At 50.4% G+C, this 60,948-nt stretch overlaps 1 protein-coding gene across 1 annotated transcript; it reads right to left on the bottom strand.

Annotated features, from left to right (window-relative positions):
• Window positions 1-21,350: 21,350 nt before the first annotated feature.
• DIPK1C (divergent protein kinase domain 1C) lies at window positions 21,351-38,605 on the bottom strand. Its single transcript, XM_061399414.1, has 4 exons — window positions 38,402-38,605; window positions 28,599-29,270; window positions 25,230-25,394; window positions 21,351-21,998 (listed from the first exon to the last, which is right to left on the bottom strand). The coding sequence occupies exons 1-4, from the start codon at window positions 38,603-38,605 to the stop codon at window positions 21,696-21,698; spliced, it is 1,344 nt and encodes a 447-aa protein (XP_061255398.1). The 3' UTR covers window positions 21,351-21,695.
• Between the last annotated feature and the right edge of the window lie 22,343 nt (window positions 38,606-60,948).

The raw sequence follows: 60,948 nt of genomic DNA, 5'->3' as shown, positions 1-60,948 counted from the left end.
AAGGGACACTTTCCAGTAGTACTCTGAATACTACATGCAGACAAGCCCTAAATTAAGCACTCGGGACAGAAGAAGTTGATTTAAAGCCATTCACTGAATGAGCCAAAAATAGTTGCCCAATAGGCTTGGGATAAAGCCAACAAAAGCAGGGAGCAAAGCCCATAGAAACACATGAAGCCCTGACATACATTTGCTTCAAAATTGGTAGCTTACCAACCATTTGAAGTTGGTTCTCCCTGTCCTGCTTCCTACTAAAAGGAGACCAAAAGGAGGGAATACACGACCCCCAAGTGCAGGTCAAGAGGAATGAGGAACTCCCAGTGGCTTGGAACATAACCTTGGTTTAGTCAGTTTCTTTACGTGGCAAAGAGATCAGCAGCGTGATAGAAGTGCGGCCACAGGGAAGAGAACGAGGTGTCACTGAGCTGAGCTCCTCAGGCATCCATGCCACCAGCTGCTCGATGCCCGGGCAGTGGGGCCACGGAGGCAGCTGAGGCCCTGTGCTCTCTAGAATCCTGCCGGTGAGGAGGGGTGGGGAGTGGCGCGGCTGGAGGTGTAAGCCATTAACTAAGATCTGAAATGTGGAAGAACGATGTGAGGCCCTACAGGGAGGGACTGGGTGAGCAACTGGTGGTGTTGTCTTGCTCTGGCCGGGCCAGAGTGTGCAGGTTGACAAAACTTTGAGGTAGAGTGGGAGAAAAGAATGGTTGGCCAAGCTTAAGAGGAGATAAGAGGGAAAACAGAGGAGATAAGGGGTGGAAGAGAAAGAGGAGTGAACAGCTGCTACAGGAAAAAGGATCTTGGAGAAAGAATATTTTAAAGAGGATTTTTATGAATTTGTGTGATTTGCGAGGGCTTCCCAGATGGTTCAGTGGTAAAGAATCTGCCTGCCAATGCAGGAGATGTGGATTTGATCCCTGGGTTGGGAAGATGCCCTGGAGAAGGAAATGGCAACCCACTCCAGTATTCTTGTCTGCAAAATTCCGTGGACAGAGGAGCCTGGTGGGCTACATAAGTTTCCATCAAGTTGGTGATGCCATCCAACCATCTCATCCTCTGTTGCCTGCTTCTCCTCTTGCCCTCAATCTTTCCCAGCATCAGAGTCTTTTCCAACGAGCTGGCTCTTTGCATCATATGCCATCTTTGCTCTAAAGTTTTGGAGCTTTAGCATCAGTCCTTCCAATGAATATTCAGGGTTGATTTCCTTTAGGATTGACTGGTTTGATCTCCTTGTTGTCCAGTGGACTCTCAAGGGTCTTCTCCAGCAACACAGTTCAAAAGCATCAATTCTTCAGTGCTCAGTGTGTTTTTAACCCCCAACTTAACAAGGCAGAGACTGGAACCCAGTGAGATTAAGTCACTTGCCCAAGGTCACTCAGCCAGAAATCAGCAAATTCCATCTGAGAATTCTATCTGAGGTTTGTCCGAGCCCCTTGTTCCCCCTACTGCTCTCTGGAAACTTCTCAAATGTTTGCCAAACAAATGAGTGTAGAGGAAGAAGAAAATGTATTCTGCACAGTCTCCATGGTCAAATGAGGTTAATGGGCAGAAGCTAAATGGAAATTGACTTTGACTCATATGAGAAATTTTTATACCAATTAAAATGACCAAATGAGCCTCCTAGGAAGGTAATGAGCTCCCAGGCATTAGAAGAGCTGGGATGTTGACTGGATACCCTGCTGGGATGTTGCCAGACGGAATTCCAGCAGTCGGCTGAGCCGAGTGGTCCTGCAATACTGGAAGGTTTTGTTTTCGGTCCTGTGTGACCCCTGGATTCTGGGACTCTGGGACTCCAGCAAAAGCTGTTTTCACATCTATTCAGAGCGGGCCATTCACTGGACTATAATGCCTCTTTGATCTAACTGATGACCCAAATCGCTCTGAGCAGCTCTCAGCGGGTGGCCCAGCCTGTGTGCAGGGTATCCAGTTGAGGGAGCAGCAGACCGAATCGTGGGCAAAGGCCGGCGCCCCCCAGGGTCAGGATGAAGGAGCCCTGTAGCTGATAGGGCCCCAGCCTGTCCCCACAACCTCACCAGGAAGCCGGTACGTGTGCTGACTCGGTGGCTCGGGTGACAGCATTGATGCACAATTAGCCCCAGTCCAACAAGACAGGTTAGCTCCTGGCTCCAGGGTCTGCAAGGCAGGACGTGCCTGTTGTCCAGGTGGAGGAGCCCCGAGCGTTACTGTCCTGTGGGCTTTGGATGCCCAGGGCTGCTAGGTCCAGTGACGGCACTTCCTCTCAGCCACACACAGAGCTCAGCGCCCTGGATCTGAGCCTGGATCAGGGATCACCTTTGTGGGAGCAGATAGAGTCCTCCCCCACGTCCTCCCGTGCCAGCTGAGCCTCCATGCAGCTCCACATAGTACCTTCACCGTCGGCCTCCAGGGCCCTGGCCTCCAGCCCTCCTCTCCCCTCCAGGGTCCTTGACCCTTGGCAATGCGAGAGGAAGGTAGCAGATGCTGTCGTGGCTCTTGTCTTAGGAAGCCTCTCCTTCCTGGAAGCTGCACGTGGACAGAGGCTTCCAGGATGCTTGTTTGAAAGAGGATACTGAGGTCTGAGGTCCCCCGAAAATTCACACATTGACACTTCACCTTCAAGGTGGTGGGGTGAGGAGGTAGGGCCTTTGGGAGGTGAGAAGGTATGAGGGATTCCCAGGTGGTGGTCGTTGTGAAGAATCCGCCTGCCAATGCAAGAGATGTGGGTTTGATCCCTGGGTTGGAAGATCCCCCGGAGAAGGAAACGGCAACCCACTCCAGTGTTCTTGCCTGGAGAATCCCATGCACAGAGGAGCCTGGTGGACTACTGTCCACAGGGTCGAAAAGAGTTGGCCATGACTGAGCATACACACACACACACACACACACACACAGGTCATGAGGTTGGAACCCTCGCAGGTGAGATTAGCTCCTCATCAGAGACTCCAGAGAGCTCCCGTCCCCCCGCGTCATGTGGACAGTCAGAGGACACCACCCAAAAACCGGCAGCAGGGTGCTCACCAGACACGCCTGGACCGTGGACTTCCAGAACCGTGAGAAATAAATGTCTGCTGTTTATAACCCTTCACACGCACCCCGCCAGTCAGTCAAAGTCTGCTACTGTAGCCGGGATGGATGAAGACGCATAAAGTGCTGACCGATCTATCCTGAGCATTGCTCACAGGCAGGCCGAGGGCTTCCTCTAGACAACTGTCACAACCACTGAAACATTGAACATTTCCTTCCACTCGTTGAGCTGAAGATCTCTGCACTAGAATCAGCCTTCCCCTGTCACCCTGGTCTGAGCGCTGGGACAGATGGGAAGGAAGAACCCTGGAGAGAAGTAGACACCCCAGGTGCCAGAGATGGAGAGCCCGTCAATCCTTTGTCTTACAGCCACAGGGGTGCAGCTGCTCTGGGAATGAGGGAGTGAGTGAGAGTTGCTCAGTCGTGTCTGACTCTTTGCAACCTCATGGACAGTAGCCGGCCAGGCTCCTCTGTCCATGGGATTCTCCAGGCAAGAACACTGGAGTGGGTAGCTGTTCCCTCCTCCAGGGGATCTTCCCCACCCAGGGATCAAACCCAGGTCCCCTGCATTGCAGGTGGATTCTTTACCAGCTCAGCTACCAGGCAATTCCTGGGGAGCTTGAAATCTTGACCGAAGTCCCTTCCGGGCCCAGGTTTCCCGTAGAAAGAGGAGAGGTCCCCCGAGGTCACCGGCAGGCCCCCACGGTCAAGGTGAGGGTCCCTGTGGCCTTTGCTGCCCTCGGGCTGGCGGGGCTCCTGGTAGTGGCGCCCACAGAGCCCCTGGGGCCTCGGAAGCTGTGAGGCCTCGAGGGTGGGGGTTGGTTCATCTCTCAGGAGGAGGTCAGGTCGATTCTGAGGTCAGCGGAGGTTAAGCCCGTGGACGGGGCAGGCCTCCCGGGAACCAGGGTCCACTGAGAGCATTTCAAATGCTGCAGGGCTCGGGCCCTGGGGGCCTGCGGGGTGTGTTCCTGGCAAAATGTCTGTTCCTTTTCCTTCTTCCAAGCAGACGTGGTCTTGTGAACCACTGACAAGCCTTTCAGGTTAGATTCCTCGGTAACCCAACCTGGCGCTGCCCCAGCTCCTGACAGGTGCGGATGGGGCCCGAGCCCCGGCAGCCTCTCGGCGGCCGGAGCGGCCCTCTCGGCTCCTCCCGACCCCGCGGCCCCGGGTCCGCTTGGCCGCATCTCGGGCGTTCAGCCTGAACGAGGACCGCTCCAGGCCTGGCTCCTTTGTTGGTGCCCAGCCACAGGGCCGCTCTCTGGCCGACGGCGGCCTGGGTGCGGGGCTTCGGGGCGCCAGCCACACGCGGGCGCGCTGCCTGTGAGGCGGGAACGCAGGAGCCGTGAACCTCCGTCCCCGCGGCCCGTCCCAGCCTCCCCCCTGAGGACACAGACTCGAGAGGCGCCCCGAGGCCGCGCCCTGCTGCCCCAGGGACAAGCTGGGGATACCCTCCCCGGCTTCTCCTCTGCGCCTCGGGCTGGCCCCACAGCTCACCGGCCCTTTGGGAGCCTCTGCATAGAGCACATTCCCACACACTCGGGGCAGGGGGCACAGACACCCATGTCTAAGTCGGTTCCAGGCATTAGCAGCTCGAAGGAGTCTTTCATCCTAAAAGACTTTATTTGGTGTCCAAGACTAAAACAGTATTATTCACGTATGGCTTTAAGGAAAAGAATGTCTCTTTTTAAAATACAGTTATTTGAGTTCCCTGACCTGCTATTCATAGTCTTGAGGTACTTTTAAAAAATACTCCCCTCACTGCGACCTCCCCAGGAAGACTTGTGGACAGGCTCCCAGTGATTTGTAAGCTGTTGGTCTCTATTTCAACAGTCACAGCTGCAACGCACAGAAACTACCCCCTCTCCCAATGTTTGCATGAGTGAACTCCTGCTTCACATATGGAGAAATATTCTCAGAGCAGTGTGGCTGTAGGTTAAAAGGACAAAATAAACCAAGTGAAAATCGAGTATTTCCTTTCGGGAACCTGATAGCTCAGGCCACAAATGATCTTCAGAGCAGGTTGAAGCAATGATGGTGTGTGTATGTGTGAGTGTGTGTGTTTGTGTGTGCTTAGTCATTCAGGCATGTTCGATTCTTTTCGACCCCATGGACTATAGCCCTCCAGGCTCCTCTGTCTGTGGGATTTTCCAGGCAAGAATAGTGGAGTGGGTTGCCATTTCCTCTTCCAGGGGATCTTCTCAACCCAGGGATGGAACCCATGTCTCCTGCGTCCCTGGCATTGCAGGTGGATTCTTTCCTCACTGAGCCTCAGGGAAACCCACTGATATCCATGTGACCCAAAAGGTTCCCAGCCTGCTGAGTGGAGCAGGCCCCTCAGACATACCCCTGCAGAAGCGAGGTCTTTGCTCTGCCCTTCCCCTCCCCGCTGCCTCCCCTGGGCTGGGGCTTCTCAGACCCGGGTCTGGAGTCCATTCAACTCCCGCAGAACCCCGCAGCCCCTGTCTCTGCATGCCCTGCCCAGGCTTCCTTCAGCTCCTTAATTCTCCTCATCAAACAGTGTGCATCGCTCCCTGGGGCTGACTCTGGCTACATTTAGGGAGGCAGTGAATCTGATCCATACCTGCCTTTGGGCCTTCACTCAGGCCGGTATTGCAGAGCACTGACCAGTGACCTCCCCGAGACATCCACATTCTCTTTCCTAAAACCTGCGAATGCCTCCTTAGGTGACAAAAGGCGCTTCGCAGATGTGACCACATTAAGGACCTTTCGATGGAGAGATTATCTTGGCTTACCTGGTTGCCCTAAATGATACTAAGTGCCTCCCTAAGAGGGACACAGAAGGCTATCAGACTCCAGAAGAGAAGGAGGCGAGGCGATGATCACAGGGTGTGGGGTTGGGGGGGAGTGGTGTGTGACCTGCAGCCCAGGAGCAGCGGCAGCCCCCAGAGCTGGATGAACCGAGGAAAGGGCTGCTCCAGGGGCTCAGGAGAGCCGGGCTGTTCAGACTGTGAGTCCAGCCCGGGGAAACCGGTTCTGCACTTCTGGGCTCCAGAACTGTAAGAGAATCAGCTTTGGTTGCTTTAAGCCACTGGATTTGTGGAGATGAGTTACAGCAGCTGCAGGATACAAGCCCAGGTGTGTTATATGATAGTGTCCCAGGTGGAGCTAGTGGTAAAGACCCACCTGCCAATGCAGGAGACTCAAGAGAGGCGGGTTCAATCCCTGAGACAGGAAGATCCCCTGGAGAAGGGATAGGCTACCCACTCCAGTATTCTTGGGCTTCCCTGGTGGCTCAGATGGTTAAGAATCTGCCATAATGCAGGAGACCTGGGTTCCATCCCTGGGTTGGGAAGATCCCTGGAGAAGGGAAAGGCTACTCACTCCAGTATTCTGGCCTGGAGGATTCCATGGATAGAGGAGCCTGGTGGGCTCCAGTCCACGGGGTCACAGAGTCAGACAAAATAACTGAAGAGACTTAGCACACACCATGTAATAGTTCAGGTGAAGTGAAAGTCGCTCAGTCGTGTGTCCAACTCTTTGTAACCCCATGGACTATACAGTCCATGGGATTCTCCAAGCCAGAATACTGCAGTGGATAGCCTTTCCCTTGTCCAGGGGAATCTTCCCAACCCGGGGATTGAACCCAGGTCTCCTGCATTGCAAGTGGGTTCTTTACCAGCTGAGCCACAAGGCAAGTCCCTAATAGGCACTCATTTTGGTGCCTCCTGGAGACTCCTTGGCCGAAGCCCTGCACACACCTCGTATTCTCTGTAGTCTCTGGGCCCATGACGACAGTAAGCTACCCAGGGTCTTCTGGTGCAAAGTGTTGTCTGTTTCAATGTCACATGACATGCCATGCGAGCAACAACTGCTGGATGCTTACTCAACCCTCTTGTAAAGGAAGGCCTTCACAGGACCTGAACCTATGACACTCTGTACCCAGTTACCCTTTTCCTCGGTTCTGAAAGCAACACCCTGTAAACTCAGTGTGACAGCAACCTTGATAGTTTCCTCTCCCAGAAATGCAGTTTTTGCTTCTGTAGTGGCACGTCCTTGGCGTGGGGGACTCCTCTGCTGATTGTGGAGTATTCTGTAGGATGAAGGGCAATTTTGTGAGGGGTGTCCTGACCGGGTGGACCCTGCCTCAGCTCACCGGCATAAGGCTGGCCCTCAGCCTCCGCAAGGGACTGCCCGAGACCACTCTGAAAGACCAGCCAGTTTGTAAAGGTATCGCACTGGGTTGCTTTTCTGTACCAACACTTGGCAGACCAACCTAGCTGATCATCAGAATCACACAGGGAAGCTTTTGAAAAAGGTCAGGGGAGGGTTCTGGTGTCGCCCTTATAGTGTCTGACTTAGAAGGTTTGGGATGGAGCCTGACGTTTGCTGTTTGGGAGAGTCTTGGGCTCCGCCAGCTGGGAAAAGCACTGCTGTGAGCTTGCCGATATTCCTTCTTCTGAGAGCTTTGCCTCGCTCTGTTTATAGCTAAGTGTGTCCCTACAGCTTCCCCAGGTCAGGTAATATTTAAGAAACCGTTTAGTCACTGCTGGACACCCTGCCCTTGCGACACTCAGGAGATGGGTGTTGAATCACACCCTCCTCCAAACACAACTGCCTCCAGAGACAGGATTCCATGACGAGAGCCACAGCTGGTGATGGCCAGGCAGGGAAACCCTTCACGCTCAGTGAAGCTCTCTCTTCTGTAGTTTGTCTAGCTCATTCAGCCAAGACGTTTATTGAGCACTTGTTACATGCCAGGGGGCTTCCCTGGTGGCTCAGATGATAATGCAGGATAAGACAATGCAGGAGACCCGGCTTCAGTCCCTGGGTCAGGAAGGTCCCCTGGAGAAGGGCTTAGCTACCCATTCCAGTATTCTTGCCTGGAGAATCCCATGGACAGATGGGCCTGGTGGGCTACAGTCCGTGGGGTCACAAAGACTCAGACACGACTGAGCAACTAACATTTTCACTTAAGTACCAGGAACCAGGAATATAAAAGTGAAGGAAATATACACAAATCCCTGCCCTTTAATCCACATCCGATCATCCCATCCTGTCATCCGGCAGACTGACAGTTCCCCTAACCGGTGGACCATTGTGCCTGACTTCTCCTTTCAAGGATGAGGAAGCCCAGTCCATCTTTTTACTCTTTGATCCTCAGCCCAGCCCTGACCCCAATCCACCCATCAACTTTGTGACCCTTGCCTGCGGCACGCCCCACAAGTTCCCCTTATTCCTTCGTGAATAAGTGGAGACTTGCTCCTCTGTTCTCCACAGAGGATTTCTAGGGCAGTGAAACCACCCTGTGTGATGCTGTAATAGTGTCTTTGTGCGTTTGTCAAACCCATAAAGTAGACGCCAATGTGAACTGTGGACTTTGGTTATGAGGATGGTGGGAGGATGTTGATAGTGGCAGAGACTGTGCTTTTGTGGGAACGCTCTGTCCTTTCTGCTCAGTTTTGCTGTGAACCTAAAACTGCTCCAAGAAATTAAGTTTTTTTTTTTTTTTTTGGATAGCATGACTTAGTGCAGAGCTTGCATGATTCAGTTCAGTGCAGACCAGCTCCAGCAGCTCATGATAACCCGTATTACCCCAGCCGGCACTGGGACTTTTTCTAGAGGCAATGTAGATTTTAAAGCAGAAAAATGATGAGATCGTTAGCGAGATTTAGGAAGATGGCTGAATGGGAATTAGTTGAGCCAGCAATGAGTCAGGGGAGCCATCAGAACCATGTGGGGAGGGCCTCTTCTGCCTCACTGCTCCCAGGCCATCCGCTCTGGAAACCTGTGGGAGCGGAAGAATTGCCTCAAGGCCCAGGGAAAACCCCAGCCTACTTCCTCTCACCCCGGAATTTTGCCGTAACAGCTTTAGGCATCCTCCGTTTGAGAGTGGAGGAAGCACCTTGGCAGTGCTGGGTTCCACCTGTGACTTAGGGATCTCCGTCAGGAAGCCTTCCAGGTAGACATGTGTGCAGAGCACCCACACGTGCCTGGTAGTGACTTGACTACCCCCTTAAGAATGGGGTGTAGACTCTGGTCAGGCCACAGAGGGCACCCCAGAAGGGCTTTGGTCTTCGTGGTCTTTCTCTAAGTCATGCTCCTCTTTGCCTGCTCAGATGTCTGTTATCCCCATTTTTCATTTACTTTTTTTAGTTTTTCTAACAAACTTCTCTTTTTTTAGGCCTCACCCAATCTTCTCTCATTGATTCCCCTTTATTTCCTCCAAGGATTCAGAAAGCTTAACATCAATTTCAATTTCCAAACCTTGGAGCTATTGAGAAAAGTGCTTCCTCTGGATCAATACTTCCTCCTGACTTGACATGGAGCTATTAACGACTGTTTGGTGTACGATTTCACTAGGAAAAAAAAAAAAACAGAAGCCAATAGAACTGTAATCCATGGATATAAAATGCACTGGTTTCATGGAGAGGCCCCAAACGCTCAAAGAAGAAAGATGCTCTAGTTCACTGCCCTTTCCTGGTCCACTAAGCTTGTCACCATGTCCAGAAACTAGGTCCGTTTGGCAGGAGTCCCTGCGTGATTGTTCTGCCAACTGTGTGTGGACATTTCTTTCTCTCCCCATAATTTCAAATAGAGTACTTTGCCGGCCATGTCAGCGATTTTGCTTAGCAATTATAAGTTACTTACAGTCGCTAATTGACTTACTGGGATCTCTTGTTGAAAAGTGAAAGTGTTAGTCACTCAGTCATGTCCAACTATTCATGACCCCATGGACTGTAGCCCACCAGGCTCCTCTGTCCATGGCATTTTCCAGGCAAAAACACTGGAGTGGGTAGCCATGCCCTCTTCCAGGGGATCTTCCTGACCCAGGGATGGAACCCCGGTCCCCCACCTTCAAGGTGGATTCTTTACCATCTGAGCCACCAGGGAAGCCCTGGGGTCCTTTGTTAGTGAACCAGAAAGGACTCGAGTGTTTCCACTGGTGTGAAGTTCAGCTATTCCTCTGGGGGTGCCCACAGTTATTCCTTCTGCAGCGCCTCTGCCTGTCTCCCCAGAACTCCCCTTCTGGATTTGGGGGTGCCCATGCTCCCCTCCCAGGCAAAGCAGAGGGAGACGCTTGCACACTCTTCTGCCTCTCTGCCCGGTGCCCCTTCTCCGAACCACCACTTGCGACATCGAGGAAGATTCTCCTGAAGGATTTAGAACAGCTCAAGAGAATGACACCATCAGAGTAGGAGGTTTTTAACAGCATAAGGTGGCATCCCCTCCACAGGTCCAGAGGGAAGAGAAACCAGCCGGGCTGGGAACGTCACAGGCTCCCCCCTTCTCCCCTGGATCGCAGAGCCGGTCCTCAGCCCAGAAGTACCTGTTCCCCTGCTGAGTTTGCCTTCACAATGCACCCTGAGGGTGTTAGATCAGGCAGGCACACGCACACACACATGCACGCACACGCGAGCAGTCACACACGCACACACATGCCCAAGCTCAGCCTCAGTGAAGAGCCACAGAGTTAAAACCAAGGATCGGAACAGAAGCATATCCCTAAGGACCCACAGTTTGCAAGGTCGTGATGCCATCGGGAGGGTGTGATTGCCTCTTGTCCTCACGTGCTTCACTCACTGCCACCCCGGCCCCACACCTTTCAGATTTTGCTTCCTTGGGCCGGAGAAAGGAGCCCATTTCTTACAAGGTCGGAGGGGCTGGGCCGTCCTCTCTAGCTGGGCAGGAGGGGAGTGAGGTGTGAAACTGAAAGGAAGGGTAATTCGTCCCCGCACTTCTGCAAGGAGCAGGGTCTGCATTTTAAAAGGAAGCTTCTGAGCCGGGGAGGGTCAGGGAGGACCTCACTCCCGCTCCCTGACCTTCCCTCCTCTCAGGAACACCGAGTGCTCCGGAAGCACGTCGACTGAAAGGCTCCGCCAGTGCCTTTACGAGCACTTGGCGCCCGACCCTGGGAGGTTCCGTTCCCCTGCTGATCTGTCACTTACACTTTCAGCACCTCTGCAAATTTTATTTCCCCACAATAGTACCATTCACTTAACACTTTCAACTTCTGCACAAGCTATTAATATTTTTAAGGAATTACTATTATAAGTATGATAGATAAATAAATAGATGATAGATAGAGATGACGGATGGTTGGACATGGACCTATGGACCGATGAGTAGTTAAGATAATACTTTCTCTCTCCAAACCTAACACATTCCAGCTATTTCCTTGGAGCAGGCGCCTCAGCCTTCTGGCCACTTATTAGTTGAAAAGGGGCCCCCCATGTGAATCTCCAGACTTAGCTGAAGAGGAGCCTTCATCAAGCTGGGGAGGAGACGGCTGCACTGACCACTTCATCAGGGGGCTCAGGCCTCTGCGTCCCCAGGAAAATGCACATCAGAATTTGCTTCAAGCCCACATGGACCCTGGGAAGTAGCAGCAGGAACAGCTGTCTTCCAAGGCCCTTGCTGGCGGGGTGCGTCTTGAAAATTTTAAAGAAAGGCTTCACGACACCGGTGTCCTTGATCAAGTATGTTGTAGCAGCAATCAGAAACTCGTTGCACCGCTGGCCTCTTCACCCACCACACCATGAACTTTCCAAGTCACCATGGGACGCTTCCTGTCCTCCATGAGTCCCTCCCTGAAGGGTCCCCCTGCGGGAAGTTTCCAGTCCTAGGAAGCTTTGGAAAACAGAATCACAGAGACAGATCCAAGAAAAAGGCGTGGCCAAGATGCAGATGTCTGGTGCTGTTTCCAGCAGATGCTGCTCACCAGCTAACCCTGGACCCCTGCAGATGCGCTGAGTCATCAGTTCCTCAGTCCAAAGAGCCTTCCAGAGATCACCATGGTACAGCCTCTGTGTTCGGAAGTAAATATAGTTCCTCGAGAATCTTTAAGCAGGAAAATCATCACGGAACCAAAGCAAAATAATATGTCAAAGGCCCCAAAGATTCTTTGGTGAATTACCTTCAAAGTTTTACAAACCTGATTTCTTTGTCTGCCCTGATTTTTTTTCTCCCTGTGTCTTGAAATTTTAAGGAAAGGCTTCATGACACTGGTGTCCTTGATTGATTATATTGTAGCAGCAATCAGAAACTCGTCCCATCTTTGTAGAGAGAGAGGGGTTTTAAAGGCATATCATTTACCTCTACTTATATTTAGTTATGGGAGAAGGAAATGGCACCCCACTCCAGTACTCTTGCCTGGAAAATCCCATGGATGGAGGAGCCTGGTGCGCTGCAGTCCATGGGGTCGCTGGGAGTCAGACACGACTGAGCGACTTCACTTTCACTTTTCACTTTCATGCATTGGAGAAGGAAATGGCAACCCACTCCAGTGTTTTTGCCTGGAGAATCCCAGGGACGGGGGAGCCTGGTGGGCTGCCGTCTATAGGGTCGCACAGAGTCGGACACAACTGACGCAACTTAGCAGCAGCAGCAGCGTATTTAGTTATGAGGCTTCCCTGGTGGCTCAGTGGTAAAGAATCCACCTACCAATGCTGGCGACATGGGTTCGATCCCTGGGTCGGGAAGATCACACGCAGAAGGAAATAGCCACCCACTCCAGTATTCTTGCCTGAAGAATCCCATGTACAGAAGAGGCTGATGGGCTACAGTCCATGGGGACGCAGTGTCAGACATGACTGAGCAACTAAATAACAAATAACAACCTATTTAGGTGTGTAGTCTACTTGTCCCCACAAAATAAGACAGGTTAATTACTTCAGAAAACCACAGAACAATTTTTTTTAAAAGGCAATATCAGAAGTAAAGTCAAATTTCATCCAGGCAAAATATTTGAGTATAAACAATGCCTTGAATTTTAAAGCATTTCAAGAATGATCATTTCAAATGATGCAGTTTTCTCTCAAACTACAAACCTAGCCTAGCATAGATGCTGTGTTTAAGTGGGATCGTCTTCATAAATATAAATGCTAAGTTTCATAAAGCATGAAATCAAACCCCTTGCATAAAAAAACATATCCACACCCCCTATATTATTCAAAGACAGGGAGCTCATATTTTGAGTGTGAGAACAGAGCTGCTTTGCATCCTAACTCACAGAACTATTCTGTACTAGGGATAGGAGCAAAAATAACCTTGATTTTTATAGACTTGTATTTTTTTCCAAGGCCTTGGCCCATAATCTTATTAAATGTAACAGTTCAAAATAAGCTTCCCTGGGAAACTTTGAAAACTGACTCTTAGAAAACTTTGAAAACCTTGACATATATGTTATTAATTTTTAACTATCAAAAATGATCATTACCCCAAAATCAGAAATAATGCAGAAGGATATAAGAAGTGAATGCATGCATATTAAGTTATGTCTGAGTCTTTGTGACCCCGTGGACCCCTTTGTGAGCCCTGTCAGGCTCCTCTGTCCATGGGATTTTCCAGGCAAGGATATTGGAGTGGGTAGCCATTTCCTTCTCCAGGGGATCTTCCCCACTCAGAGATAGAACCCGCATCTCCTATGTCTTCTGCAATGGCAGGTGGATTCTTTACCACTGAGCCATCAGGGAAGCCCAAGAAGTGAATATATATACATATATACATATGTATATATATAATGTATTTGGTTGCTCCAGGTCTTCATTGCAACATGCAGGATCTTTAGTGGCAGCATGAGTGATCTTTTTAGTTGTGGCCTGTAGGATGTAGTTCCTTGACCAGGGATCGAACCCCAGCCCCCTGCATTGGGAGTTTGGGGGTCTTAGCCACTGGATCACCAGAGAAGCCCCAAGAAGTGAATACCTATCCTTCCTACCCTCTGTTGGAGATCATCACAATCTGTAGTTTTGTGTGTATATTTTCAGTTTTAGATAGATACATTTGTATACACACACACACACACACACACATATATATACATGCACAAATATACATGTATACCCACATGTACACAGAGGTGCTTTTTTTTCTTTGGCAGAATTTGTTTGGTAAGAGACTAGATGTCAATTGTTCCCACCACAAAAAAGAAATGGTAACTATGTAATATGATGGAAGTGTTAGCTAGCACTATGGTGGCGATCATAATGCAGTACACGCAAGCATCGAATCAACAAGTGGTATACCTTAAACGTGCCCATTGCTCTACGCCAGTTACATTTCAATTTTTCTTAAGTGAAAAGCAACTGGGGTGTAATATACCAACTGTTCTGCTGCTTGCTGTTGTCATGTAAGGGTCTGTCAAAGTGTCTCTCCCGGTTGGTGGTTGGCAGAAAGGTGATTCATACGGGCTGTGTGCTCTGTCCCAGGCTGTGTGCTCTGATGGGGCTGTGTGCTCTGTCTGGGGCTGTGTGCTCTGTTTGGGGCTGTGTGCTCTGATGGGGCTGTGTGCTCTGATGGGGTTGTGTGCTCTGTATGGGGCTGTGTGCTCTGTCTGGGGCTGTGTGCTCTGTCTGGGGCTGTGTGCTCTGATGGGGCTGTGTGCTCTGATGGGGCTGTGTGCTCTGTATGGGGCTGTGTGTTCTGATGGGGCTGTGTGCTCTGTCTGGGGCTGTGTGCTCTGTCTGGGGCTGTGTGCTCTGTTTGGGGCTGTGTGTTCTGATGGGGCTGTGTGCTCTGATGGGGCTGTGTGCTCTGTCTGGGGCTGTGTGCTCTGTCTGGGGCTGTGTGCTCTGTTTGGGGCTGTGTGTTCTGATGGGGCTGTGTGCTCTGTATGAGGCTGTGTGCTCTGTCCTGGGCTATGTGCTCTGTTTGAGGCTGTGTGCTCTGTCCTGCAATCTGAGCTCCCAGGCTGCAGTCCCGTCGTCCTGACCTGGCATCTGGATCAGGGCACCCAACTGTGTCCTGTCCTTCCTGATCTCTCTCTGGACCAGGTCGTAGGTTCAGAGGCAACTGGTCCGCGCTGGTGAGAGGGGCTGTGGTGGGCAGCAGCAACATGAGAACCCCAGCCTCCAAACCACTCAGGGAGGCCCGAGAACTCAGCCTCGGCGGGAGAGGACTCGAGCCCAAGTTTTGGGCTCCGTCACTGCAACGTCCGCTCCTCCTGGGTCCCTCTGGCCCCCTACCTCTGGGAGAGCAGGCAGCCCTCTGCAGGGAGTCCCCAGGCCTCACCCTGCCTATCACACTCAGGCCTGTGATCCCTCCATTTTCCAATGAGAAGACCGAACTCCGTCGTGAACGATTGCTGCTCAGTCTGAGAGCTTTGGAGCTGAACCGCCCGGGGCCCAGGCACCAACCCCAGCATGTATGAGCCACGTGAGTCCAGACAAGCAATTGGCCTTTCTCTGCCCTGGGCTGCAGCTCTGCGTTACATGCACGTTAGTCATCCCTCCCTGTTAGAATCAAGAGGATTACACGGCATAGGACCCGTGAGGTGTTCACTTAACGCCCAGACTTGCAATTAGTGCTGAAACAGTGGCAGGCACTGTCACTCCTATGACGGATCCTTCCTAAGAACCTGTGCTGCTGTGACTGAGATGCAGAGGACTTGGTAGACCAAACGGGATGAAAGGGGCGTGATTCGGCGAGGTCATATGTGGTCCTGCCTCCTACAGACACAGACCCCAGCCTCGTATGCACTGGGCCATCCGCACAGGCCTGCTTCAAGGTCTTCACTCTTGGCCAGCCCTGCCCTCCTCACCCGAGCCTGCATCCTAGACCTCCCTGGGGTTTGGGTTCATCAGCAGTGCTCCTAGCATCCTGTACCCCAAAGATACCAGAGCTGCAGAGAGAGGTCCCCCTGCAGGAGAGGCCCCTGGGGAAGCATTGACTCACAGTCCAGCTCAGGTGCACCCAGAGCTCTCTCAAGTCCTGGAATCGTGGCCACCGTCAGCCCCACACAGGACGTGTGGGTGGATTCTGACCGAGCATTTTTATCTCTGTCCAGTGGAACTGAAGGTCAAGAGACCGGGGTGTTCTGTCTTGGGCAGCATTCAGATCTGACCACACATGTTTTCTCATCTCTAACAGGAGCTCGTTCCAGCCTCAGTGTTGTGGTGAGAATTAAACAAACCCGCGTTCACAGAGCACTGGCCCTGTGAGGGAGCCTGCTCTGGGGTGGCTGATCAGGAGGGTTCCAGGGCACTGCCGTGTGGTGGGCACCCCCCCGCCCCCACAGCCAGGGGCCCAGCGGCCCAGCAGCTCTGCGGCCCCAGAGCCGGCTCCAGTCTCAGTGTGCAGACGCGCAGACCGGACACGGGTAGTGTGATGGTCATCCAGCATAAAGCCCAGAACTATACACTGGAAAATGGTCAATTATTCATGTATTATTTACCACAAGTGAAAAACGCCATGGGGTGCGCTGCCTTGACCTGTCAAGTGCAAGCTACACGTCCCTGCCTGCTCCGCGCCTCTCTCTGTCTCGAGTGTTGCTAGAGAAATCGGCCCCTTTGTAGGAAAACATGCGGGTACAAGGTGAGGTCCCAGGTGCACAGAACACCACAAAACGTGTGTGAAAGAAACGCAATAAATCAGAACCGCTTATGAAAGCTTGGTAGTTTGCCTTCTTAGAACTGAAAGCCCTCAATGTTAACACCCTCAGAGCAGGACGCCCGGCAAGAAAGAGGGACCAGAGGCCCCTCCGCTGCTCCTGGTGCCCTGATTCTGTGAAGCTGTGCTTGGGGGCACGGGGGTCGGGGGGTCGTGCTGTCCCCCAAGGGACCCGGCCCCCACCGTCCGCAGGGAGGCCGCTCTTCACTGGGCAGTGCCCAGGTCAACCCTGGGTTCTGCACAGCAGAGACACCACAGGGCCTGGGGTCCCAGTTTGCTCAGTCACTCAGCCGTGTCCAGCTCTTTGTTACCCACCCCACAGACTGTAACCCGTCAGGCTCCACCGTCCATGGAATTTTTCAGGCAAGAAACTGGAGTGGGTAGCCATTTCCTCCTCCAAGGGACCTTGCCAACCCAGGGATCAAACCCACGTTCCCTGCGTCTCCTGCATTGGCGGGTGGATTCTTTATCACTGAGCCACCTGGGAATACCCCAGTTTGCAGAGGGTTCAGCCAAATACTTTCAGAGGAAAGAGCAAAATTAAAGATGTGGCAGGAGAAGAGGTTAAGCAGGAAGCTTTTAATAGTAATTCAAAGTGCTGATTAAAAGCATTCATTCATTTTGTAGCTTTCTCAGAGAGACACGACTCCTGGTTAGACCGCTCCAGTTTCATCTTCCTGCCTTCAAAGGCCGGTCAGACGCTGGATAGGATAAAATAAAAAGTGATTAGGGAGAAGGAACGTAGTGGCAAAGAATGACGGTTTGAAGTGCTGAGAGTCTGGAGAAAAAAGGCTTGGGATGATCCGCTGCCTCCGGCTCGGGGAAGCGGTGTGATGACGCGATAGGAAGCGGTATGATGACGTGATAGGAAGCAGTGTGATGACGTGATAGGAAGCGGTGTGATGACGTAATAGGAAGCGGAACGAAATGACGGAGCGTTGCCTGCTCTTTCCAGGCTCCGAAACGGAGCGCGGGGCCTAGAAGATGCGGTGAGAAGGAAGGTGAGGATCCCAGCCAGTCAGGTTCCCCCCGCACCCCGGCTAGGCAGATAGTTCTAGAACGCCCACGGGGGTGCCCTGCTCAGAAGAGAAACAGGTGAGACGGGGTGGGGGTCCGTCTCATCATCGCCACTGGGAAACCAGGTCCAGAGGCTTGCAGCCTTCAGGAATGCGAGGGAGGGAGCGCGCTCCTGCTGAGAAGGGGGGCAGGAGCCTCCAGGGAAGGCCTCCAGAGCCGCTGAAAATGGTCCTGCAGTTTCTTAAGACGTGTTTTCAAATGTGACGCCTGGTAAGTGGACTCTGGACTCTGCACCAGACCGGAGATTTCTTTCAAATTTTAGCAGCAAAGGCGGAGTGAGAGGAGTGAACGAGTTAGAACGGTCCCAGTGGGGTCGGGGGCACGTTTCTCACTAACAGTCACACACCGAGTGTCTTCTGTTCTTGCCCTGGGCATTCTTGCTAAGGGCATTCTCTTAGGTCTGTGAAAGGGAGCAGCAAGGAGTCATTGCTGCTGCTGCTAAGTCGCTTCAGTCGTGTCCAACTCTTTGCGACCCTATAGACGGCTGCCCACTAGGCTCCCCCATCCCTGGGATTCTCCAGGCAAGCACACTGGAGTGGCTTGCCATTTCCTTCTCTAATGCATGGAAGTGAAAAGTGAAAGTGAAGTCTCTCAGTCGTGTCCGACTCCTAGCGACCCCATGGACTGCAGCCTACCAGGTTCCTCTGTCCATGGGATTTTCCAGGCAAGAGTACTGGAGTGGAGTGCCATTGCCTTCTCCGCAAGGAGCCATAGGAGGGGGCAGTTCCCAGCGAAATGGGGACAGAGCAGCACTTTCTCTACTAAGACAGGGGGCTGAAGGGTCGGGGCAGAGACATCCCTGGACCACCAGTCGAAAGTTTAATAAACGGGCTGATGATGGCTGACTCTGACTACAGGGAATAGAAGTTGGGAGGACAGAAGTCTCTCCGTGTCTACTATGCAGAAGTGCTCCGTCAGCCATTCTTATGTAAAGATGATCCCTGATGGACAAACCGACTCAATGCCCTGCAGCTCAGAGGCGCTTACTTGAGGAAAGACCAGCTGGAGACCTCACACCCCAGCCAAGGCCCCCGGGAGCCACGTGATAAGGGCCTTCTCTACTACAGACATAGATGCTGGCCTCCAGCTCTTGGAGTGCAGTCTCAGCCCCAGAGATTCTGACTCCACACCCGGGAACTTCTCACTTCATAGATGCTTCCAGATGCTGCCGGGACAACCCACGGAGGATCCCTGCTCCACCATTTTCTGTCAACCTGTCTTTTTCAGAGGGAGCTGCCATGACGGCAATGCTCCCAACATTTCTGCCAGCTCTGAGTTTGTGACTGAGACCCCTCTTTGTGCCAGACTGGGTCCAAGTAGCATTCTTCCCTCCAGGATTGTCTGGGTCAATTCTCCATATTAGCTACAGCTTTTTGTTGTTGTTTAGTTGCTTAGTCATCTTCAAAGCTTTGAGATCCCATGTACTGTAGCCCTCCAGGCTCCTCTGTCCATGGGGATTCTCCAGGCAAGAATACTGGAGTGCATTGCCATGCCCTCCTACAGGGGATCTCCCCAACCCAAGGACTGAACCTGTGTCTCCTGCTTTGCAGGTGGATTCTTTACCTCTGAGCCACCTGGGAAGCCCTGTTAACTATAGTACCAGTGCCTTTTATAGAAGTTGTAATAAAGATTGAGTCGTACTCGGAACCACTACACTTTAACGCATGTCTTCTATGAGCCACGCCTTACTCTTGACACAAGAGAAAGGGTTCTTCAGTTGTAAAATGAAAAAATGAGAGAAAAACCTGACTTTGGGGAGTTTAAAAATTAGTGATAAGTAGAGATGTTTTATGTGCTGATCATGGAATATTCGTGAGCCTTTCCTAGCTCTGCTCTAGCCAGCCCCACCAAGGGCCATTCCAGAGACCCCACGGGCCCCCATCCCCTTCTGCTGTGTCCTTGCTCTTGGGAGAGCCCCCTTCAGTAGCATGGGCCAGAAGGGGATTGACTTAAATGGCTAAAGTGGATTAAAACGCACATATTTTGGAGGGAAACGTTTGCATCTGTGCATTAGTTCTCTGGACTACTCTAGCTCATTCGATTGCCAAGGAACATTTACATCACAGGTTGCAGGTGAGAAAACTGACGCAGAGGTAATTGCCTGGTCTAAAGTTACACAATTAGTTAGCGTGAGAACCAGACCCTTAGCCCCAGGCTTCTGGCTCCAAGTTTGGGAGCCTTCCAATAAGTGCATACTTACTATCATTCAAACCCCAGGCCAATCTGTATGTCCTGACATACAGCAGTAAAATAAAACTGGGACCAAAGAGAAAATAATTTAAGTGGTTAAGAGAAAATTCACCCTTCTTGTGAAACCCTATCCAGATGACAGGCTGCTTCGGAACAACATAAAAATGAAGAGCGGAGTGTTTCTCAAGGTGCTTTTCTCCAGAAAGTTCTCTGAATGTGCTGTGTTTCCTTGTTCTCCAGAAATGTGCTGACCAACCACCTGGCAGTCACCAAGGAAGTTGTAATCTCCAGTAAGTATATCCCTTTCCATAAATGGGGGCTTCACTGATGGCTCAGTTGGTAAAGAATCCGCCTGCAATGCAGGAGACCCTGGTTTGATTCCTGGGTCAGGAAGATCCACTAGAGAAGGGATAGGCTACCCACTCCAATATTCTTGGGCTTCCCTTGTGGCTCAGCTGGTAAAGAATCTGCATGCAATGCAGGAGACCTGGGTTCAGTCCCTGAATTGGGAAGCTCCCCTGGAGAAGGGAAAGGCTACCCACTCCAGTATTCTGGCCTGGAGAAGTCCATGGGGTCACAAAGAGTTGGACATGACTGAGCCACTTTCACTTTTCATAGATGACTCAGTAAATGCTTTACTTGTGTACTTTTTGTGTTAATACACTGTGAAAATTGGAACTGACCATTTGTCCTGACTCTTGCTTGGTAAGTATGGTGCATAACATTCTTCTCCTCTCTAGTCTGTGTTGGGGAAAATAAAGGACAAAGAAGTTGTGTGTGCTAAGTCGCTCAGTCATGTCGACTCTTGTGACCCATGGACTGCAGCCCACAATCCCTCTATCCATGGGATTCTCCAGGCAAGAATACTGGAGTGGGTTGCCATGCCCTCCTCCAGGGCATCTCCCCGACCCAGGGATCCAACGTGCATCTCTTATGTCTCCTGCATTGGCAGGCAGGTTCTTTACCTCCAGTGCCACTGTGGAGCCCACAAAGAAGTCAAGTCAGCCCAAATATTCCAACTTAGTTTTTCAAAAAAACTTTTATTGGAGTATGGGGCTTCCCCAGTGGCTCAGTGGTAAAGAATCCACCTGCCAATGCAGGAGACATGGGTTCGATCCCTGGGTCGGGAAGATCCCCTGGCAACCCACTCCAGTATTCTTGCCTGGAGAATCGCATGGACAGAGGATCCTGGCCGGCTACAGTCCATGGGGTCACAAAGAGTCGACATGACTTAGCGACTAAACAACAGTGATCTTTTAAAACTTCAGATTAACTAGTCTCCTATTTGTAAACCTTCAACAGAATCCCTTGTCCTCTCGGCGTCTTTCTGGATTAATCTTGAGGGTGGCCTGTGGTTGTTTGCTGAGCTCTCACAGTCCCCATATGTCTCCCCATAGACTAGAACTATGTCTCCCCAAGATGGACAGACGTCTGGCCTGGCTTCAGCTGCCCAACCAGGGAGAGACCGGGATGTGGTTCCCCCCATTTGGTCTCTTGCAACAGAGCACCGTGGTCAGGAGCCCACCAGAAGTAATTCTGCCCACAGATGCCAGACGTTAGGTCTGCGGCCTGGTCTCACCTGGCTCTCCTGCCCCCAAGCACACCGAGCCTGCAGGCCCTGCTCTGAGGGAAGACAGACTGAGATAAGAGGTGCTCCTGCTTTTACAATCCAGGAAAGCCATGCATTCCTCTAAACGAAAAGTAGAATAAACTGTGCTTCCACACGCTCAGAGTACAGACTACAGCGCCCAGACTTGTGTATTTTATTGTTTTCAATTCCAAAACAAAGGTGACTCTGCTCGGGAGGCCCAAGGCTCCAGGACCCGCCAGAGACAGCACCTTCCAGGCCCAGAGGAGCACACGCCCCAGACACTCATCTGCTCGCACGTACTTGCTCACACGCACTTGCTCACACACATCCACACACCTGCACAACTCTCATGGCCATGTGCTCACGCACACTGTGCACATGCATGCGCACACTCCTGTACACGCTGTTGCACTGGGGGTCTGCAGGGCCCCGTGGACACTCCTGCTCCCGCACAGGGGAGACCCCGGCGCCAGACCCTTCCCTCATGTCACTCGAAGGGGTGATGGCTGAGGCCGGCTGGGGCCTTCCGAGCAGCGCCGGGGGTCCCACGGTGAGAGTCCCCGCGCGGATGGCTCCTCGCCCCGGGGCGCAGCTCCTCGCCGTCCCGCAGCTCCCGCAGCACAGCCTGGAGCAGGCTTCGCAGCCTCCCGAGCACGCGGGGCGCGCCTTGGGCCCCGGGGGCCGCGCACTCCTGCACTGCCGCCCGCAGCTGTCCCCGCAGCGGGCTGGACACCGCGGAGCTGCCGCGGGGCGAGGAAAACCAGTGGCGGAAGATCTTGTCGCAGACCACCTGGGGGAGAGAGGCGGATGTCACAGCTCAGGGCTTGGCTGGGTTGGGGGGGGTCCCTCCCCGACCTGTCCCTCCCGGGGAACTCTCCCGGAACCCCAGCCGCGCAGCACCACTGGAGACTGGAAGTCTGCCCCGCAGGGGCGGAGATGTCGCGGGGGAAGCTGCAGGTGATGCTCAGAGACCATCGAGGAACTTGTAGCAGGAAATCAGAGCCGGGAACCCATGTTTAAGGAGTAGGCCCTGGGCGGCCCTAGGCTGCCAGCCCTGCGGTCACAGGCCTCACTTTCTAGTTCAAGGCTGATGACAGTGATAGTCATCACCACCTGGCAGGTGGTCCCCAGGGCCACAGGACACTCTGGTGACAAGGGATATATGAATGTGATAGTACTTTCCAGCTCCCTGGGAAAAAGGTATATTGGAAGCGAGAGGCTGCAGGTTCTTTAAAGGAGCCTTTGTGTGCTGTGCTGTGCTTAGTCACTCGGTTATGTCCGGACTCTTTTCCACCCCTTGGGCTGTAGCTTGTCAGGCTCCTCTGTCCATGGGGATTCTCTAGGCAAGAATACTGGAATGGGTTGCTATGCCCTCTTCCAGGGGCTCTTCCCAGCCCAGGGATCGAACCCAGGTTTCCTGCATTTCAGGTGGATTCTTTACCATCTGAGCCACCAGGGAAGCCCATGAATACTGGAGTGGGTAGCCTATCCCTTCTCCAGGGGATCTTCCTGACCCAGGAAGCCCAAGAAGCCTTTAAGATGTTTTATTTTAGGAGAAGTAAAAGTGAAGTCTCTCTCTCATAGTCTTTAATTCTCCTTGGGTATGAAATTTACTGGGGCTGAAGATCTCTTTAAATTCTCAATTCAAACATGCTGTTTCACTGTTTTACAGCCTTCCTGGTTTTCTCCCTGTTGGATGGAGCACAATTCATGCATAATTAATATTCTGCTCTATTTTTCTACATCACACTTTATATTAGACTCATTTAACAAATGCCTCAATTTTATAGATCTACTGTTTCATGGGAGACAAATAATTTTGACTTTCATTTATTAATCCCTGCAAGGATGAGGATCCTATTTAAAAACAAATGTTCTTATTTCTCTTTTGAATTGATAATGCATCTTCAGGTGTAAACATTGAAAATGTCCCACCAATTAGGCTTTAATCTTAAGCTCCATCCAACTCCTAAAAAACCAGACACAGCTCTCGGCTCTGAGAGGCACCCACTCCCTTGAATGTCCTTCTGGTGAGTTATTTTTTCATGCATTTCCTTTTTCTTTTACTTTACATGGATGGGAGTATATCACACACACTGTTCTATAGCTTCCATTTAACCAAATATCAGAGAGACCTTCCAAATCACTATAAGGCTATTCCATTTGTTTTAATGACTGTACCTCAGATGCATGTCATAAATTATTTAGCTTGTTCCCTGCTGATAGAAATTTAGGTTGCTCATGAACTTTTGCTATTATGAAAAATGCTGCAATACATATCTTTCAGATGTCATTTTCATTTTGAATATGCCTAAAACTTCCGGAAATGAAATTTATGGGCCAAGGGGTATGCACATTTTTGTTCTGACCGATATTACCAGATTGACCCCATAAAATTTGCACCAAGTTACACTCTCACAGCAACATACACTAAGAACACCCTCAACAATGTGTGTTGTCTTTTATTTTTGTCAATTGAAAAATTATTTGATTTGTATCGCTCTTCTTATCAGTCAGGTTGAAAGTATTTATTCTTCCTTTCCAGTGACCGGTCAAGTTGATATACTTTGCCCACATTTCTGTTAGGTTGTTGGCCTTTTCACATTGATTTGTAAATGCTCTTTACATATTAAGGACACTGGCCCCTTGCTTAGGTTGGTTTCCTTCGGAGCAGACTGTAAGATAGAGGTTTGCACGCAGGGATTTATTGAGGGGCGTTCTCAGGAACCATCTTTCCATGAAACTGAGGGAGAAGGTGAACTTCTGATGCTGGGATGACCTATAGAGTTGTTCCTTTTAGAGGCCAAAGGGGCTGGGTTTTGCATTTCCCCCCTCCCCCTCTGACCAGTCACTAGACTGATCCTGGGATGTGGGGTAACCACACTGGAGCATGTCTGGTGGGCCAAGGATGATCCTGGGGGACACCGAATCTCTGCAGGTGGGGATAAAGGCCACCTCTGTCCTCTAGTCTCATCTGTGAGAGCAGTTGCAGACAGTTTGCCAGTTTTCTCATTTAACTTTTAATTTTCTCATATTTTTTGTAATTTTGTTTTGCTTTTGCCATGGGGATTTTTGTAAGATGGTTAAATGTGTCAGTTGTTCCTCTTAGAGCCTCTGAGCTTTGTTCTGTACTTAGAAAGGCCTTCCGAACTCTAGGGTATCTTCAGTTTTCCTAGTTTTTTCTGGAACATGTAGGGTCTCATTTTTTAGGTTTAAGTATCTGAGCCATCTGGAGTTTAGTTTGATATAAGAAGTACTCATTGTGTGTGTGTGTGTGTGTGTGTGTGTGTGTGTGTAGCTGTAGAAATTAGGCCCAGAGAGAACAGACACCCCCATGGTTGTGGGGGACCCAGTAATGGCCGTGCTGGGAGCACCATCCATTAGCCCCCTGGGGTCAATTGGCCCACAGCCCCTCCCCCAGGTAGACAACAAAGAACAAACGATCCCCATCTCCCCTATCCCGCCCTCACTGGACGCACTGAGCCCAGGTGGTGGGGAGAGGGTGACGACCTCCAGGTACATCAGCAGGAGCCATGGAGTGGGGGGCAGAGGACCCGAGGAGACAGGGGCCCTCCCTGCAGAGAGGACATGGCCCCTGCCAAGAGGGACAGGGGCCACCAGAGAGAACACGGTCCCCTCCCCCAGAGAGGGATGGCCGCCTCCCAGAGAGGACAGGGCGCCCCTGAGAGGACGGCCCCCCAGAGAGGACAGGGCCCCCCCAAGAGGAACAGGGGCCACTGGAGAGAACATGGTCCCCACCCCTAGAGAGGACAGGGTCCCCCAGAGGACAAGGTCCCCCCAGAGAGGACAGGGTCCCCCAGAGGACAAGGTTTCCCCAGAGAGGACAGGGCCCCCCGAGAGGATGGCCCCCCAGAAAGGACAAGGCCCCCCAAGAGGCCCCCTGAGAGGACAGGGTCCCCCCTGAGAGGATGGGCCCCTCCAGAGAGGACAAGGCCCCCCCAAGAGGACGGCGCCCCCAAAGGACAGGGCCCCCCCCACCCCAAGAGGACGGCCCGCTTACCTGCAGGTTGCTGTTGGCTCTCTGGGCCCCGCACCTGTGCGCTCGCAGATCACACTTTGAAAAACAATCAAAGAAATTGCAGTCTTCATCCCTCGTGCAGTTCTGCTCGAGAATTTCCCTCATTTTAGGTTCGAAAAAAGCCATGTCCACATCGATAGCCACCACCTGTGAGTTAAACAGCACACGGCCATCAGGAGGACGCGGGGCGTGGGGTTCTGGCCGCAGGGAGGAGGGCCGGGCCGTGCTGGGGACGCACGGCTGCTGACACAGGCCGGATTGCAAGGCTTTAACTGCAGAAGGACTGCTGTGGTCACTGAGAGTTGGGAACGTGGGACCAGGATCGCTCTGCAGCTTTGAAAGTTTTCTCAGATCTTAATGTTGAATCTCTGAAAGTTCTTACAAATGAATTGACTTCCCCCTCCACTGCTTTACCACTTTGGCTTCTGACATTCAAGGCTCAGGAATATAAAAGCTACGAGACACAGGTCACTTATTCCTATGAATATAAGCAACAAACGAAAACTACATTCAAGGGGCAGGTCGAGGGCGTGATGGGGAGAATGAGGTGGGCAACAAGGACCTTGTCTATTTATGGCCTGTTATTGAGTTGACTGGTTTCCAACTGACAGGGGCAAGTGGCAGGGCCAAAGTGGTCGAATCAGGATCAATACCTATGGTCCCAGATGCAACAGCATCAAAAACTAAGTCCCACTATCAGCATGAAAATGTGATGACCCCCTGCAATTTCAGATTTTATCTTCCTGGCTTCAACCCAAAAGGCTTCAAAACCAGAAAAAAGAATGTCTAAATTATGCAGATTTTCCTCCACCACCTGAATTAGGAAAGAAACAAAAAGATGAGCTCAAACCTGAGAAAACCTGGACTCTTCCCAAATCAGGCAATGTATAGCTTCAAGGTATTAAAGAGCTATTAGAAGACTGGATGAGTTTGATGGAGTCTGTGGCATTTCACAAGCCTTCACAGGTCAGCCTCAACATACCAGCTTTCTCCCTTTGGTAGCATCTCAAAAAAGGGTTCATTTTCTCCTCAAATCTATGCAAAGTCAGAAGGCACATTCCCAGCTTGTTGCTTCTGTTCTTCCTTCAAGATTGATGCCAGAAGGCAGTAAAGTTTCATGGGGATTATTCAGTAAAACAGAGGAGGGAAAATAATTTATTTCAAGATATGTGGAGAATAAGGGGAAAAATGAACAGGGAACTTTTCCCTATTTGAGAGCTTTGCCTAATTACTAATTCAGGCACTGCAACAGAAATTATCATTTTAATTGATTTTCTCTATCTCCTTAGCCAAAAGAATAGCTCGTTTCATTATTTATCCTGGTTAATACACTAAAAATATATCAGTGGTGGTTTAGTCACTAAGTTGTGTCCGACTCTTTGCGACCCCATGGACTGCATCCCTCTAGGCTCCTCTGTCCATGGAATTCCCCAGGCAAGAATACTAGAGTGGGATGTCACTTCCTTCTCCAGGGGATCTGCCTGACCCAGGGACTGAACCCAGGTCTCCTGCACTGCAGGCAGATTCTTTACCAATAATGAGTCTACTGTCTTTCATAATTTATTTTTGGAGCTGCAAGACCCTTCTCTTCTTTTGATAATCCCTGGTCATCTCCTCAGCTTCCTACGGGACCCTGGTGGAATTTCCACTCTCTGATACTTCTCTCTTCCAGCTCTGATTCCGTCTCATTTCCCAACAAGAGCCAGATGTATTTTTTAATTTTTAGTGTAATCGTAGAATGGATTACAACTATTGGAAGCATAACTCTATGCGCCTACAATAAGAATAGTAACAAAATGAGCAGAAAAACCTGTGTGAGGCTTCTTAGATCACATCAGGATGAATCTTAAAGTTCTTCCTGCACAAAATTACCTAACTTGCATCATCATCAGACTCCATCCTAGCATCAGACTGGAAAGGACTGGTGAGAATTACTTCCTTCTCTACTTAAGACTGTGGAAATCTGTTTGAAAAGCGTGCTTTCTGGCAGCAGTTTGAGAGCAAGAAGTAAAGAGGGGTTCCTAGTTCATTTGCAACCACTGGACAAATTCTCAAGACCCGATAGGGAGGACCTGAAAAAAGTGAATGACTGCGGGTCATCGTTCTTACAGGTTACCTGGGAGACACACCCTCCACCCACCTGGGCAACACTGCAACATGGGCCAAAGGGGGGCCCATCTGCCCGTCCCCTAGCTCACTAGTTCTCACACTGAGCACATCAGTAATCGCCTGGAGGGCTTGGCTTCCAAACCCAGATGGCTACATCCCACCCCCAGAGTCTGAGTCTTCCTGCTGCTTCCACACCTTGGTTAATTCTTGGCACACCTGCACTGCCTGGAGTGGGGGTGTCCCTGCTGGCTCAGCGGTAAAGAATCCGCCTGCCAACGCAGGAGACACGGGTTGGATTCCTGACTTGGGAAGATGCCCTGGAGAAGAGCATGGCAACCCACTCCATTATTTTTTGCCTGGGAAATCCCATGGACACAGGAGCCTGGATGGCTACAGTCCACGAGGTTGCAAAAGAGTCTGACAGGACTTTGTGACTAAACTGCACAGCCTGGAGGGGGACATAAAATTCACCTGCCACTTGCAGAGCAGCACGGAGGCTGCCGTGTCCACGGGGGGGTCGAATCTTCTCTTGCATAAAGAAGCAAACTTTGAGCTGTCCCTCTGGAAGAAGTCTTACCCAGGGAAGGGGAACAGACTAGAACCTCTCCAGAAGAAAGAACTAGAGACCGAACTAGAGACCGTGGCCTGTGGTGATGGAGTGTGCGTGGCTGGAAACCAGTGTCTCCGCCCCCTGGACCTTTGTCCCCGAGCCCCCAAATGCCAGCCTTCCCCCATCTCCTCAAAGTGCAGTTGCTCAGTCGTGTCCGATTCTTTTGCGACCCCATGGACTCCAAGCTCCTCTGTCCATGGGATTTCCCAGGCGAGAACACTCGACTGGGTTGCCATTTCCTTGTCCCGGGGATTTTCCCGACTCAGGGATCGAACCTGGGTCTCCCGCATTGTAGGCGGATTCTTCACCGCCTGAAGCCGCATTAGCCCCAAGAAGGAAGGGGCTAAGCTACTTGGGAGAAACCAGGGCGGCAGTAGAGGAAGACGCACTGAGCCCCTGCTGTGGCGGCTTGCCTTACCATTCCCTTCCCGGGTGCCAGGCGCCTTCCTCCTTTAAATGAGCTGGTTCCCACCCCCAAAGGTCCGGCAGGTCGGAGCTGTCCAGGCCAGAAGGTGGCATCACGCCGCAGGGTTTCCCGGGGGCTTCAGATCCCTCTGGTCTAGGATCCCCTCCCCACCCCGGACCTAAGTCCGCCTCCCGCGGACCCCCCAGCCGCCCCAGCCGCCCCTCACCGTGAAGTCGCTCCGGATGGCGAAGTTCTCGGGCTTGACGTCGCAGAGGTGCAGGCGGTGGGCGAAGTCGTGGTCGAAGTGGCGGACCATGTCCAGGAAGCTGAGCGCCACGCCGCTGACCGCGCGCGCCTGGCCGCGGCGCCCGCCGTCCGGGCCGAGCGGGAAGAGGGCGCGGTGGCCGGGGCTGCCGGCCGCCAGGTGCTCCACGGCGTAGAAGTGGCCGCAGGAGCCCAGCACGGGCGGGGCGTGCGGGCTGCGGCCGCGGAGCAGGCTGAGCAGCACGAACTCCTCCTGCTGCAGCAGCGCCCACAGGCTGGCCAGCTGGCCCCGCCGCGGGGGGCCCCGCCGCACCAGCTCCAGCCGGCTCAGGCCGCCCTCGGCCGGCTCCAGGCCCAGCGCGCTCCGGGCCTCCCCGGCCGCCAGCACCAGCAGCTCAGCCTCCGGCAAGTCCTGGCCGCCGGCCTCGGGCTGCCCGTCCAGGAGGCCGAGCGGCGGGAAGCTGGAGAAGGCCTCCTCCTTGGACTTGAGGACCACGGGCCGGCCGCGCCAGTCGGCTTGCAGCACCTTCTTGCCGCGCTCGAAGTACAGGCAGCGCCGGTACCGCAGCTGCCCCGCCTCGCACAGGTCCTCGCACAGGTCTCCGCCCAGCGCGCCGCCCCGGTAGTCCTGGCACTGGAAGGAAGGGACACGGGTCACCCCACGGAGGCTGGACCCCACGCCAGGATGCTCCTGACAGTCCCGGAGAGAACCCTCAGGCATGCGGACCATAGGGCTACTCGGGGCAGAAAGGAATTATGAAGTGAAAGGTTTGTGATAGAATCTCACGTTTGTTATTTTCTCCATCAGGCCCAGGACCAGGTCTTAGGAAGCAGGTGCCCCCCACTGACCCGCCCCTGCCCCATCCTTCCTGCTGAGCTGGGTGATGCTGGCAAAGGCCGTCTGCCTCTCGGCTCGGTGTCCTGGACTGTCAGTGGAAGGACGGAACCAGGCCAGTGGTTCCCGGTTCTTGGGCTCACATAGGGGTCACCTGGAGAGCTTTTAATTGCCCCCTGCCAAGAACAGCACAGCCAGCCCTGGAGAGTGACTCCAGGAACGACCCCTCAGCTGGGACCGCTCAACAGCGGCTGCTGCAGGAAGCAGGACTTAGAACAGGCCTGGAGGCTGGCAGGGTCCGCAGGCCTACGCGGAGGCCGCGGCGCCTTCAGAAGATCAGCCCGCGGGGTGAGTTCTGCAAGCAGAGGGTGTTGGATTCCTGGTGGTGGTGAGGAAGGCACTCAGGGGCCCTCAGAAGGGGAGTTTCTCCTAAGCTTTGGGGCTCACAGGCCCTCCTGCCCCGCAGGGGGGAAGTGGTGACCCCCCAATCCTACCACACTGTAAACACCTCTCCTAAGAAGATGGTCCATCCAGGCCCTGCCCTTCAGACCTAGTAGAGGAGCAGGAGACACTGCTGTGAGACTGGTTCAAAGGGGAACGTGTGACTCTGTTCTCTTATCTTTTTAAGGAAACCTAAACCTCTGGACCCACTTTTATGAGGGATTGAGCATATTTTCTGAGCCCACCTGTTCCCCACAATGCATCTTCCTTCCACATGGGCAAAGGCGGGTCAGACTTTCTGGTTGTTCTGTGCTGCTTGGCTTTATTAACCCAATGGATTATAACAGATCCTTCAAGTCAGGTAATGCACCTCCAATCATGCCTGGATATGTGAACAATCCCAAAGTCCAAAAGACCCTGAAAACAAGTTTTTCATGACTCATTCACTCTCATGGAGTGTCAAACCTGACCCAGAAGATGAGGCTACCTATAGTCTGAATGTATTTGACATGTGACTTTGCATACACTTTGCTACAGAATTATTTAGTTGGATCTGTTTGATTACTGGCATATCCTCATGCTCACCAGAAGGTATAAATATATATTCTGCATATTATCTAACACCCAAAACCGTATGAATTCCAAAACAGGCCTGGCTGCAGAGCATTGGCCAAGGGATGGTGGATCTTTATAACTACTCTCAGAGAACTGTTCATATGACCAAAATGTTTATTAAAAAGCTATACTCCTGGTTCTTAAAACAAGTATCTGGATTTTAGGGACCCTTTCAGGCAGTAACTGGACAACAGTCCAAAAGGCCCAAGCCACGCTGTCTGACCTGACCCCCAGCTTCCTGCTGAGGGCACTCCTGCACGCTGGGGCTCCTTTGCCCGGCATTAGATCTCCAAACACTGTATTAGGCGGCGGGGGTGTCACACTTGCCAAACTCAAAGGTGCAAGTGATGGAGTCCTGATCCTGGAGCTTGGGAACAACGCCACCCTGTTTGCCGGCTTTTCGTCTTTGGAACACCAACAGCCGTAATGCAGCTGTATTCATAAACACCCACGAAACTGTTCTAAATATGCTTAATGCAGTGTTCATCTTGCAATTTAATGTAACACAACTTTGGTCAAATGCCTTCCTTTTACTCTTCATCCTGGTCCCTCTTTCCAGGTTTGGGGTCCTGAGAGGAGCAGCTGAGGATCAGGACCCTGTGAGTGGCAGACTCTCTCTGTTTGGAATCGCTTCCATATTGCAGTGCCTTGCAGGAAAGCACCTGCCCATTCCAGCTCCTCTGAGCCCTTTCAGGATAATCTTAGAGGGAAGGTGCGGATGGAGCTGCCCTGGTGGCTCAGTGGTAAAGAATCTGCCTGGGATGCCGAAGATGCAGGAGATGAGGGTCAATCTCTGGGTCAGGAAGACCCCCTGGAGGAGGGCATGGAAACCCACTCCAGTATTCCTGCCTGGAAAGGCCCATAGACAGAGGAGCCTTACAGGCTATAGTCCATGGGGTCGCAAAGCGTCGGACACGACTGATGTGACTGAGAATGCGTGCAAAGTGGGGATGAAAGGTTTAAACGATGGAGTCTCAGGAGTAGAAAGACGTGAAAGAAATAATACGGGGTGTTCATGTTACTCATTGCAGCTTCTTCCTACTTTATCTGGTGTTTACAGTTTCATACCTCTGTAATAAGCCTGATAAGAAAAGGCAACATTTTTTTTTCTCGATTGTCTTATAAGGCCCCCATCCCCTTTGAGTAGCTCCAAAATGGTTTAATGCAATCCCATAGTCATCTTTAGGTTGTCATCAAAGTTGTAGTGTCATCAAAGGTGCTTTTCTACGAGGGACAGAGCAGAACTGTTGAAAGAAAAGTGGGTGATAGAACCGAGTTGGGCAAGAGGTGGGTCCTGACCATCAGAATCCTGCAGGGGGGCGGGACCTGGGGGAGGAGACACACGTGGCCTGGCCCAGCCACAGCGCCCCGAGTGGAAGCCCGGAAGGTCAGGTGTGACCCCTGGGGCCTTCATTCTCTGCATCTGGAACCGCGAACAAAATTGTCACTGCCTGCAAGAGATACCCTTGGCAGGGAGTGGCCATGGGCAAGCTGCTTCAGCCGCCGCTGGTCACCCTCCAGTTAGCAGTGCTGTGTATGAGCTGGGCCACGATCCGGTGACAGACCCGGGCTCAGGAGTCACAGCGAGGTCACGGCCTCCAGGACTCCCAAATGACAGCAGGGTGAAGCACAAAAGGAAGGAGGCCAGGCTCGGCTCTGGGGCAGACCGGGTTTGCCTCCAGGCTGTCCCTGGGGCTGGCACGTGGCTCATTTCCAAGTCTGTAATGTTGGGAGGATGATGCTGTGTCACGGGAGACCTGTGAAGGTCAACCAAGGTCACAGGTGCAGAGGCCCTGGCAGTTCGCGTGAAAGGCTCCCCCCTGCCCTTTCTGGCCCTGGTCATTAGAAGGCAGGAGGCCGGGGATGCATCTTTCTGGGGGACGCACCTGAGCCCAGTGTTGAAAGGTGAGCTGCAGTCTGCTTAGCACACGAGGAGGGAGAGCTCAGGGAAGCACCTCCGTGGGGGCCCAGATGTGCAAAGTCGCTTGTGTGTTCAGAGGACCAGGCAGTTGGGCAAGGTTAGAGCAAGTGCCAGTGTGTGTCCTGCCAAGAGGCCACAGTGGACAAAATGCCTCCCCCCCCAAGGGTCAACTCCGCCTTCCCCAGGAGGCCGCCTCACCTGCCACTCGGAGTCCTTCCCCCCCTCCACCCGGGTTCCATCCAGTAAGCCCCCCACGCCCTGAGTCTCTATGCCATCCCCACCACCGGCTCCCCACAGCACCGCGTCCATGAAACTGAATTCAAATCGAATCTATATGAGATTCACCCCTGCACATTTAGAAGGCAATTCCACACAAGCGTTGCAGGAAATGTGGCATGTCGTCTACTGGTGACGATGGCATCCCTGACTCAAAGGACAAGAGTTTGAGTAAACTCCGGGAGATGGTGAAGGGCAGGGAGGCCTGGCGTGCTGCAGTCCATGGGGTGGCAAAGAGTCGAATGCAACTGAGTGACTGCACAATGATAACAGCTACTGATTTGTGGAGGGCTACATTAATTTTGGCTGGTTTTCTGAAGATCAGCATGTTGAGGTATAAGCCTGCCTCCCAGATGCCTGGGGGACGCTCTGAATCAGGAAGGGAAGAGGCTGGGCTGGGTGCCTAGAACCCTGCCAGGTCTGCTGGCTACTAGAGGTGATGAACTGGGTTTCCCCCTCATTTGTCGTAGGAGAGAGTCTGCGCTGAAGCAAAGTGTACATGAGGTGGCTGGCACAGAGCAGCTCTGTGTCTTCCTCCTTTATGATGAAGTGCTTTGGGCACATCAGTCCCTGCTGTTCAGAAACAGAATGTAAGATTCATCTCTTCTGTGGCCCGTGTGGTTACCAGTGTTCAGTGAGTCTGTAGCATCAGGATACATGCCTGTGCTTACTAAACCCAGAGAAAGACTGCACTCAGCACTTAAAAAACAGTAAACTTACAGATTACAAGTTTACAGGCTAACTAAAAGTGATCATCATGTTAGAGAAGAGAAATTATTTTCTTGGCAGCATGCCCTACTGAGATAGCTAATTTTATAACTCAACAGAAGTACTTTATATACTTTGACTCCATTAAAAAAAAAATCACTTTCCTCTGAATAGATGGAGTTCCTAAGAACCAGCTTGAACAGGTACACTTCTGTACTGAAATGTGTGAGCACACAAAATTTGCAGGTATCAAATTTTAAGATAAGCTGGGAAAAAAACAAGTTAATAAAGTCTCATTGTACTTAACTGGCATTTTTTTAAAAATTAATGAAACAATGAATTCGTATTTATTATAGTGTTAGTCACTCAGGCATGTCCAACTCTTTGTGGCCCCATGGACTGTAGCCTGCCAGGCTCCTCTGTTCATGGGATTCTCCAGGTGAGAATACTGCAGAGGGTAGCCATTCCCTTCTCCAGGGGATCTTCCTGACCCAGGGATCAAACCTGGGTGTCCTAGGTTGCAGGCAGATTCTTTACATCTGAACCGCCAGGGAAGCCCATATTTCTCATAGATTGTGTGCAACTGTGAGAATGCACACTCCTAACAGCCCCAGTTCTTGTAGGAAGCGTTGTTTTGGTGGTGGATAGTGTTCTTGCCTGGAGAATCCCAGGGACGGAGGAACCTGGTGGGCTGCTGTCTGTGGGGTCGCACAGAGTCGGACATGACTGAAGCAACTTAGCAGCAGCAGCAGCAGCAGCAGCAGTAGTAGAATCTCTCTAGCTTGTATCACGGTTCTCAGGCAAAAACAAAACCTGTCCTCTCTAGTCTGAGAAACCGGTGACAGGGTATCAGAGGTCACGCGTAAGGGCTGGGTTTTCTTTTGTGTGTTTGCTTTTTTGTTTTTCAGGAACATTGAGTTCCTATGTGGTTAGCAGCATTCATGTCTCACAGTGGATTTCCCCAGCGGAACAGTTACGCTGTGCAATTAGCCAGACCACTCTGCAACCCCTCTTGACCCCTGGACAGCTTAGAAGACAGACATTACAGACATGGCCAGAGTGCTCAGGGAAGCTGGCTCAGTCCCTGCGATACAATCTTTCTCGGTGAGTGCCCTGGATGCGGCAGTCCCGCTGGGCCAGGGTTTTTATCAGAGCAAAGACAGATAAGCCAGTCCTGTTGAAAAGAAATCCCACATGTAGGCAACTAAACGAAAGCACATCAAGACCTAACTAGCCGAAAGGGACATAAAACCTTCTGAATAACAGAGTCTGTGGGAAACTTTTTGAGATGCTTTGAAAGTGACGTGCTGCGGGAGGGTTGTTGTTGCTGCTTGGCCGCTATGTAGCGTCCATCTCTTCTGTGACCCCATGGACTATAACCCGCCAGGCTCCTCTGTGCATGGGATTCTACAGGCAAGAATACTGGAGTGGGTTGCCATTCCCTTCTCCAGGGGATCATTCCCAACCCAGGGATCAAACCCAGCTCTCCTGCATTGACAGGCAGACTCTTTACCACTGAGCCGGTGGGGAAGCCCAGGCCCAACTGTTCCTTAGGGTTTTCAGTGCTGGAGAAGCCAATGGTGTCACCGTGTCTCTACTATCAGAGTCACGTGCTGGCTCCACGACACAGTCACTGTGTGATTCGGGACAAGTTACTTCACCTCTCTGGGGCTCGATTTCACCATCTGTGAAATGGGGGAATAAAAGCACTTGGCTCCCAGGGGTTGAGATTAGACGAAATATTACGTGTGAAAGGACTGAGCGCGGAGCCCGGCCCTTGTGAGCATCCGCGGCTCCCACTGCTCACATCCCCACCGCCCCAGGAAGTGTTTCCCCACAGAACCAGAAGCCAGGCCTATCAACGGTCAGACCCAACGCTCCGGCACAGCCTCCTGACACAGTTCCCTGGGAAAGCGGGGCTCTAGAAACCTCACAGAGATGTTTTGATTATGCGATGTGCTGAAAAGCTGCAGTAAAAAGGAGGGCTGCCCTCTGCCTAGAAAATTCCAAAGCTGGAGGACCCAAGATCAGCTCTGGAAGCACTCCAGTTGGCTCTTCCAAAACTCCCTCTTGAGAGTGGTGTGTGGGGGCCCCCCTCCAGAGATGGGGTGCAGCTCAGGGGCACAGCACCTAGGGGCCTCAGCCCCTCAGCTTCATCCACAGCCTCCAGCCTGCCACAAGCCAGCAGGTACACCTGCCTGGCCGGAGGGCCCAGAACTGCTCAGGGGTCCACAAGGCCCTTGGCTCTGCCCCAGAAAAGGGGGCTCCCACTGGCTCAGCCGCAGCCATTCCTTTGGTGTCCTGGGACTCAGCGTGAAAGCTAATGAGAGTCTGGAGGGTCGTGAGAAAAATAACAGCCAGTTTATTATGAAGGATAAAAGGCAGGCAGGGCGAATTGAAAGGGCTGGGAGAACCGAGAGACAGAGGCTCAATTCAGTCCTGGGAGAGCACGGTGCCACAATGCCCGCCTCTGCGTGGCAGCCAGGGCCCGGCGGAATCTACAATGTGGAAAGCGGGGTCCTGTTCAAACCCCAGCATGCTGGGCAAAAGGGAGCTCCAGTGCTCCACTCAGCAAACCTAGGATGGAGAGGGGAGAGAGCAAGTCAGACCCTGAGAACAGCAGCCTCAAAGGGGGCCTCCTGGTGGGGCACCCCTCAAATCAGGCCCCTGATGTGAGAGCAGGGCAGGTGAACTTTAATCAGACAGCCAGACATGCTACTTCAATTTGTTTTTTTTTGGCAGCTGGAAAGATTGCCAGCCTTCAGAGGCAGAGATGAGAGCTTGTTGCTGCAAGCCGTGTGTTCATGACCTCCGCAGGAGAGGATTTCCATCTGGGGTCAGAGGCGAGGCTTGACCCCTGGCCTTAAAACAATTGACATGAATAATGGTTTGTTGAGCCATTATCAGCCCAAAGTTTGAGAAAAGAAAATAAAAGGTTAGTGTTAGGCAGAATGGGTTTCTTCAACAGAGAAGGGAAAAAAACGTCTGCCACTTGAATTTTATTTCCTCCTACCGCTTGGGACCCTCTGGCCTTCCTACCTGTTACCCTCTCCTTACCCATCTCTTGGGAATAAAAAAGACCCATCTGGCTGCCATGGGAGATATACTGGTTCAGCCTCCAAACAGAATTGGTTTTAATTTATGAGCTGAAATGCTGGGAAAGTTATGATTAGTGATTACTAAAGTTATACTAGGCTATTTAATTTCCATTAGGCCTTCTCTCACTTAACCAAACATAAAGAAATGAAAAAAGTGTTTGCTTTTTATTTTAACATAAAAAGACTGCTATATTGTTTTTGTAAATGACTGTTCCATCCTGGCTAGACTATTAATTTTTTACTGTAATTAGTCAATCTGTCTCCCCAAAAAGGAGGGGGAAAAAATCTTTACCAGTGAAAGGAATTTTTAGATGAGTTACTGAGAAAACTAATGAGCTCTTGTAACTTAAAGAAAACTTGATAGAATGCCAGTGTATAGGTGAACAGATAATTTGATAGATGATAGATTATTGATAGGTAGGATGGAGGGAATCAGCGAGTATCTCACCTCTCACCAACGTGAGATGATCCATTCATGAGGACACGTCAGACTTAATCAGGGAAAATGATTCGGTTCAGCCTGCCCATTTCACCTCATTTCTTTAGTTTTTACAATTTCACTTTTAAAACGTCATTTACTTCAGGACTTCCCTGGTGGTCCAGCGGCTAAGACACTGCGCTCCCGATGCAGGGGACCTGGGTTTGATCCCTGGTCAGGGAATTATATCCCACAAGCCTCAACTAGGAGTTCACCTGCCAAGCAACCAAAGATCCTGCATAGCAGGTGGTTATTTCCTGAAATATAGCTGCTGCTGTTTTCTAAAAGAAAGAAAAACAATCCTGCATGCCCCAACTAAGGCCTGGCACAACCATAAATAAAATAAAATTTAAAAATTACTTCAAAGCCTTTATGCTACCACGTTCTGAAATCCTACAGTCCCCAAAGGCTCACCCATATGTACACAACTGGGCTGGAAGCTTCCCATGCGTTTCTTGAAATTTTCTTAGAAAATAGATCCCTTTTCCCACCAGATACTTAGATGGTCACTGTTCTGGGAAGTGAATAATCAATCAATACAACAATAGTTGCCCGTTACCTTCACCTTTTATGGCTTTCCTTCTAGGGATTCGTAGTTTTATCCAAGTCTCCTAATGCGCTTAATCTTCCCAACCAAACAGAGAAACCAAGGAGGAGCCAACGTTTGGAATCAACCAAGAGCGCAACCGGGGCCCGGTGAGTGCTGCCGCCCGCCAGCGGGGGCGTTTCTTTTTTCTCTAATTGCGAATCTCGTCTAAAGGGCGACCCCGCCCTCACCTCTTAGTAGACAGCAGGCAGGACCCCAGCACCGAGGTCTACGGGGGTCCGAGCCGCCTCCCTCGCGCTCCCGCTCGCCGGACTGCGCTCTGCCTTGGGTCCCGCAGATCGCGCCGGGGAGAGCCTTGGCTCTGGGGCGCGCGGAGGAAGGGGCCCCACTGGCCGTTTGCAGGGGGCTCGGCGAGGTGCAGCCCAGGTCGGAATCACAGAACGGCAGCTGAGCGAGAGAACCGGGACCCCAGGGGCCTAGGCGTGGTCCCCGCCCGACCCAAGCGCCGCGGTCCGAGTCGGAAGGCTGGGAGCGGACCCGTAAACTTGCTTAGGAGCGGAGTCTCGGGGCCGGCGGGAGAACAGTCGGGCAGGAAGAGCATCTTTGGACAAAGAACCAGTTGGGCGACAGAGGGGAAGACGTCCCCCCAGGCGCTCAGAGGACTCCCGGACAGAGTCCGGGGCTGGAGACCGGGTGGGGCGCGTCGGGCATTCCACGCTCGGTGTCCGATTCCCCTCCCAGTGGATCCACGGCCGCGCCCGAGTCCCCGGCTCCCAGGACCCTCAGAGGGCGTCCCACCCCGGCCCCGGGGCGCGCGGCGCGGGGCAGTGCGGCCGCGGCACCTACCAGCGCGGCCAGGATGCGCCGGCTCTTCTCGTCGGTGCAGCGCTCGGAGGGGACGCCCGGGTGCGCGCGGAGCAGCAGCGCGGCCGCCAGCACCCAGCCCGCGGTCCACGCGGCGCAGGCTAGCAGCGCGCGGCGCCCGCACCGCCCGCCCAGCCCGCAGCGCCCAGGCCGGCCCCGCGCGCCCGCCGCCCGCGCCCGCGCCATGGCCCGCCCGCCGCGCCCGCCCCGCGCCGCCTGCGCCCCGCGCCCGCGTCCGGGCTCCGCGGCTCCACCGCCCGGCGGGGGAGGGGGCGCGGGGGAGAGGCAGCGCGAGGGGAGGGAGGGGAGACGGCCGGGTGGCCGGCGCCCGGCCCGTCATGGGGGTGGGTGGGGTGGGGAGTCCCGCCGGCACAAGCCGCGCTGGCCAGAGCACCAGGGGGCCATGGGGTGTCCGCGCGCCCTGCTCCGCGCCGCACCCCGCCACCATTTCCACTTTTTCTTACTTTGCACCTTTTCCCCAAGAAGACCGATCCCTTCTTTGGCAGAATTCATGCTCTCCCGGGTTTAGACTCCCGGCTCCTCTGTCCACACGGGCGACTAGTTCTGTCTTTTTACGGATTCCCCCACCGCTTAGACCCCTGGTTGCTGTGGCTGCACCCACTTTTACCTCTCTACTAGACTTCTCCATTCCCTCTACTTGGGTCTCCTCCGAGCACTCCCCGGGGTGAGGTTCCGAATCGGGAGTCCAGGACAGACTGCGAACGTCGTGGAGACCCCCGCCCACCCTTTCTAGGCAGCTCCTGAATCCCACGGCCGCCCGGCAAGGCTGCCCAGAACTCCAGGACCGCCTTTCCTGGGGTGAAAAAAGCACCGCACTCTCTAACCGATTCCCTTAGCCAGTGGAGAAGAAAGTCTTCCCCGAGTGTGTATCTAAGTCTGCATGTATGTGTATTTGCGGCGGCCTTTGGGGAGCAAGCTTCGACGTCCAGCGGCAGTGGTTTACATAGAGTGGGCAGGAGCCCCGGCCTGCAGAACTGTCCTTGGTTCTTGCCAGCCCGCCCCTACCCCTCCCCAGCGGCTCTACGCTCCCTGTAAGCGTTTCTCCCCTAAAGAGACAGAGTCCTGGGCGGGTCAGCTGTCACAGCTGAAGGCCCGTGAAAGCCGCCCCGCCCCAGAAGTTCAACAAAAGCTTATTCACCGCCTGTTGTACAGGCAACGCGTCCTGGTAGGTCAGACCCCACCCGACGGCGCTGCGCCTGAATTTCACCAATTCCCCACTCCACCCGCAGCAAGGAGCTAAGAGAATTGCTTTCACCCTTATGAAGCATCCTGTAATTACCCCTGAGAAGCTGGCTTCTTAACATAGTCTGTTCTGCAACTCTCTGGTTTCGCTCTGAGTTTCATGGCTCACTGGTGGAGTCTCCAGGAATTATGAAACATCCAATTAAATGTTCAGCCCTAAGGAACACTTTGGGTACACAGCAACTATTCCCTAATGCAATAGACACTTGGCATTTGGGTTCACTCCCCTGGTCGCAGTAGTGCCTGTTCGAGTTCCTTCTTGTTTTTGTCCAGCTGTTTGTGACCCCATGGACTGTAGCCTGCGGGGCTCCTCTGTCCATGGGATTTCCCAGGCAAAAATACTGGAGTGGGTTTCCATACCCTTCTCCGGGGGATCTTCCCGACGCAGGGATCGAACCCACATCTCCTGCATTGGCAGGCATATTCTTCACCACTGAGCCACCTGGGAAACCCATCCACCAGAAGAACCCCATGGGGATATTTCTCTAGGCCGCTGTGTCAGAACTTGGTCTTTTCTTTCAAAACAGTCATGGAGCAAAGGAGGCATCCTTTAAAATCTCTTTGATGATGTAAAGCTGATTCTCTTTCCCAGGAATTTTATGGGCAAGGATAGGAAGAAGATTCAGATAAAGAAATGTTAACACTTATCCTTTAAAATCTAGGAATGAAAACCACGGGGAAAAGCAAAACATGAAATCAAAACTAACATAGGATTTTCAAGGTAAGTTCTACTTTGGTACGTTTTTAAGATACATTTTTAATAATACTTCTTTGGGAATTTTATAAAGAAAAGTATACTGAAAAAAGAAAAAGATAATCCCACAGTAAAGAGAGCATTTAAACATTCAGCATTCTTTCAATTGAAATATAGTTGACGTACATGAGTGTTGTTTTAATACAGAAGTGATGGTTCTCTCTAGAGCCTACAATACAGAACCTAAGCTGGCTGCCTCTCTGTTGTTCAGTCTGCACACTGCACAAAGCCAAGGAGGGCTGGATGGGGCTGGGGGTCACCAGAGCTCAGGCCACCGGGCCTGGGGGCTCCATCCGCCCACAGGGGGTGCCTTTTTAAATGACCTGGGCAAAGAGGGCTTTTCTGGGGATTCACATGATGGTGCCTTACAGGCCAGCTGTACCCTTGGTACTAGATATTCCGCTAGAGCAGCAGACAACTAAAATAATTACACTAACAATAAAACATGAAGCTTTGGCTTAACCAACAAGGAAAAACGAGTCTGGTCTCCTCTCCCCTGAGTCCTGCCTGCCCGGCGCACCAGCAGGAATTCCCAGCTCCTGGCAGCCTGGGGGTGCCTGGCGGGGGCGCTGCAGGTCAGGATTAGGTTCAGGCAGAGCCATGCTGGGAATGGCTTGGCCCAGTGCAGGCTTCACTTCCAGTTGATCTGAATAATGTTTGACTCCTAAAAAAAAAAACAACAATGAAATCCAAGAGCTGCTTTCCCCGACTCCCTTACCCAAACTATGAAAACTGAAGTCATAACTTTAGAACAGGCTTGAGGGCAATGATCCCGCCAGTCACGCTCTGCTCACAGAGAAATGCACAAGGTGGTTTTCCTTTGTCTTGAAGGAGGTGGAAGCGTGGCTCTTTATAACCAGATGAGGCAAGGAGTCCTTTGAGCCGAAGAAAGGGACCCGGGCCGCAGGGCCCTGTGCCCACACTCAGGCAGCACTAAAGCAAGCCCGTGTAACCAGGGTGTGTCTGTTCTCCCTCTGCAGTTAGACGGCACTGTATGTGTTCATTTAATCTCCATTATACCAGAGGCTACTTGAGGGTAAGGGCTGTGTCTCCCAGCATCTAATCGGGTACCTTAGTCACAGGAGGTGCTTAAAGAACTGCTAAAAAGTGAGTGGAATATGCCTCCAAGCTTTTCCTCTGAAATATCAGAAACTTTGAGCTCCCCGTGGAATTTTTCTTGAGAAAGTGCTTTTAACACAGAAGTATATCTTTCTGATTTCCCTAGGCTAAATGGAGAGATCCAGACACGTCATGGGGTTAGGAATGTGTTTGAACATATCCTCTGGGTTCTGAACTCATCTACTGACGGTTGAACTTGTCACTGAGAACAGAGTATGAATATTTTGCTTACAGGCCTTTCCTGGAAGAAAGAGTAAAATTCTATAGATTTGGCTATAATTGTACTAGATATATAGGTTTATTAACCCACTCCAGTGCTCTTGCCTGGAAAATCCCATGGATGGAGGAGCCTGGTAGGCTGCAGTCCATGGGGTCACTGAGGGTCGGACATGACTGAGTGACTTCACTTTCACTTTTCACTTTCATGCATTGGAGAAGGAAATGGCAACCCACTCTGGTGTTCTTGCCTGGAGAATCCCAGGGATGGGGGAGCCTGGTGGGCTGCCATCTATGGGGTCGCACAGAGTTGGTCACGGCTGAAGTGACTTAGCAGCAGTGCTCAATTCTGGAAGTTGGTGATAGACAGGGAAACCTGGCGTCCATAGGGTCACAGAATTGGACACGACTGAGCAACTGAACTGAACTGAGCTGAGTGCTCAATTCTACTACATTTTGGGGGCTTCCCTTGTGGCTCAGCTGGTAAAGAATCCTCCTGCAATACAGGAGACCTGGGTTCGATCCCTGAGTTGGAAAGATCCACTGGAGAAGGGAAAGGCTACCCACTCCAGTATTCTGGCCTGGAGAATTCCATGGACTGTATAGTCCATGGGGTCGCAAAGGGTCAGCCACGACTGAGCAACTTTCACTTTTCATAAATGACTCGACTGAGCGGCTTTCCCTACTACATTTGTATGAGCTTATTAAAGTACTTTTTTTCCTAAAAGGACTTTGACAACAACAAATAGACCTCAGTGTGTATAATATGTGATATGTTCCCACATATTAACTCATACAGTTCTGCCAGCAACCTGGCAGCGTGTGAATGTTATCTAATACTTTACAGAAGAGAGTAATACACTTAAAAAAAAAAAAAAACTGTTAGTGGGAGTACAGGGTTGGAGGCCAACTTACCTGCTTCTAGGTGTGATATTCCTTTTTTAAACAACATTTATGGATTCATATTTGGCTCTTCGCTGCTGCACGAGGCTTTCTCTAGTTGCGGCGAGCAGGGCCGCCCTGCCTTGCAGCGCACGGGCTTCTCGTGGGGGTGGCTTCTCTTATCGTGACCACGGGCTCTAGACGCTTGGGCTTCGGCGGTGGCAGCATGCAGGCTCAGTATTTGTGGCGCGTGGGCTTAGTTGCCCTGTGGCATGTGGAAGCTGCCCAGACCAGGGACTGAACTCTGTCCCCTGCATTCGCAGGTAGATCTTATCTGCTGTACCACCAGGGAAGTCCCTAAGCGTGATTTTCTAATTCCTGTTTCCATGTTGGAATTGCCCACTTTGGGAGTAAGCAGGTGGAGTGTTTGAACATCTCACAATCATTTATTGTCGTATCCTGCCTCAGGCCAGGAACATTTCAGATATTTATCTGCTTTACCAGCCCTTTGCAAAACTACAGGTTTTAGCTCATGCCTAGCTTGGCCTGAAATGCAGTTCTATCATTAAAAAGACCAAACTGCAGGACAGGAAAGAATTACCACAGAACCTGCGGGGCCACTTCTGGCCTTTGGAAGTGAAATGATAGCTCTTCACGAGGAAAATGCACTCTCAGGGCCCTGATTGCGACTCCTTGCCCCGTGGTCTGGGGCACCAGTGACGCTGGTTAGGGTCTGTGAGCTGGAGACCTGCATGCTCGCGGCTCGATTTCCTGTGCAGTACTGAATAAGAGACTCTACAACCACTCTCTGCAGCCTTCGCTGTGCTGTTCTCCTGATGCCTTTGCTGTGTGTTGAGTTTAGCCTGAAATCTTCACACAGAACGCATCACCATGTTCCTTGCAGGGTTCGCCTTGGTGTATAAAGACCCTGGGGTCTCCTGACCACCCACACACTTGCACTGCATTGTTTGAGACAAGCTTGAGGAGCTCTCCAACCATTTTTGGCCTCCTTTCTTGCATTTTCATTTTGGTTGGGGACACAGCTGCTCGTGGGGATTTCCCGCCAGTACGAGAGGAGAGATGGGGGTGATCACAGCTCCTCCCCCTCTGCGGGCGCCCCTGCTCCAGCCTGCGCCCTGGGTGCGGGGCAGTCATCACGGAGCTCGCGGGAAAGAGGGGATCCAGCCCATTCCGTTCCTGTGAGAGCGCCTCTCAGGGAAAGGATGCATCCTGCGACTTGGCCTTGGACTCCTACCCCCGGGCTCTTAGGAAAGAGTGATGTGCCAGAATACTTCCTTTTGGCACATGACGAGCTGCTCTGCGTGGAGTGTGCTGAGACAGTAAACCGTGCCTGGCGTCGTCTGCAGCTCCAGCTGCTCAGCGAGCGTGGAGCTGTGTCCTGCTGGTGGGTCTCCATCACCAGCAGGTGAAAGGAGAAGGCCGTTGGCTCTGGAGGGCCTGGGTCCCTGAAGTCAGGAGAGCCTGAAACCTCAGCTGCTGCTGCTTTGCCAAATACACATCCTGAAAATACCGATGGTTCTGGAATCAGGGTCTTCTCAGCAGGTTATTGGGTGTCAGCCTATGAGAAACCGTAGTGTCGTTCATCACCCTGTTCCCCTCCCGCGCTGTGAACCTTGGCTCTCCAAGAGCTGATGACAGACAGGGCTGGCCTTGTGAGAGAGAAGACCGCGCAATTGCATCCAGGCGGATGTATGCCCCGAGCCCGCGGCCCAGACAGCGTCTCCCAGCATTAACCCCCTCAGACAGCTTTCAGCTCCTTGGGGCAGTGGGCTGGACGCCGAGGAATTCAAGAGGAGGAGACACTGCTCTTTCCAGTCAGAGAGAAGCAGGTCTGTGAGATGCGCATGTACTCGGGCGCTCAGACACTGGCAGGTGGAGCCCGGGGAGGGGCGTCGGGCGACACCCTGAGGGGGGCCGTCCTGGAGGGGAATCTAGATGGCTGGGCAGGTGCCACAAGCAGTGAGGGGGTCTCGGGGCTCCAGGGGGAGGACTCGGAGGTGCAGAGCGGGGGAGCAGGGGCCCTGTGTCAGAGGGCACAGGGCGGCCCAGCACGGAGCCGTTGAAGGGCCCGGGACCCAGAGCGCGGCAGTCGGCTTCCTTGCCCAAAAAGACAGCTGTCAGCTCCGTGCGGTGGGGCTGGGTGCAGCCGTGGAGCTAGGATGGGCCGTCGTCCTGGAAGCTGGCTGAGGCCTGAAGGGCCCGCTGAGGCCTGTAGTGACCCGAGACTGGAAGCGAGGTGCCCTCCCCCAGCTACGGGATTGTAAAGATCACCCTCGGCCCTAAGTTAACTGCATGGAAGCCTAAGAGATTTAGCTTTCCCAGTGATGAGTATTCCCCTGCTTCTCACGAACTAGCCAAAAGAAAATTAAATCACATTCGACAAATATCTTGAGTTTTCGTGCCATTCAAGTATGTGCTCACAAACCTCACTAAAAAAAAAAATTCACTCAGCATCACGTGTCCTCAGGGGACTGCAAGCTAAAACATAGGTGAGATATCACTGCACACCTATGAGAATGGCCAAAATCCGAAACACTGACAAAGCCCAGTGCTGGTGAGACGCGGGGCAATGGGAGCGCTCATGCCTTGCTGGCGGGGATGCAAAGCGGCTCCATCCACTCGCATGACAGTTTGGCAGTTTCTTACAAGAGTAAACATATTCTGACCATATGATCCAGCAGTTGCACTTCTTGGTATCTACCCAAAGGATTTGTTTCCACACAGAAATCTGCACGAGGATGTTTACGGCAGCTTTATTCTTGGTGGCCAACACTTAGAAGCAACCAGTACGTGAAAAATAAACTGAAACGTACATAATTCCCAATTGGAAACAAAATTTTGTGTGGTAAAATATACGTAACATTAAAATTTACCATTTTAATGGTTTAAAGGTTTTTGAGTGTTTAGTTCAGTGGCATTAACGACATCCATTTTGTTGCGCAAATAATACCACTATCCATCTCCAGAACTTTTTATTTTCCTAAACTGAAACTCTGTCCCCATTAAACAATAAAATCCCATCCCTCCCTGTCCCCAGCCCCTGGCAACCACTGTTCTACATTCTGTCTCTAAGAGTTTGACTACTCCAGGTACCCTATAGATGGAATGCTGCAGCGTCTTTCCTTTGGTGCTGGCGGATTTCGCTGAGTGTAATGTCTTCAAGGATCATCCCTGTTGCAGCAGGTGGCACGACTGAGTCATGTTCTATTGGATGGCTAGACCACATTTTGCTTGTCCATTCATCTCTCCACAGACACCTGGACTGATTCCACGAATCAGTGGCTGTCGCAAATAATCCTGCTGTGAACACGGGTGGACTAACATCTGTGTGAGTCCCCGCTAAAATGCATGATTGTTAATAATGGAAAACATCAAACGACAATGAAAGTGAGCCTGCTGATAAAGCACGGTGGCTTCTGTGAAATCAGAAAACGGATTCTCTCCAAAGCACAGTTAAGGGCTGTTCTGATTGCAGCTAACAGATACCAGCAATGTTTTTTCTTAAGTTACAAAAACTATGTTTCACATGCTTGCCAAGGTACAGGATTACTCAGAAAGAAAATCTCATACAACAAATGCCAGTTGATGCAAATACTCGAGTGACTCTAGCCAGAGGGAGAGGAAAGTTGTCTTTCATCACGCAGACCAGTTAACTCACCTCGTTCCCTCACCAGCAGCTTCTGCGGCATCTTGGCTCCCTGTTCAGTCTCATGTCAAGGTCCTCTCGTTCTCTCATGTCATTTTCTTCCCTTATTCGCTCGCTCCTTCTGCTCCTTTGCTTTTACAGGTCTCGGTTTTAATGGGGAAGATCTAGGCTCTGAGACTCTCCCGCCCTTCACATCACAGTGGTCTCAGACTGTAAATTCCAAGGAGGAAGGGAAGGCACTGGTCTTATTTACTGTGAGCTGGGAAGTTGCAGCATTTCATGTCTCTCTCTCGGCCGGTGGAAGGTGGATGTAGTGAAGGTGTCCAGGGTGGGGCGGTCTCAAGTCCTGGCCCCAAGCTTTTGTTGCTTCCACATCTCCTCACCATCTCCTCACCATAATGAATAGGCTTGTCCCCGTTCAGAGCAATCAGCAAGCTGATTTCCTGGTCTTTTTTTTTCCCATAACATGTGGTGTTTTCGATGCTTCTGGCTCCTGACGGTTGTCTGGCAGTTCTCACAGCTTAGTCAGTTTCGGTGTTAAAACAATATCCTGTTCAACACGACAGTCCAGAGGTCATCCACAGATGCCCTCCTTTCTTGGCTCAGGTCAGCCTTGGTCCAGAACATCTGCACTGAGGAGGGGTGCAATCCCTTTACTGTGTGTTTCTTAGCCTCCCTCCCCCCGACTTGCAAATACGATCATTTGCTTTCTTCCCTTCCAGGAATCCTTCTGTCTTCTATTTTTTAATCTTCCTGTCGATGTTGTTTAGAATTAATAGTAATAAGCATCCATGTCTTGGGTTCACCCCGTCGTGTCCGATTCTTTGTGACCCACGGACTGTAGACCTCCAGGCTCCTCTGTCCATGGGATTCCCCAGGCAACAATTGTGGGGTGTGTTGCCATTTCCTATTCCAATCCATGTCTGACTCCTACATTATTTTTTTCCCTGTGAATAAATCAAATTTGTATAAATGAAGAAAATGGATAACTGGTATCGGGCACTTTAAGGAATTCTGCTATAATGAGGACTTTGAAAATACTTATCATTGAAAGTACATGGGAATAATCATCGGTGCATGTTCCAACTGATCTTAGCTTCTAGTGTTTGATTTTTAAACCAACATACAGCAGAACTGACTTTTGCGTGGGCGTGTGTACCAGTCTGGGAATTTTCACACGTGTGTGGAGTCATGTAACTGTGTACGTGGGATAGTTCCACCACCCAACAGCCCCCTTATGCTGCGCTTCCCCTCCCTCCTCCCCTGGGAATTGCTGAACTTTATCCTTTTGCTCCAAAATTACTGCAGATGGTGACTGCAGCCATGAAATTAAAAGACCCTTGCTCCTTGGAAGGAAAGTTATGACCAACCTAGACAGCATATTAAAAAGCAGAGACATTACTTTGCCAACAAAGGTCCATCTAGTCAAGGCTATGGTTTTTTCCAGTGGTAATGTATGGACGTGAGAGTTGGACTATAAAGAAAGCTGAGCGCCAAAGAATTGATGCTTTTGAACTGTGGTATTGGAGAAGACTCTTGAGAGTCCCTTGGACTGCAAGGAGATCCAACCAGTCCATCCTAAACGAGATCAGTCCTGGATGTTCATTGCAGGGACTGATGTTGAAGCTGAAACTCCAATCCTTTGGCCACCTGATGCGAAGAACTGACTCATTTGAAAAGACCCTGATGCTGGGAAAGATTGGGGGCAGGAGGAGAAGGGGACGATAGAGGATGAGATGGTTGGATGGCATCACCGACTCGATGGACATGGGTTTGGGTGGACTCTGGGAGTGGAGATGGACAGGGAGGCCTGGCATGCTGCAGTTCATGGGGTCGCAAAGAGTCAGACACAACTGAGCGACTGAACTGAACTGAACTGATCCTTTTGAGACAGTCATGGAAGTGGAACCATGGATTTTTGAGACCAGCTTCTCCCATGCAACATAATGCTTTTGAGGTTCATACAAGTAGTTGCTTGTATCAGTAATTTATTCTTTTTGTTGTTGTTGTTCAACCTCATGGGGACTGAATGGACAAGCCATCTTGGCTCATATTTCAGGCTGGCGTTTACTTTATTTTAAATTTTTTTATTACTTATTTTTGGCTGTGCTGGGTCTTCATTGCTGCATGGGCTCTTCTCTCGTTTCGGGGATCAGGGGCTATGTCTAGTGGCTGTGCACAGACTTAGCGGCTGTGAAAGGCGATAGCTTCTCTTGCTGTAGAGCACGGGCTCCAGCGCGCTCAGACTTGGGCTCAGCAGTTGCAGTTCCTGGGAATCCCAGGCGGATTCCTCACCACTGAGTCACCAGGAAGCCCAGTGACTTATGCCTGTATATTCTTGAGTCATATTCCACTGTGTGGATATACCGATGCTTATCTGTCCACCTGTGGAAGAACATCTGAGTTGTTTTCCAGTTTGGGGTGGATACGAATTCACCTGCTGTGAATAGTCATGTCCAGGGTTTTGTGTGAACGTGCATTTCTCTAGGAAAGTCATACCTAGGATTGGGATTGCTTAACTTTATAAAGTGAAGTGAAAGTCACTCAGTCATGTCCGACTCTTTGCGACTCCATGGACTATATGGTCCATGGAATTCTCCAAGCCAGAGTACTGGAGTGGGTAGCCTTTTCCTTCTCCAGTAACTTTATAAGAAACTGTCTGAATCCTCTCCCGAGGTGGCTGCACCATTTCCCATCTCCGCCAGCAGTGCCAAGAGTTCTGGGGGCTCTGCATCCCCACTCAGACCTGCTGTGGTAAGGATTCCTGTATTCCAGCCGTTGTAGAGGGAACAAGTCCCCTGCCCTCTGGGAGTTTACAGTCCGAGATGACCTTGCCGTGAAGAGGCCTGCAAGGCTTGTAGACAATGCACAAGACCTCAGTTTGCATGTCCCTAAAATCTCGTGATGTCAAGCATGTTTTTATGTGCTTATTTGCTGTCTGTGGATCCTCTTTAGGGACGTGTCTGCTCAGAGTCTTTTCCTAATTTTTAGAGTTTTCTGACTATTGAAGTTGAGGGTTCCCTATGTATTCTGGATAAAAGTTCTTTAACAGATATGTGGCAGGTATTTTCCCGCAGTGAGGAGCTAGTCTCTCATTCTCCTAACAGCCAATTTCAGTCTTGCAGTTAATTTTGTAATAAAGCCCCGGGATAAGGTCCTTTTTCTGCATGTGGACGTCCGATTTTCTAACACTGGTTTTTGGAAAAGACTATCTTTGTTCCATTGAATTGCAGCTTTGCCATTGTCAGAAATTAACCTGGCTGTATTTATGTGGGTCTAATTCTAGACTCTGTTCTCTTCCATTGTTTTATGTGCTTATCCCTATGCTGATATACACTGGTGTGATTTATTACTGTTGTCTTTACAGTAAGTCATAAAGTTGAGAAATGTGATTCCTCCAATTTTCTTCTTTTTCAAAACTGACTTTTCTAATTCTTTTGCCTGTCTATATAAATTTTAAAATTAGATTGTCTATATCTACAAAATAATCCTTCTGCAGTCTTGCTTGGAATTGCATTAAATCTGAAGGCTGTTTTGGGAAGATTTGACACCTATACTATTTTCAGTCTTCCAATCCATGTACATAATACATTTCATCATTTATTTGGTATTCTATGATTTCTTTCATCACATTTTTAGTTTGCAGCCTACAGATTCTGTATTTTCAGCACACACATCCTGTTGTTTCCGACTTTGTTGTTTCTGCCTATAAAAGGAATAATTCCATTAGTTTCCCATTTATAATGACTTATGTTGTAAGGGGTTTTTTTAAGATTATTTTTTGTCTATGGTGGGTGTTCGTTGCTGCACGGGGCGGCTTCTCCAGCCGTGGTGAGCGTGGGCTTCTCACTGCAGCCGCTCCTCTTACTGTGGAGCACAGGCTCTAGGCTCACAGCTCAGGGGTTGTGAGGTACCGGTTTAGTTGCTCCACAGCACATGGGATCTTCCTGGACCACGGATTGAACTGGTGTCCCTTATACTGCAAGACAGATTCTTAACCACTGGACCACCAGGGAAGCCCCTGTTGTATGTTTTTATACATATTCTTTATCAAGTTAAGGCGCCTTTTTATCATGAATGGATGTTGAATTTTATCATGCCCTTTTTCTGCTCCTGTTGATATGATCATACATGGTTTTATATATATGTACGTATAGCTATATATATATATATGTATAACCACTTACGATCATTTGATCTCTTAATGTAATAGATCAAATGTATAGATATGAAAATATTAAAGAGCCTTTGAATTCATTGACTCCAACTGGATCATAGCATGTTATCCTTTTTCATGTGCAGTTAGATTCAGTTAATATTTTATTAGAACTCATCCATATTAATGAGTAAAAGAAGGCTCTAATTTCTCTTTTGCACGCTGTTTTTATCTGGTGTTGGTATCAAAATTATACTGGCCTCCTAGGATGATTTGGAGAGTATTTCTTCTGGGAGAGCTTCTATAAGATTGGAATGATCTGTTTCTTGAAAATTTGGCAGAATTTTTTGGATCTGCCAAAAAATTTTTTGTATTCTCTTGGGGAAATTTTTAAATTACTCCTACTTTTCTATAATGGCTTTAGGATTATTTGAGCTTTCTATTTTCCTTGCCACATGTAGTAAATTTTTATAGTTTCTAACAGCTCCTCTGTTCAGTCTTGTCCTCTTCTTCATTTATAATATATTTATTCACTATTACTCTTCTTTTTCTTTAAGGAATTTACCAGAAGTTTTAAATGACCAATATTTGGCTTGATCAGCCTTCTTATACCTTATGGTGATATATGGTTTTTCTTTTTTTCTCTCCCTTTTTTTTTTTTTAGATTTTTTTGGAGTTCTCTTGTTCTTTTCCTGACATCTATTTTTTTTTTCAGTTGATCTATAGATAATTTTTCCTAATGTCTTAAGTCTGAAACTTAGTTTACTGATTTTCCACTTTCTTCTTTTTAAAAGATGCAAGTATTTCAGGCAATAAATATTTGTATAAATGCATATTATAGTATACATATAAAGGCTCTGAAGCATCTTGTTCATTCTACCCACAACCTTGCTTGGATAAATCCCACTCAGTCATGTTATGTAATTCTTTTTATGTATTGCTAGATTTAGCTGGCTAGCATTTCAAGGGTTCTTGTGTTAATATGCCTTATTGTATCATAAGCTATATTGGTCTGTAGTTTCCTTTTCTTGTGATCTTTGGTTTTGGTGTCAAGGTAATACTGGCTTATGATGCTGGAAGTACTTCCTCCTCTTCTGTTTTTTTTGCAAGAGCTATGAAGTGTTGGTATTCGTCTTTTAACACATGGTTGAAATCACCAGTGCAACCAACTTGGGCTTGTCTTTGTGGGAAGTTTTAAAATCACTGATTCAATCTCTTTACTTTGTATCAGCATATTCAGATCTTCTATTTCTTCTAGGGTCATTTTCAGCGGCTTCTGCCTACCTAGGAGTTTATCCGTTCAATTTAGGTTGTCTGATCTGTTTGCGTATGGTGGTTCATGGCATCCCCTGTGGCCCTTTTTATTTCTGTAGAGTTGGCAGTGGTGTCCCCTCTTTTATTCCCAACGTTAATAGTTTACATCATCTCTTTTTATCTTGGTCAGTCTAACTAAAGGTTGTTGATTATACTGGTCTTTCCAAAGAACCAGCTTTTGGTTTTGTTGATTTTCTCTGTTGTTATTCTATTCTTTATTTCATTTATTATACTCTAACCTCTAATTGCTTCCTTTCTTCTGCTTGATTTGGATTTTGTTTGCTTTTCTTATTCTTATTTCTTAATGTAGAAGATTAGGTTATTCATTAGAGATCTTTTTTCTTTTTTAATATAGACATTTGCATCTATACATTTCACTCCTTCCATTGCTTTATTTCAGTGCTTAAGTTGCAGCCTGTAAGTTTTGGCATGTTGTGGTTTTGTTCTAATTCATCTCAGAGTGTTTTATAACTCTCTGTGACTCCTTCTTTGATTAATAAGAAGTGTGTTGTTTAATTTCTACATATTTGTGACTTCCCCAAATTGTCTTCTCTTATTCATTTCACCCCATTGTGGAAGAAAGGTGAGAACCGTGGCTCAGGTTGTGCACTGCACAACTCCTTGGGGTGGCTTTCGCACATACATGGCAGCCATGGGAGAAAGAGGGCTCCCTGGATGAGGCTGTCATCTGACATTGGGGCCATCTCCCGGGGCTGGTCTCTGACCCACGATTTCTTCCATCGTCTGAGACTCCATCTGGCACTCACACTCCATCCTCTGCCCTCACCTTCAAGCTCTTCCCTCTCTCCTTCCCATGGAGAAGCAAGTCCACCTGGCCTGGCCCTTGGCCTGCTCCCTGCCGTTGCTCAGAGCACATCCACACTCAGCACCCTCCATACCCTGCCCTGTGCCCCCACCTGCTCCAAATCCTCGCTGGATCCACAGCTCCCAAGGAAGAAGAGCCTTCCCTAGGGATCTCAGCAAGGAGGAGGAGGATGAGAACATCCCCTTTACCTCCCCGCCATCACCCTCCCCAAGAAGACAGAACCCCACTCCCTCCCAACTGCCTCTCCTGAGGACACAGCCACACCAGATAAACTAGCCTGGATCCTGTCAGTGGTCCTCAAGCTGGGAGCCTGGGGCCTTTGGGAGTCTTGGGGCTCCCATCCCAGCCTCCACCCTCTGCGTGAGGACCATCCCCCACCCCCGGGAGCCCCTAGGGAGACAGCTGTGTTTTCTAAGGTTTCCCAGGGGATGTTCCATAGGCTGAGATGGTTCTCAAGGATAATCGAGAAGCCAAGCTAAATGCAATAGTGGAACTATGGGTACATGTGGTTTCTTCCTTTCTATTTTCTGTAAAATTAAGTAGAGTGAGAAGATAAATGAGTTTTTTTATTTTTATTTTTTACTTGGAGGATAATTGCTTTACAATGTTCTATTGGTTTCCACCATACATCAACATGAATCAGCCATAGGTATCCATACATGACCTCCCTCTTGAACCTGAGAAAGTCTTTATCAATTTAAAATTACACTTCAAGGTTACCGTTTTGTTTAGGCGTTTTTTTTTTTTTTTTTTTTTTTAATTTTATTTTAAAACAGACAGGACAACTTGAGTCAGGAGGAGGAGCTGGCAGATGCCTCCGGAATGAAGCCCACGTGTCGTCCGAGTGGGGATTCGAGGCAGCAGCTGGGAACCAGGCTGGGGGCCCGAGTACGTTGGCTGGTGGGTCTGGGCAGCTCTGTTGTCAGTCCTTTGCCCAGCCTGGGCCAAGGTTTGTACGCCCTGAGGTCTTAGAATTTAGGGGATCTCTTTAGGGAAAGGAACACAAAACTGTGAATAAAAACTCAGCACACAGTGGATACTTATTTATTTAGCAGGGGCTTGTGGGAGAGGAGCCCTGGGCTTTGCATGTCATTAACTCCAAGGGGATTATCTTCTCCAGTTTGGCCTGGACGTCCCATCACGGCTCTGCTGGTGGCAGCCAGCCAGGCACGGGCACAGGGTCCAGCCCTGGCTGCCTCCTCGCTGTGATGCCCCGCAGGGTGGCCTTAGCCCTCTGGGGAGGGACTGACGTGTTCTGTGTTCACTGGGTTCTAGAAAGCGGGCGGCGAGAGGCTTATCTTCTAGGAGCTCCTGGGGCTGTTCCCAGCACATGTAGGGGGATGTGAGGAGGAGCCAAGGGCCCTGCTGGACAGATGCCCCCATCTGACTCAAAGCTCCACCCGTCATTCGTTCTGCACGTCTGGGCTCCAGCGGTGTGCGCAGGCCCAGGGGTTGACCAGGCCTCCCACCCAGACACTGCGGCCACTGCACACCCTGCTCTACATTCTCCTGCCTCCATGCCTCCTCTCCATTAGACAGTCCCTTTTCCTCTGTTTTTCTTCCTCTTTCTATTTCTCTTCTTCCTTCTGGAGGTGCCAGCGTGGGTCAGAGACTGCTTGAAACCCGGACTGTCGGGGTGTCTGTGGGATGACTCGGTGCATGGAGGCCTGGCAGGATGGCGTCGGGGGGCCACGGGCCATGGCGGCTTCCCAAAGAAGGGGACTTGCCAGTGGGGGTGTCCAGCCTGCGCGCAGCCCGTGATGATGAAACACACGCTCACTGGCTGGAGTCGTGTCCCCCCAAACTCATGTCCGCCTGGATCCTCTGAGCGGGGCCTTCCTTGGGAACATGGCTTTTGCAGATGTAATTAATGAAGATGAGGTCTTAACTGAACTGGCAGGGTGGGGGGAGCCTAAATCGGTGACTGGGGTCCAGATGAGGAAAGGAGAGGCCGTGGGGGGGCAGGGCACAGGCAGAGGCAGACCCTGGAGGCTGTGGCTCCAAGCCTGGGCTCCCAAGGGCCACCATAGCGGGAGGGGCAGGAGGGGTCCTCCCCACGCCTTCAAAGAGATCATGTCCCTGCCGAGGCCTTGATGCCTTGATCCCTGACTTCTCACCTCCAGAACTGGGAGATGACCCATTTCTGCTATTTGTTAAGCACCCCATTTGCTGCAGCAGCCCTAGAACCTAACAGGCACGTATGTGTAAGTCACTTTGAGAAACAGTCTCGGGGCGGCCGAGTACTCATGCAGCAGTGCAAGAGGAAAAGCCCCGCCTGTGTCGGTGTCTGAAGTTCAGTGACACAGCGTGTGTCACTGTCAGAGGTGAGACCCGAGAGCCCGTGAGCCCAGGAGAGGTGCGCACGACTCACTCCGGCTAAAACCCTGTTCTGCCCAAGCAGCCAGCTGACCTCTGCCTGTGGGCACCGCAGGAGGCAAGTGTCTGAACGTGAGCAGAAACGTCGGTCACGGATCTGGACGCTTCTCTGCATGTTTGGTTATTCTGCTTTTCCCGAGGAAGAAACTGAGAATTTCAGTCTGTGTTTGCAGAGTTTGTGCATTAGATACAGAACTATTTAGCGGGCTTCACCTCTCCCGCATCATCTATTCTTCCAGCTTTGGACAAATTGCAGTTGTCCAAAACACGCAGAATTCTTGGTATTTGCTAGAATATTAGATCAGAGTTCTTGATATTTGCTGGAACGTTCAATTTCCCTTTGCTTGTCTAGGGGCTTTAAAACTGCTTATATTCTGAAATAGAACAGGTTTTGTTGCTTTGTTTCCCCTCTCACTTAAAAAATAAGCTGGGAAAATAGCCTCAAACTGCCAATGAAGTGTAAACAAATGATGAATTTTTACAACTCCCCAAGTACATGTTTTGCTTCTCAAATAAGAAACCGAAAGGTAAATGGAGAATCAGTCTAACAAAACAAAACAAAAAAAAAAAAAAGGAAAATGGAAAATGGAAACCCTTATCACCTAACTGCACTTACTTAGAAACAGGTGAAAATGTAACAGATCACGGACCACAAGATAGAACATGTATTTAGAGAACTGTTTTGGCAGAAATCTACTGTGAATTATTGATAAATGGGTATACTTTCTGGTGAGCAAACATGTTTCTATCATGCTTAATACTCTTTATTTTAAATCTGAAGTTACAACAAGTGTTGTATGCTTTTGATTAGACTCAGCATCTGGATCCTTTCTAGGTAATCAGTGCAAGATGGGGAGTGCTGGAGCAGGCTTAAACATTAAAAAGTTTTTTCTTGATTAATTAGTAAATGTAATCCTTAAATATTTGGGTACTTTAAAACTATGATTCAGAAGTTCACACTAGTCTTCTTTCAGCCTAGAGAGATGATATAAACTCAGAAGACTCATCACCAGTTCACAGGTGAGTCCTGACAATTTGTCATCGTATCAATGATGACAAATCTCAGTTAGCATTATTAGTGGCAAATCTCCAAAGTCAGTTTGAAATTGCCACAGTGGTGTGGAAATTGACACACCTGGAGTGGGATAGATGCAAAAGACTAAAGTGAAAAATAGATCGTTTTTATTGAGGTTAGTGTCATAATAAAGGTAGAGGTATAAATAGAGCCCAGGCAGGTAAACTTGATGAGCAGTCCTCCCAATTCCTTTTCCAGACCTTTACACCCTGACTTGCTGTGGCCCGGACACCCTGAGTCTCTAAGCTCATCCCTGTGCTGGAGTGTGGGGCTGGCAGGTGCTGCTTACACGTACGTGCCAGTCGCTCAGTCGTGTCTGACTCTTTGCAACCGCGGGCTATATCCCGCCAGGCTCCTCTGTCCAAGGAATTCTTAAGGCAAGAATACTGGAGTGGGTTACCATTCCCTTTTCCAGGGGACCTTCCTGACCCAGGAATCGAACCTGGGTCTCTTGCAGGCAGATTGTTTACCAGTTGAGCCACCAGGGAGGCCTGGTGCTGCTTAGCGTTCCCCTTTCAGACCTCCAAGTGTTTTCAAAAATTTCCCTCCATGTGATGGACCACAATGACTTCAATTTTCTTTTTTCTTCTCCAGATATCTACTTACAAATGCTGGGCCATTGTTTCTCTCTACTGGATAAGAAGTTAATGTTTTTCTCTGAAGTATAAAAAAGCAAACGACTTTGTGAAGTTTATTTTTAAAAAGTGCCAAATGGAAATTGAAATGCTTTTTGAATTGTTTCCATGTCTTGGCTGTTGGGATTAATGCCGCAGCGAACATGTGAGTACAAATATCTTTCCAAGATCCTAATTTCAGTTCTTTTGAATAAAATACCCAGAAGTGAGCTTGCTGGATCATATGGTAACTCTACTTTTAATTTTTTGAAACAAGTTAAATGACAGATGAACAGATAAAGAAAATGTGGTGTATATATATATATATGGGAATATTATTTAGTCACTAAGTCATGTCCAACTCTTTGCAACTGCATGGACTGTAGCCCACCAGGCTCCTCTGTCCATGGAATTCTCCAGGCAAGAATACTGGAGTGGGTTGCCATGCCCTCTTCCAGATCTTCCCAACCGAGGGATCGGACCCCTGTCTCCTGCATTAACAGGCAGGTTCTTTACCACTGAGCCACCGGGGAAACCCATAAGGGAATATTATTCAGCCATTAAAAAGGAAGGAATCTTTTTTATGTATGCAACAAACGATGACCCTTGAGGACATTATGCTAAGTGAAAGAAGCCAGACGCAGGACAAATGCTATGTGATTCCACTTACCTGAGGCATCTGAAATAGTCAGACCCATAGAGAGCAGATGGGTGTCGGGCAGGGGCTGGGGAGGGGGAAGTATGGAGCTATAATTCAGGGGGTGTGAGATTTCAGTTGTGCAAGATTAATCAGCCCTAGACATCAATGTGGTACCTATTTGTGTTCTTACAAATCTGTCCAGAGATTAGACTTCATGTTAAATGTTCTTACAAGTGAAAAAGGAACTTTTTGGAAATTCTGGCAGTTAACTTTTTTGTATATTAAGAGTCATACTTAAAAAAAAAAAAAAAAGGTGAAGTCCTGGATTCCCTTGTCTTTCAGGGTTTCGATAAGAATCAAGGTGATGCTATCATTACTGTAGACAGAGAAATCCCTTCCCCCCGCCCCCACCAGCATAGTCATTATAAAGGTTGAATGAAAGAAAATAAGCAGAAAGGTAGCAGGACATAGAGGGAAACAAAAACCGCCTCCATGTCTGCTCTGAGGAGCAGACATCCAATCAAGAATGGAACTGTGCTTTGTGAGCGTGTAAGTATTACATGCTTTAGAAATAGCGCTTCTAAATGAATGTTTATGTACTTTTCCTAGATTTAATTAATGCAAGACCTGAAGGGATATTACTACCACTGAGGTTTAGACTAAACCTGGAGACTTCATTCAAGGATTCCTGATAATGTAAAACCATTTGGAGACTCTTTAAATAAACGTCACATACCAAGCTGGTAACAATTCATAGCATCTGAAAATCTGTAAAAGAATTGAGGAGGAGGCTTTTTTCCCCTTCTGTCCAAGGACCATATGTATGGCAGAAATTTTGGTTTGTGTTGAAATTTTGTTGGAGGGTGAAGCGGGGGTGGAGGGAGTCATATTTTTTTATTTTTTTTTTTACTTTGGATGGAGTTTCCAAGGCATTCGATTGCCTGTGGACATTTGTAACTTTTAAAAGTAGGATTTTATACATTTACTCAGAGGCCTAGCCTCAGATGATGAGTAAGACTGAGTATTCAGTGCTCTGCATGTATAATTTGGTGTATGTATAATTTTGCTGCCGATGCAGGGTATCTGGGGGGAGGGACAGCACTGTGAATTTCCTTCCAGGTCACTCCACCTGTAAGATACACCTGTTCAAGAGTACCACCCAAGGCAGGGGAGGACAGAACCAAAGGAAGAATAGCTTTACCCGTCCATCCCTCTGTCCACTCACTCTCCATGTTTAGTGAGCACCTGCTGCGTGCCAGGCACTAGACTAATTCGGGACTTGCGGCCCACGTTCAGCATTCTCAGTTACAGCTTTGTGTGTTTATGACACAACTGTGATTTTCAGAACACTCCTTCCAAAAGTGTTACAATGTGAAGATCTGTGTGGCAATTGAGATCATCAACAAAACCATCTCTCTGAAAAGGCAAGCGTTAAAAAAGAAAATTCAGGGCTTCCCTGGTGGCTCAGTGGTAAAGAAACTGCCTGCCAATGCAGGAGACACAGGTTTGATCTCTGATCTGGGGAGATCCCACATGCCGTGGAGCCACTAAGCCTGAGCAACTACTGAGCCTGTGCTCTGAAGCCCATGAGCTGGAACTTCTGAAGCCCGCGTGCCCCAGAGCCTGTGCTCTGCAGCAAGAGAAGCCAGCGTGATGAGGTGTCTCCACTAGAGAGCAGCCGGCACTCGCTGCAGCTGGAGGAAAGGCCACGCAGCAAGGAAGACCCGGCACAGCCAGAAAGTAAGTTAGATCATTTAAAAGAAAACAGAAAATTCAGCCCTAAACTGACACACCGACAGCCGAACTCGGTCTCCAGTGAGAACCATGTGTCTCAGAAAACCTTCCAGAAAGCAGAGGAGACTGCCCTGAATATCTGTACACGACAGCACGAGGCAGGAGCCAGAACCATGGCATCTAAATGTAAATGTGGCACATGGGCACGTATTCCAGTTCCCCACAGTGATTTTATTGTAGAAAGCTCGTAAACACTAGTGGGAACAGCAGAGCCTTACATCTTGAAGCTCTTTCAAGCTCTTTGACCTTGAAAATCTTTGGCATAGTCAACGTAGATTTCATTGGGTTAGAAGAGCAAATGGCAGGGGTTTTTATGAATTCATTAAAATGACATTCTTAAATATACTCGTAGTTAAGGTTTCATATCGTTGCAGGCCGGAGAGCCGGAAATGCTGATTTAAAAAGTGAAGACCAGGCTTAGCCACTGCTGCTGCTGTTCTAGTTGTTGTTCACTTTGGGCTGGAGTCACCAGAGTACTTCAGAGAAGGCAATGGCAACCCACTCCAGTACTCTTGCCTGGAAAATCCCATGGACGGAGGGGCCTAGTGGGCTGCAGTCCATGGGGTCGCTAGGAGTCGGACACGACTGAGCGACTTCACTTTCACTTTCATGCATTGGAGAAGGAAATGGCAACCCACTCCGGTGTTCTTGCCTGGAGAATCCCAGGGATGGGGAAGCCTGGTGGGCTGCCGTCTATGGGGTCGCACAGAGTCGGATACAACTGAAGTGACTTAGCAGCACCAGAGTAATTGGAGTTTTCTTCACAGCAGTGACTTAAAAGCTCTCGTTTCCACCTCTGCTCACACCTCTCTACCCAGGTTGGCACCTGTAGATTCTTGGATGAAAGTGCCTTCCTGAAAACCACTAAGTCAGGAAGTTGATGCTAAGTCAGGGGGAGCTTTTGTCTTGAAGAGAAGGGCAGTTCTGTGTTTTCAGATACAGAAATGGCATCCTGACCTGACCCCACATGGGATGGAAACTGCTGCCACTTCTGCCGGAGTCACCGGAGAGCTGGAGCAAACTGCCCCAGAGTTCCACCCGCTAAAAGATTCTCCTATTCCGTGCCTTTGCGCTGGGAGCAGGACAGGCTGGCGGGGCCCGTGGTCATGCCCCGTCCACAGTCCAGGGCAGACCGCATCCATCTCAGACCCCTGCAGCACAGAGTGCCCCGCTGAGCTGTGACGTCACCCCCTTGGCCAGGCTGGGGTTGCACCGGGGGTGCATGACCCGGAAGCAGCCATCAGCATGTGGGCCGCTGGCCTGGAGAGAACCTGGCCAGGCCTTCTTCCTGGCAGAGGAATTGACTCCTCGTGGTGGCTTGCTAAACTAATCAAATGCTGTCTTTTGAGAAATTTTAACTTGAGACAAAGGAAGTGAATTCTCAGAGTCCAAGTAGAGAGTGGAAGCAGACTCACCTAAAGCAGGAACCATATGCACCAGTACTGTGGCTCTGAGGTAACTGCTGGGCCATCAGGGTGGGTACCAGCGTCCAGGGGCCGTGGCCGTGCATGGCACCCAGCTGTCTGTGGGCGGCCCCATCTACAAAGCACCTTACGTCTTAGCATCTGCTTGTTCTCCCTCCCCCTCAAGCTAAAGGCCTAACCCAGGGCTCAGAAGACACACCGGGCATGGCCCTTACCCTGGAGTGATGTCACTGGTGGGTCAACAGAAAATCGCAGTGACTGGAAGCAGGATCTAATGTTTTACCAAAGGATCTGTAATCGACAGTAACTTTCATAATGCTTGTACTCCCTAAGTTCTCAGAAGTCACATCATTTCTCTTCATGAAGTATCCCTCCACATACCTCATTCTTTGTCTTCTCTTAGTGTCCC

This window comes from Bos javanicus, chromosome 24, assembly GCF_032452875.1.
Source record: "Bos javanicus breed banteng chromosome 24, ARS-OSU_banteng_1.0, whole genome shotgun sequence".
NCBI classification, from domain to species: Eukaryota; Metazoa; Chordata; class Mammalia; order Artiodactyla; family Bovidae; genus Bos; species Bos javanicus.
Note: the sequence above shows the minus strand (reverse complement) of the source record. Positions and strands in the feature narration are given on the sequence as shown.

Bases quoted from the DNA above. Each gene is read 5' to 3' on its own strand.
- DIPK1C (XM_061399414.1), bottom strand. From the start codon at position 38,605: ATGGCGCGGGCGCGGGCGGCGGGCGCGCGGGGCCGGCCTGGGCGCTGC. The intron at 25,395-28,598 runs GTGAGGGGCGGC...TTTAACTCACAG, and splicing joins CCATCCGGAGCGACTTCACG to GTGGTGGCTATCGATGTGGA. The intron at 21,999-25,229 runs GTAAGCGGGCCG...TCTCTCCCCCAG, and splicing joins GAGCCAACAGCAACCTGCAG to GTGGTCTGCGACAAGATCTT.